The sequence below is a fragment of the Macaca mulatta genome, chromosome 2 (genome assembly GCF_049350105.2).
Source record: "Macaca mulatta isolate MMU2019108-1 chromosome 2, T2T-MMU8v2.0, whole genome shotgun sequence".
Lineage (NCBI taxonomy): Eukaryota > Metazoa > Chordata > Mammalia > Primates > Cercopithecidae > Macaca > Macaca mulatta.
In genome coordinates, this window is record NC_133407.1 from 53,432,249 (window position 1) to 53,504,337 (window position 72,089).

General features: G+C 37.2%; 1 protein-coding gene across 3 annotated transcripts; it reads left to right on the forward strand.

Annotated features, from left to right (window-relative positions):
- The first annotated feature begins 3,155 nt into the window (after nucleotides 1-3,155).
- TSC22D2 (TSC22 domain family member 2) lies at nucleotides 3,156-55,360 on the forward strand. Of its 3 annotated transcripts, none has more exons than XR_001443148.3 (4): nucleotides 3,156-6,129; nucleotides 33,475-33,631; nucleotides 52,319-52,370; nucleotides 53,618-55,360. XR_001443148.3 is itself a non-coding variant. In XM_015131797.3 (4 exons), exons 1-4 carry the CDS (start codon nucleotides 4,172-4,174, stop codon nucleotides 53,876-53,878), a joined length of 2,343 nt encoding a protein of 780 aa, XP_014987283.1. In that variant the 5' UTR covers nucleotides 3,156-4,171; the 3' UTR covers nucleotides 53,879-55,360. The 3 variants fall into 3 exon arrangements, 2 of the variants coding, with proteins under 2 accessions (XP_014987283.1, XP_014987284.1); XM_015131797.3 differs by lacking the exon at nucleotides 33,475-33,631 and adding an exon at nucleotides 18,465-18,536; XM_015131798.3 differs by lacking the exon at nucleotides 33,475-33,631.
- The last annotated feature ends 16,729 nt before the right edge of the window (nucleotides 55,361-72,089 follow it).

Sequence of the window (72,089 nt, forward strand, 5' to 3'; positions counted from 1 at the left end):
AGGAAAATCATACTAATAAATCAAGCACCACTTATTTAGACAACTGATATTTATTTCTACCAAATGCTTTCTGGAACCTGAAAACTATTTCTCCATTTTGTATTTTTCTATTAGGTTGGCGCAAAAGTAATTGTGGTTTTTGCCATCATGTAAGTGGCAAAAACCACAATTACTTTTGCACCAAACTCTAATAATTTGGTAATAAAAAACACAGAAAATAAGCATAAGCTATTTCTAAACTCCGGAAAAAATTGTTAACTGGGCTATAGGTAGTCCAATTCTTAATACACAACACAGAGAATGTTCAATAAATGTCACTGTCTGGTAGTATTAATGCTAAAGGGTTACTTCTCTTTGCCTAGGCCATTGCTTAATTTCTATGGAAAGTATTTTCTTTATCCCATAATGTTTAATGTATCATTATTATTTTAAATATATTATATCTTCATTTAAAAAAAAAGTCAGGTTTTCTTGAGTATCTAGAGTTTACATTCCAGGATTTTCTATGAAATAATGCACCATCTGGTACTGATATAGTTAGATAATAACCTACGAAAATTTGGGGGTATGATGTTTGCAGATGATGAAAAGATCTTGCTGTAGCAGTTTTTTATTTTATATCAGTAGAAATTCTCCTTAATTTTTAACTGCTATTATTCCCCTGTATTATGTTTTATAAATGTACCTCATGCATCACTGCAATTTGAAATATTTGAAAAAAGTACCAGGTACAGAAGAAACAGTCAAATTGGGGGCTCTAAGAGCAGTAATCGAGGATTCCCACAGCCTCTAGTATGGTCTCTGGGTGCAGGCATGCAGCCTGGTAACTGCATTAAGACTCCTAGTCTTGAGGTTTGGGACTCCAGGGATCTCTTTCTTCCAGTGAGTTAGGCTACCATGTTACTTATTAACAACACTCTATACAGGGAGAATGTGTACTTGCATATACATCCTGCTTTCTATCATTTAAATTAGTTATTTAAAGGCTTTCAATTCTCTGTGGACCAACTTATGAATTACATACTTTTTTATTTAGATATAACTATGCCACTTTTTGTCCTCTACATTGATTTCAAACTTAATTGCAAAAATCAGAATTCTTATTTCTTCATAGCAGTTTGATGTAATAAATTCTGTACATTTTTTTAAGGGCAAATGTATAAAAGTAGCTAGGGCCTTTAAACTTTTGGAAAACAGTATTTTCAAGAGAACTATTAAACACAAACACAAATCCTTAAACATCTAAACGAGACTTTTAAAAGTTATAAATCATACGCTTTTCCTAAGATGTCTTTGAACACCTTTAGCACCCTCATTACCAGAAATTTAGTCCACTTCTGGATCTCTTCTAAATTATCTTTATCTTTCCTTTCATCTCATAATATATCCTTTTAAGGAGAAATGGTCTTACAGATTAAGATTTTTCCTTTAAATATATGATTTAAGAGTATTATAACGAGTAATCAAGAAGTTTGTATGATAAAATAATGTAAAGGGATGAGCAGGCATATAATACTCATTTTTCCAAAAGCACCACCATCAACACTACCCATTGATAACCACCTTAAACAATCTGGTAAATCAATCCAAAATTAAATTAAGCTTTTATAAATTCATATTGGATTTAACCATTTGATCTAATTTATTGATGGAAAACTGCCTCTGACAATTACTGAAATTACAGATTTAGAAAAGAAACATTCCATTAGCTATCGCTGCCACAATAGCATAACGTTACATTTTATTCCATTACTTTCGCCCACCCCCTTAAGAAACAGGGATTTTATGTGGTCTTATTTCACATTCTGACTCTAGTCACTTGGGTTTGGAGGGCATGGTTTCCACTAAGATTAAAAGACCTAGTTGTATAAATTACAACTAAAGACCTAAAAAATTCTCTGCAAATTTAATTCTCAAAACACCTTTTGGGATTAAAAAGTATTTCTATTCTTCAAAGATTAGAGAACCGAGTTCAACGATTTACTGATTTAAGTTATCATAATGTGATTGCTAACGCTGCAGTAGATATGAAATCTCGATTTCCATTAAGACTTAGATTTTACCTAAATGATGACTGCTTTAGTATGTCAAAGTTTAGGAGCCCATCCCCATTTTTTTTTAACTGCTTAAAAGAATGGCCTTACCATTTTCTTTGGCCAGGAACTAGCTACAAGATGATAAATTTGCCAGTACTTTCTTTTCATAGTTATGCTTTGTACTGCAACAGGAAAAGGTGCTTTATCACTCGTTATGGTTGTTTGTGGCCCAATCCAAATCATATAACACCCTGGCTGCTACTAACAGTTTTAGAATAAACAAAAAGAACTATAATGCAGTAGGTTCTACATTTATAAAGCCTATAAGCTGATTCCGTGCCGAAAGTAAAAACAGTGTCAGGAGTTTAAATGAATCCTGGAATCACAGCAAATTCAGGAAATTTAGGAATACGTTGGTAACCCTTAAGCTTTTTAAAAACTGACTTCACCCTGGGCAAGTAACCATCCCCTGATGCCGTTGTTGGAGACAGAATTTCTGGCAGGAAGATAATTTTCTGACTCAATCTGGCTTGCTGTTCTTGTTTAATCATCCCCATTTCTCTGAACATTTTACTCCTCTGACGACAATGGTCAACATTTATTTTCAGAAGTTTTAAAGTGATTTAGTTCTTCCAGCCGCATCTCTCTTTATCCCATCTAAGTTTTCCCCAGCCCCCATTCCTATCGCCCTCGTTTCACTAAGATTTTGCTAAACATTAGACACAAGCACATGACCTCCAGTCTTCCAATGTCTCGGAACAAACCGACGTAAAAACATCTGATTAGTTCCATTGTAAGCTTCCCTAGGCTTGGAATTTAAAAATTGTCTTTAGCTCGTCAATTCTTAAAGAACCTTCAACACAAAATTTAAATTTAAAAAATTTTAAATAAAGAAACCGCTCCCTTTTTTAACCTTTAGCTCCGCCCATTGCCCCCCCCCCAAGTTCCACGCGATACTGCAGGAAACCGGAGGGGGCGGAGCGGTGACGTCACGACGCCGGTGCGTCACGGAACGGCGGCGGCTGCGGCGCTGGCGGTAGCTGCGGCAGCGGCGGCATTTTAGTCGGCAGCGGCGGCGGCAGCGGGGCTGCTGCTTCTCCCAGCATCCCTGGCGCGGCCATTTCAGCCCCATCTTGGCCCAGCGGAGGGAGCTGCAGCCGCCGCTTCAGCAGTGTGAATTTCAGTTTCTCCGGGGTTTAGGAATTGGGCGCACCGAGAAGGAGCCGAAGAAGCCACCACCGCTACCTCACACAGCCGGGGTGCCTCCGCTCCCGTGCCAGCGGTCTGCCGCCGCCGCCGCCCCTCTGTGAGAGAAGCCGCGAGGGGAGGCCGAGACCGCCGTCGCCGCCCGCCCGCAGGGGTGGTTCCCCCTGTAAGGGGAGGACCGAGCCGGCTTTCCCCTCCCCCAGAGCGGGTTTCCGCCAGAGAGAGTCGACATGTCCCTGGGGTTGAGCTCCGGCTAGAGCCGGGGAGGGAGGGCCGCCTGCCCGCGCCGCAGCCCCACCGCCCGCCGGCGGACCTTCAGCCAGCTCCGGCCCGCGGCTCCCGGCTGAATCAGGCATCTCCGACTCCGGACTCGCCACTCCTTCCCTCAGTCGGAGAGCCCAGCGCTGACGCCGGCACCGGCCTGAGGAGCCCGAGCGGGGCAGCACCGCCCCTCACGCCGCCGCCGCCGCCACCGCCACCGCCTCCTCCTCCTCCTCCTCCTCTTCGCCCTCCCACTCCCACCCCCAGCCAAGGCCTGCTGACCGCGCCGAGCGCCGAGCTGGACTGACCACGGCTGCCCGGAGACGGGAGAGGAAGCAGCCGGCCCGCCCCTGGGTTCGCGCTCTCGCCGCCTCTGAGGGAATTGAATTGAGGCGCCGCGGCTGCGGGAGCTGAAAAGGAAGGAGGAGCCGCCGCGGGACTGAGACGGGGGCAGAGCCGAAGAGACAGACACAGAGAAGGAAACGAGGAGGAGGATGTCTCACCGGGCGACCAGCGCCTGGATCAGCTCGTGACTCTTACAGCGGCGGGCCTCGGACCCCAGCGCAGACTCGGACTTTTGTCTTTGGGGGCCCGTGCTCTGCCCTCCCTGGTTTCCGGCAGGACCCGGAGGAGCCGGCGTGCCTCTCTGCCCTCCAGCCTTCTTCACCATGTCCAAGATGCCGGCCAAAAAGAAGAGCTGCTTCCAGATCACCAGTGTCACCACGGCCCAGGTGGCCACTAGCATCACCGAGGACACTGAGAGCTTGGACGACCCGGACGAGTCACGTACAGAGGACGTCTCCTCCGAGATTTTCGACGTCTCTCGGGCCACGGATTATGGCCCTGAGGAGGTCTGCGAGCGCAGCTCTTCCGAAGAGACGCTTAACAATGTTGGGGATGCGGAGACTCCCGGGACCGTCTCCCCAAACCTCCTTCTGGATGGGCAGCTGGCAGCGGCGGCTGCTGCTCCCGCCAACGGAGGAGGAGTCGTTTCGGCCCGGAGCGTGTCTGGGGCGCTCGCCAGTACCCTGGCGGCGGCCGCCACTTCGGCCCCCGCCTCAGGAGCACCCGGCGGCCCTCCGGTCGCGGGCTCATCCGCCGGGCCAGTGACTGCAGCCCCATCTCAGCCTCCCACCACTTGTAGTTCCCGTTTTCGCGTGATCAAGCTGGACCACGGGAGCGGAGAGCCCTATCGACGCGGCCGATGGACGTGTATGGAATACTATGAGCGGGATTCAGACAGCAGCGTCCTGACTAGATCCGGGGATTGCATTAGACACAGCAATACTTTTGACCAGACTGCGGAGCGGGACAGCGGCCTGGGCGCCACCGGAGGGTCGGTGGTGGTAGTAGTGGCCTCCATGCAGGGGGCGCACGGGCCCGAGTCGGGAACTGACAGCTCCTTGACTGCTGTGTCACAGCTACCCCCGTCGGAGAAAATGAGCCAGCCCACTCCGGCCCAGCCGCAGAGTTTTAGCGTTGGGCAGCCACAGCCGCCGCCGCCACCCGTAGGTGGGGCTGTGGCTCAAACCTCGGCTCCGCTGCCGCCGTTCCCTGGAGCCGCGACCGGGCCGTCGCCAATGATGGCAGCCGCGCAGCCCAGTCAGCCCCAGGGAACGGGGCCCGGGGGACAGACTCTGCCGCCGACGAATGTAACCCTGGCGCAGCCGGCTATGTCCCTGCCTCCGCAGCCGGGCACTGCAGTCGGCGCTTCTGCTGCGCAGCAGCCCCAGCAGTTCGCGTATCCTCAGCCTCAGATACCGCCCGGACATTTGCTGCCCGTCCAGCCCTCCGGCCAGAGTGAGTACCTGCAGCAGCACGTGGCCGGCCTGCAGCCGCCAAGCCCCGCGCAGCCGTCGTCCACCGGCGCCGCAGCGAGCCCCGCCACGGCGGCTAGCCTTCCCGTGGGCACCGGCCAGAATGTCTCCTCGGTGGGCGCGCAGCTCTTGGGCGCGTCTGCCCAGCCCAGCGAAGCCATGGCCCCCCGGACGGGACCAGCGCAAGGTGGGCAGGCCGCGCCATGTCAGCCGGCTGGAGTGCCCCCGGCTACTGTGGGAGGCGTGGTGCAGCCGTGCATGGGTCCTGCCGGGGCTGGGCAGCCCCAGTCCGTGCCTCCACCGCAGATGGGTGGCAGTGGTCCGCTGTCAGCCGTACCTGGTGGCCCTCACGCCGTGGTGCCCGGAGTTCCAAACGTGCCTGCAGCCGTGCCCGCTCCAAGCGTGCCTAGTGTGTCTACCACTTCTGTTACTATGCCAAATGTACCCGCGCCTCTGGCCCAGTCTCAACAGCTGAGCAGCCATACGCCAGTCAGCAGGAGCAGCAGCATAATCCAGCACGTTGGGCTGCCCTTAGCGCCAGGCACACACAGTGCACCAACAAGTCTACCACAGTCTGACCTAAGCCAGTTTCAGACTCAGACCCAACCTTTAGTCGGGCAAGTCGACGATACTAGAAGAAAATCAGAACCCCTACCTCAACCACCACTTTCTCTCATTGCTGAAAATAAGCCTGTTGTGAAGCCGCCTGTTGCAGATGCCCTGGCAAACCCCCTTCAGTTAACACCTATGAACAGTCTGGCCACCTCTGTATTCAGCATAGCTATTCCTGTTGATGGTGATGAAGACAGGTATGGAAATATCTATTTTAAATATTTGATAGAAATGCTTGGCCAACATTGTAGCTTAGGATGCAACTTTGGGAGATTTGTTGTCAACTGAGCCCCTTAGCATTTTTAAATACAAAATTTAGTGTTTGGTAAAATTGATTTAGATTGCTGATGTCAAAGGGTGTAATGAGCGAATTGGTCATGTCACAGTTGTTTAAAAGCACTAAAATGGGTCAGGATGCAACATTGTTTACTCAAAAAAAGGTGAATTTAAGCTTAATCCTTACCATTTAATGGTAGTAGCTAGTATGTTATGCTCCCATAGATTTGTTCTTTTCTTACATATCAGTCACACTTGAACACTTAAGGCAGAGAGATCTGTCAGTGTGAGTTTTGAGGCTGAGACATAGTATTACTTACAAATTTTCCTTTCTGGAAAACCAGAAGGCCCTCTAGTGAAAAAAAAAAAAAAAAAAAAATCCATGTGAAGAATCTCCTCCAGTGTATCTGGAAAGGCTGGAGACATAATGGTGAAATGTCAAACCCGGCTTTGAAGATCATACTTAGTTCAGCCTTTTGATTAAAGAAGGTACACCCAGAGACTTCTCTAAGATACTTTTTTTGTTGTTAAGCAAAAACTGTACTGGAAAGATGTTCTTACCTTCCATCAGTCTATTTACTATAGGAAAGGGAGGTTGAGATCGATCCTTTAACTGTAGTGAAAGCTATAGTTCTTGAAATTTAAGAGTAATTTTTAAATAAAAGTGTAAATGTTAATAACTGGCTCCCTGTATTTAGGGATGCTTTTTTAATGGCCTAAATAAGAATTGGTGTATTGCTACACCGATACCACAAGAGCTGATATTTGGTTATGGTTTAATGAGGATTTTTGTGGTTTTGAGGAAGTGTCACATGTAAATTTGACATATATATTGCAAATTTTTAAAAGCTGACTCGTTGTAATGTTTTAAAATTATATTTTAAAATTATAGAAAAAGTTTCACGAATTTCACAGACATTTCTTTGCTGGGGTTTTTGTTTAGCGAGAGGCTAATTTTAGGTGTTTTTAAAAGATGAAAAGTGGTATTATGGATTTCCAGAATAATTAGTGTGTGGAAGAATACAATGACATATATGTTAAAGCTTTCTCTTTCTATGGTTTCTTCTGAGTTCCTTCATGTTTCTTAACCTCCCATTTCTAATTAGCCTTGTATTTTTGTTATATACTTCTGTTGGTTTGAAGAATACTCACTGAAATTCATTCATCTTCTCTGCTTTTTGTAATTTAAAGTTCATCTTTTTTTGTAGGTGACTTACTTATGGGGAGTCTTTCTTCACTTGAGAACGCTTAGAGAACACCACGTGTCCATAAGTGCGCTCAGCTAGCTAGTCATTGAGAAATTTTGTGTGGATGGGACTACCAAGTAAACTGATTACACGAGCCACTCAGAAAAATCTGTCTACTTTTTATAGTTGCTCCCATTGTCACACACAGGGACACACCTGTAACACAGATTGAGCTTTATTTTTTCACTTTTGGTAATAATCAGCAGGCATCTTCTCTTTTCTAGCTGCCACAAGCCAATTTTTTCCTGATAAGTTGGCAAATAACCTTTTCTTTCCTCTGTTCCTGTATACTGCCCATACTGCCCCATATCTCTTCAAGCAATGATGACTGGTTTCCTGACCTACCCTGCTTTCTATACACACACACCCCTCCACCCAAGAATGCAGATTACATTTTCTCTCCTCTTCATACCTCTCAGTTCACAGCATACATACTTAGATTCCTCAGAACTTTAGTATGATGATAAGGCATGAAGCAGATAGTTCTGTTGATAGATGGAAATTGAAATGTATTTAGGATATGACGTCAAAAATGCATTTATTTTTCCTCTTACTGTGTTAACAGTTGGTAATCTGAAGAATCTCATTTCCAAATTTGTGAATGTTTGAACTACAGATACTACTGTATCAGTGTTCTTATCAATTGCAACAGTTAATTCAGTGCAGGGGTTTTGATGTATGTGCAGTCCTATTTTAAACATGACACTTACCTCCCTCACCCCAATCATTTAAAATCTACATCGCTTACCAAATGTTCATTTCTAATTTTTGTTATAGTCTTTCATTGGTTTTTAACTTAACATGTTAGTTTCCAAGATGTAATCTTACACATTTGACTGTTTTGTCACTGGTCCAACATACCTGGTGAAGGAATAAATCCATTGAGTAGAAATAGTTGGGTTTTTTTTGTTTTGTTTTAATAGAAAGCCTTAGTAAAAAACAGGGCATTTTAAAATTTTGTGTTTGAAATTAAATAACAGTTTTCCAGGCATATGTTTAAATTACTGAGATGAGTACTTTTGAGGAGGCTACTATCTTAACTGAAAATTTTAATTTTAATGTGATTTTGGGTTACCGCCTTAAAATCTGCATACAGTTTTATATGCAATCATTCAAATTTGAAATAAAACCAACTGGAGTGAGAGGTCTTGAGTAATTACGATTTAAACTTTGCAAGTAGTTTGACAAATTTCAGATCCTAAGGAAATATTTGTAAATAAGATGTATGCTTTTTTAAAAAAAAAAAAATTAGGACTTTAGTAAAGTCTGTTTCTTTGAGAAAAGGAAGGAAAATGGGAAATTAACAAAAAGATTGAGGTGGTTTAGGTTGATACATTGAAAACTCTATCTTGAGATTTTGATTCCACTACCTAATTAATACAAAGCTCTATATTGGCTTAATTTTGAGATCATTTAGAATTAAAGAACTGGGCCTTGTAGTAATACATCTTAATATTATCACACCTTTAAAAGGCTGATGGTTGTATATGCAGAAGGTTCTCAATTAGCATTGCCTATTGACTCTACATTAATTACCATAAAGTTTATCTTTCTGGCCATTTTCATTAGAAAGGTTTATGGTCAGTTGTTGAGACTTTTCAAATTGATTTTGTGTAAACTGGTGGATGTGATGGTTGAAAATATAATTCTTAAATGTGTAGCTACTTTTATAGTGAACTTTACAAAACTTGTTTAAACTGCATACGCACTTAACAGTCTCCTATAAATGAGAGGAGGTGCAAAGTATTACTGGCCCTTTTGGAAAAGGACCACAGTACAGATCACTTTCCATAGATAGCCGACCAGTGTGAACTCTGTAGGCTGCATTCCAGGAACTCTTATGAATGGCTGCAATTGTGAGCTGTCATCTGTGGCCAAAAGACTGTTGAAAACCTGATTCTAAGGATCCTTTGGTGGCAGATATTTCTATGTCTTGTTAGTGGTTTTATTTGTGTGGTTTGCTAATGACCGCTGATAAAGTATTATACATTGTGAAAGTTAAGTGGTGTGTCCTGGTATGTGCCATAAATACACATTTTGTTTGTACATTTATATATATTTTAAACAAAATTCTGCTTTTTTTTTTACTTGAAGTTTAAGTGAGAGGATTAAGTAAATGTATACCAGGAGGCAGAACTATCTCAATCTTAGATCTCTGTTATATGAAAGTCTCACTGAATTGAAGTCTCTAAAGATGGACATTTCTGTCTTGAATATATTTCTTGGAAGCTGACATTTATCTGTTAAATTGTGAAGGTAATTTTGCTCTTGTAGGTTTACAGTTGATGTGTGAATTACATACTAGATACTATCTTAGGCCTATCTACATGTTTAAGAGTGTTCTTACTGAGGAGTTAGTAATAAAAATGTCAGATCATATATATGTGATATTATTATTTAGTATAAAAACTGATATTGATGTATTCATCAGGAGCGCCACATGGATTACTAAAACATACTTTATTCATAAACGTGGCTCGAAGTAAAAGGAAATGACAGTTTTCCAAAAAGGCTTACGGTTTTCCGAAGTACCTGAAATTCCTAAACCGTGAGCTATATCTGTAGGAGTGTGGCCTTTTATATTCACAGTGACACATATTGTATAAAACTTTATGTGAACTAAATCATATAGGCCAAACATTGTTAAATATTTTTAGAAAACATAATGGCTTATATGTGTGTGAATAATACAGATTCCAACTATTTTAGTAACACTTGTTTTTTCTCTTTAGGAGATCACAACCCCTGAACTAAATCACCTTTATGAGAAGTCATTTTATATAGGACTGGTGGTAGGGGTATATATGTTCTCTACTTCCTGAGAATAAATATAATGCCAATTCATTTGTTATTTAAGAATCCTGGGCCAGGGGTGGTGGCTCATGCCTTGTAATCCCAGCACTTTGGGAGACCAAGGTCGGGATTGCTTGATGTTTGAGTTTGAGACCAGCCTAGGCAACATAGCGAGGCCTTGTCTCTACAAAACATTTAAAACTTAGCCAGGTCTGGAGGCCCACACCTATAGTTTTAGCTACTTGGGGAGGCTGAAGCAGGAGGATCACTTGAGCCCAGGAGCTGGAGGCTACAGTGAGCTATGTTATAATATTGCCCTGAAGCCTGGGCCACACAGCAAGACCCTGTCTGTAAAAAGAAAAAGAAAAAATAATTCTGATAGCACTAATTTGGAAATAGTGAAATATAGTACTGGATCTGTGAATCTGGTACTTCCCAATTAGGAATGGGAGTCTATCTGTCTCTGCACCAGAAAAGATCAGAAGCAGTTATGAACAAATGGCAGCCCCACCAATCAAGTAGTAAAGAAACCCAAATAAATCTGTTTCCTAATAGAGGAATAGTAGTTAGGAAAGTATAAAAGGATTCTGACCTTCCTTTCCTAAAATGGCAGGAGTTGGGGGCGGGGAAGTGTAGAGTGATAGCAGATTACCAAGGTGGAAGAAAATACAGTGGAATAGCATGAAATATAGTCTCAAAAGAAATAGGAACACTTGTGAATATTGAGGAACGGTGTTCTAATTCTTTCTTTGAAGAATTGTTTTAGTCCAGTGTGTATTTCCTTTTCTGAAGATTCTGTTTATTTCTTAATTGCATTACTCTTTAAATACTTAAAGTATGAGGAAGGAGAGGCCTTACAAAAGCAGGTCTGTCTGGCTAAACATAGCCTGAATGATATTCCATAAGTAATTCCTTAATTGGAAAAGCAGATTTTTAGTAAGAAATATTAATCATATTTAAGGGGTATGTGTAGCAAAACTCCTGATATTTAAGTGTATGGTTTTTCTTTATACTAAACCAATGGGCTTGTGATTTGAGGCTACTATTTTCAATGGTATTGTGTGAATTATTGAGTTCACAAAGAATATGTATACCTGAATCATTGGTATAATGTCTTTCCCACAGCAATTCTTGAACGTATCAAATTACTCAATATTTGTTATATTCTTAATCTGGCATTGCTTAGGGCAAAAACTGGGTCTCCCTCATAAAAAGGTAGGAACAGTAGCCAGTTTGCACCATTCCTATACATCGTTCCATGACTTTAATAAGCATACTTTGATGTATACTCTTCAAATTTGGCTTAGTAATATTAAAGGTGTATTGATGGATTGTTTCTTATATGAAAGTATTGCATGAGTTCTGCTCTCTTTTTTTTTGAGACGGAGTCTCGCTGTGTCGCCCAGGGTGGAGTGCAGTGGCTGGATCTCAGCTCACTGCAAGCTCCGCCTCCCAGGTTTACGCCATTCTCCTGCCTCAGCCTCCTGAGTAGCTGGGACTACAGGCGCCCACCACCTCGCCCGGCTAGTTTTTTTGTATTTTTTTAGTAGAGACGGGGTTTCACCATGTTCGCCAGGATGGTCTCGATCTCCTGACCTCGTGATCCGCCCGTCTCGGCCTCCCAAAGTGCTGGGATTACAGGCTTGAGCCACCGCGCCCGGCGAGTTCTGCTCTTAAATCAGGTGAATTAAATTTCATCTAGATTACTTGTCTCAAATTTAAAGCCGCAAATCAGACTTAAATAATTAGTATTTAGTATTTAGTTTGATTTCTTTGTACCCAAGCTAATTTTTGTTTAAGAAGAAAAAGTGCTTCCATCCTTTTAAATTGTACATTTATTTGTGATGTTAAGTGAAAATTCTGCAGATAATTGAGTTAATTTTATTAGTGTTTGCCTGGGACATATACCTATTATTAGGGTAGGCAGGACAAATAAGTAAAGTCTAAATGTTAAATTACTTAAAGCTTCTTTTCCCATAAGCCTTTACTAAAATTTGTCTAAAGAATATTGCCTTGTAGAAGATGGAGTTTGTGATTAATGTGTCAGTTATTATAAATAATGATGGCATAGTTTTAAATGTTAGTGTTAGGCTGTTCATCTTCATTATTATACAAGTATATCATTTAACCTGAATAAAGGATTCCCAAAGCTAAGTGTAAAGCCCACTAGTTTCTAAAGTAGAGTTAGTATTTAGTTTTTATCAAGTGGTTTTGTATGTTAAAGCAAAACAAATCTTTGCTTGGTATACTGTCTACCTAGTCTTTGAAGACAAAACAAAGGAGAGAGGAGCTGTTTTGATCAAATAAAACCAATAGCATGTTTAATTATGTGTTAACATATGTGAATGACCATTACAGAGACAGTGGAGTCAGACATACCTGGGCTAAAATCTAACTGCTGTATTTGACCTTGAGCTAGTTGGCGTAGATGCCTTGTTTCCTCTTATGAAAAATGGGGATTGTACCTACCTGGGAGAGTTTTAAAGGATTAAATGATGTATGCAAGTAATTTGAACAGTTTGTAACATAATATATGTGGCAAACGTATGTCACAGAAATGTTAATATTTCAGTGTCCAAACTGTTCTCCCAGATCACCCCTTCACATGCTGTAAATCATACCAAGAATCTTCCATTTTAGTATGAAAGCATAATTGTATGGTATGGTTGTAGTCAGAAAAAAGGAGATGATGTTTTAGTGCAGAGGAGTCATGATGTTGTAAGAAGTATAGGGAATTGTGTTCCAGTCATGGCTCTTCTATCATTTAGCTGGTTTCTTTGGTCAAATTATTTCACTTGTCTGTTTTTCTTTTTTGAGACTTCGTCAAATTTTAAGATTTCTTCTAGCCTTATGTATATGAGACCATACATTCAGGTGTGCTTCATGAGAGAACAGCAAACTTAAACCTTGTCACCCCTTTCCTGCCACTTGACTATTGTGTGGCAATAAATGAAGTTTGCAAATACTCATTAAGTAGGTTGATGGCCCAAGAAAACATTTAAAACAGCATATCAGTCATTCAGCTTTCATGATGCTCTGCGAGTAGTGAGCACTGGAATACAAATATGAGACTATTCTGCCCTCCTAGATCTCAGGCATTTTCATCATCATGAAAATGATGATCAGATGTATACTTTGATATACATTGTAGGTGGTGATGGAGTAATATAAGGTGCTAATGGGAACAATTTGAGACATCAGATCAGGTTGGGATTGGTAGGGTAGTAGACTGACTTCTATTTAAAAATTATTCTCTGCATAGGTATTTATATAGTTCAAAACTCAAAATATATAAAAGAGTAAAATCGAAAGCCTCTCTGCTTTCTCTGTCCTCTAGCCACCCAGTTTATCCTTAGAAGTACCCATTATTACTTGTACATTCTTTTGAGGCTAACTCTTGAACTAAATCTTAAAATGGTCATTCAGATTAGGTCACTAAGAAAAGAAGGGGATAGTTTTCCAAGCAGAGATAAAAGGTAGTTTGTATAATGATTTGTGAAAGAGTGAGAATCTATCGTTTGGAAAATGGTATTATTAATTTGACAGGAACCAGAGTGAAGGACTTAAATGTCATGGTAAGAAATTTAGATTTTTATTTTTTTTTATTATTTTTTTGAGACGGAGTCTTGCTGTGTCGCCCAGGCTGGAGTGCAGTGGCCAGATCTCAGCTGACTGCAAGCTCCGCCTCCTGGGTTCATGCCATTCTCCTGCCTCAGCCTCCTGTGTAGCTGGGACCACAGGGGCCCCACACCACGCCTGGCTAATTTTTTTTTCTTTTTTTTTTTTTTTAAGTAGAGGTGGGGTTTCACTGTGTTAGCCAGGATGGTCTCGATCTCCTGACCTCGTGATCCACCTGTCTCGGCCTCCCAAAGTGCTGGGATTACAGGCGTGAGCCACCGCACCTGGCCAGAAATTTAGATTTTTATAGTAAGTTGCTGTTAAAGGTGTTTATTGAAGCTTTTATTGTTAAAATAATGTATATCTTGAAATGATTTCAGTATCCTTTCAGTGATTATTGCATTTTAAATTATAATCTTATGATAAAGTTGTGTTAAGGGAATACCTTCGGAGTGCTGAGTCCCAAAAATCAGAATTCTTATCTAATGAAATATGCCAAATATTTTGGTACACCTAGCTCTAAGTTTAAGTATTTTGTTTCCCTCAATATTACCTTGATAATGTCAGAACATTTGGTACATGTTGAGATACTCTACCAAAATTTGATTTATAGGCAGCGTAATTTGGAAACTAACCCTGTATTAAACAAAAAGCAAACTTACTTGTGTCAGGTCCTATGTATATAGACTTTCATTTGATCTTTTCAACAATTTGTAAGAAAGTGGTTTCTTCCCTTCCTCCTTTCTTATGGTTTAAGGAAACAAACTCTTAGAATTTGAGTCACCTAGGTATTGGGTGACAAAGCATAGACTCATATTCAGACCTTTAACCCAAAGCCAGTGCTTTTGAATATTCCGAGTTACAAATTTGTTTTATTACTTGGCAGACAGTAAGTTTGGAGGAAGGAAGAGCTACCATAGCCACTGATTTGTTGTGTTGTAACCCTTTACCTAAAGGATATTTTTAATCATTTAAATTCCCCAGATAATAATACTGGAGATGGTGCTTGTTGATCTTCTTCATATTGTATTTCCTTGGTTTCTATTTAGAGATCTCTGAAGTCATATTTTGGCATAGATAAGAGAAAGAGGTGTTTGTTGAGTGCTCAAGTACCTTATGCTTTAAGCTTTGACAATTTTTGTAGCTTAGTTTTGAGGTATGGAATGTTTGTGTTTTTCTCCCTGTTGTAGTCAGTTACCCTACAAAGTAGTATCTTGCAAAAACGGGTAGACATGCCACATGCTTTGAGTCATTTTCTGATATAGTATTTTGACTTACTTGGAAATTAATGTGATGGACTATTGAGTATGTAAAGTCAGGGAGAAAAGAATATATTTTGTTCAGTGGTGTTGAATGTTTACAAATAGGAAAACAGCATTTTTGTTTAGGTGGCTGAAGTACAGTGTAAACCACATCTCAGTCTTCCTAGAATTGCTTCGTTGTCTCTATATTTAGAGTGGTAGTTTATATTAATGTCAAATAAATTGTTAGAAAGCTGGTTTCAAATTTTACTTCCTGAGTGGAAGAGAATTTGTGACCACAGCTGCATAAAAAATCAGTATTTTGTTCTAATAAAATATTTAATTTCAGTTGCCTCTTCATGCTTTCAGGTTTCATAGACTGTAACCTTGAAATGATCCCATTAACAGCCTTTTCCTTGGGCTCTTAATCTCCTCAATTTTATGCCATTCCAAAATAGAAGTCTCTCTGATAATCAGGCCCTTCAATCTTTACAAATGGCTCTTTTCCCTTCTACTTTCTTGATCTGTAATTTCACAGACTTGACTCCTTTAATCTATACCTGTTAATCAGTGTTTGGAGACCAATTATTGTTGCTGTTTGCCAGAAATCCCTCAGTTTATGGATAACATCCCAGTTGAAGTATCCCAGAAACAAAATTTCATAGCTTATAAGACTGTCTAAATTTTTACCTTTAAAATCTAGACTGTTTAAAGTTTTATGTAGTACATAGATTGTATAACTATGTACTATAGAAAACCATGTACTGTGGCTTCTTCACTTTGAATATATGTAGAGTGATTATTAATTGTTAGCTTTTTTCTAATTAAGTGTATTCTAATATATTCTAAAAACTTTTGATCCATTTATACAGTATTTTATTTCACAGGTTCTTTACATATCCCAGTATTTACTACTAACTACAAATATGTTTGTTTTTCACTTTTACATTTGACTTAAGAGATATTTCACTATTCTGTAAAACTGCTGGAATTTTATAACAAGTCATATGACTTCATTTGGAACCAACTTACCTGGAATATGAATTTGATTCAAATTAAATATTTATATTTCCAAAGTCAGAGGATCTAAAATTCTTTTAAAGAGGCCAGGTGTGGTGGCTCATGCCTGTAATCGCGGCACTTGGGGAGGCCAAGGCGGGCAGATCACCTGAGGTCAGGAGTTTGAGACCAGCCTGGCCAACATGGTGAAACCCCATCTCTACCAAAAATTAGCTGAGTGTGGTGGTGGGCACCTGTAATCCCAGCTACTCGGGAGGCTGAGGTGGGAAGACTGTTTGAACCCAGGAGGCAGAGTTTGCAGTACAGCCACGATTGTGCCATTGCACTCCAGCCTGGGTGAGAAGAATGAAACTCTGTCTCCAAAAAATAAATAAATAATAGTTATTTTAAAGAATATCATCCCTATAAATATATTGTGAGTACTCTTTAATGAATTTTGAATTGTAGACTTGAAGAATAACTTCCAAGTATACTCTTTCTTATTCTTTTGTGTATACTACCTTCCTCTCTGAGTCACTCCATTTAAACTGGAGGTTTCCAAACAGACCTTTGAGGAGAGCAAACTAGTTCCCATATGTTCCTGGGCAAGCCTGTTTTTTTTTTTAAAAAACAAAAACAAAAAGAAACAACAACCAAAAAAAACCAAATTGAATGTTCAGTTGGTTCAGTTTTCATTTGATTTGGCAGACTGACTTCTAAGTACAGCGAAAAAAGTGGCCTGACAAATACATCTTAAGAGGATGTAAGCCGTTAAACAAACAGTAGTTAGAAACCTCTTAAGCTTTTCTTGTTATTAGCAGGTCTAATCAGTGTCTTTGATTGCCTTAGACCTAGTTAGGAGAAAAGCGGTGAAGGGGTTAAAAGAATAGAAAGGAGTTGAAGTAGGGCAAGCAATGAGAAATACACGTATTAGTCTTCTAATTAATCAAACAGTTACTTTAGTGATTCTCTGGCATCTTGGAAGTCATTTTTTTTTTAATTGTACTAATAATTCTGCACAGAGTTTAAGGCTGTTAATAGGACTCCAGAATTGCCATGTTGTATCTAAACCTCATTTTGTAGATTAAAATAATAGCTATTAAGAATTCACTGTATGCCAGGAACTTTACATTTAGACTCAGTTCTTCAGCCATCCTGCAAAGCTAGGTAGTAATGTAACCAGTTAACAGATAAAGAGACAGACTTAAAGAGGTCAAACTAATGCTGCTATGTGTTTAGCGTAGTGGTTTAAGAGCATAAACTCTGGAACTAGATTGCCACCTACTAGCTCAGTGATGTAAGCCAAGTTACTTCTATCTGACCCAGTTTTCTCATCTATGAGATGGGAATAGTGGTTCCTACCTCTTAGGGCTATTGTCAAAATGTAGTTAATGAGTATAAAGCAGTTAAAATAGTGTGTGGTACCTAATAAATACATTCTTAACCACTGCTGTTCTGCTACAAAGTTATATGGCAAAGTTTTTGTTAGCTTCCAGACTTACAGGTTGAAGGTGGGGGAAGACTATGAAAGCGTGCTGAGGAGGAGGGAACAGGTTTGTCAAAAGTTTGGGTCCCCGTGGAACCAGTCCCTAGATAGGAGGTGAATCATACTTACTGGGAGACAGTCCAGAAGAGCCCATCAGTTAAGAGTCTATGGTGATAGCCCTAGGGAACGTATCCCTAGGGAATGTTAGAAATGAAAAATAATTACGATAAATAGGCTTTTACCCCTTAAAGTGGTACAGTACCAATGCTAGAATTAGAAAGCTGCCAAACAATTGCAGCGCCTTTTTTTGCCCTATACGAGAAAAAAAACACATATAAATAAATGGGTTTTGAAGGTGGAAATGTGTCAAGTCCAACCCAGGAAAGAACTCTTCATTGTTAATTATCAAACCTTTGCCACTTTTAACAGAGCCTAAGAAAAGTTTTTACATTGTGAAGATATAGCTTAACTTACTTTATGTGGATACTCTACCTGAGAATAGCCTTGTTAAACTGTTAAACAAGATGGATATTTATAAAGGCATTTGGTACAGAACAGTGTTGATTAGGCTATGAATTAGTCATATTTATAAGCACACACATAAAAAATTGGATGCTACTTAGTATTTAGTTTCATCTGCATTACCTCTTTATAACTGTGATCCTGAATTATTGTTGAAGTCTGCTGGATTTTGTCCAGTTTTTAATTTCTTTCGAAGTGTTGTTTTAAGCAAACTTACGTGGTTTTTAAATCTTTTTATTATTAAAAGTTACACTGTTTTAGAAATCTAAAATCTTCCATCTTCTTTTGAAAAGTAGTGATTATACTGTACGTTCTCAACTTCATTTCCATTTGATTCTCGGATCTCACAGGAATCCTTCAACTGCTTTCTACCAAGCGTTCCATTTGAACACGTTACAGGAATCAAAGAGCCTCTGGGATAGGTATGAATACTTACATATGGAATGCATACATGCAAAACTGTATGCATGAATTGCTTTGCACTGTACTGGTTTCTCATCATTAAAACTGATCTTTGTTATTTTATGGGGGGGGAAATCACATGGTATCTAGCATGGGACAAAGCAGCAAAATAAACCAAAAGGACAATCTATATTTTATATAGAAAATAAACATACTTTTCTGCATCCTGTGTACTTTAAGTATATCTATATTTCTGAAGGGTTCCTATTGTGTTGAATTTTTGATATGAAATAGTCACTTCCCCAGTGTATTTTAATGCAAATACATATTCTATAAAATAAACTATATTTTAATTTTTGTGCTATTTTATGTTTTCTTTTTTTTTTCCTGTAAAAGCCATAGTGATTCAAAGCAAAATGTTATTTCAAATTATGAAATTGGAGGAGGAACAAGACCAAGGTATCAAAGTAATCGTTGTTTAATTTTTGGCAAGAAACTTTAACTTCAAGTTTGTTTGCTAGAATTCACTAGGTCTGCATTACTGATTTGTATGCCCCTAAAACAGTTTGCTTTCTTACAGAAATGCTATATAGATTTTACTGTTAACTTTTAAAAATACAGAATGAAGTCTTGGAGTTCTTTTATGGCAAAAGATACTTTGGTTTATCTTTCTGCTTAACACACATTTTAAGTAGTGTATGCTCTGTTCAATCGTTTTGCTGAATATTTATTAGCACTCCATCATTTTGTGTTTAGTTAATAGAAGTTGAGTTCAAACAATGTTTTTAAAATTCACACAAAGCTCGTTAGATTCTTTTAACTCTGCCTGGCAACGCATTTGTGTCTTCTGCCATAGTTTTGGATAACACTCATGAACTCAACTCCATCTCTTTCATTAGAAAAAGAGTATTGCTAAGTGCATGTACATGTCATATTAAGACATGATACATATTGCCTAGAAATGCTAAAACAGTCTTAATTCTTCGGCTTGATTTGCTTGTGTGTGTCACTCTAGGGAAATAACAGTTTTTTTTTTGATGTTGTGTTCCAGAAATGTTTTTAAATAGTTACTTTTAGAACAGGAAGTTTTAAAATTTGTAGTACCGTGTTTATAAAATAAATTTTTAAATAGTTCTCTAGCCATTTAAATTAATACATAAATGTAAATTGTGAGATGAAATAAACATGAAGGTTTAATCATTCAGATAGTTTTCCAAATGTAGCCAGAATGTGAGTACTTTGGAGTATGCTTTATAGTTTCCCTTAGAAAAAGGAAAAATAGCACTCTGTTTAGAAATGTAATAAGAGTAGCTTTCAGAAGTTTGATGATTTATTTCAAATAGCTAACTTTGAGCTGTCATGGTGTCAATATGAATGATATATATTATTTTTATCAGTGTAGAAAGGTTTGAGCTATATTTTTAATAATTTGAATCTAATATTGAAAGGTTTATTTTGTTTCATAATAAAACAACCATAGAAGTTGGCTGTACATCATTTGTTGTTACAGCTAAATACTCCTTATATGTTTTCTTTTTTAGATACCAGCAACTTTTAAGTATCGGAAATGAGGCAGGTTGCGTATCTATGGTTTCTCATGGGTTGAAAATACTTATTTTATCTTCTCCTTGGAGCCTGTTATTCAGAGCCAAAGAAGTTAGTGGATATTTGTCTGTAGTGTGTTAATGCCAAAATATAATAAAATCAAAATATAATCAGATCAGCCATTCTTCACTGTAAATTGGCCTTGTTGGTACTAAGGTGACAAGCCCCACCCAACAGAAACTGGCTAGTGGCTTTCTTTGAACTTTTCAACTAGCTTATTAAATTTTCCATTGAGAGAAGCAATCATGGCTAACTTTGTTAGTTTTAATAATCTACACTTTCAATTGGTAACTACAGAATTACTGATAGGTGTATCAGCTGATAAAGTATCGTGAGACCGTTTATTCCTTGCAAACGGGTTGAAGATTTGTGTGTGTTAAGCTTTAAAAAATATTAAATATAACTTCTGACCTTGTTTGTTTTGGACATCACCAAATTACATTGTTCATTTTTACTCTTATAAATTCAGGATTTTTTATTTTACTAATTTGTCAAAGAGGTATTTGGCAGGGGTGATTCTACTATTAAAGAGAGACATTGACTGGGCGCAGTGGCTCACGCCTGTAATATCAGCACTTTGGGAGGCTGAGGCAGGTGGATCACCTGAGGTCAGAAGTTCGAAACCAGCCTGGTCAACATGGTAAAACCCCATCTCTACTAAAAATACAAAAATTAGCTGGGTATGGTGGCACGCGCCTATAATCCCAGCTACTCAGAAGGCCAAGGCAGGAGAATTACTTAAACCTGGGAAGCGGAGGTTGCAGTGAGCTGAGATTGCGCCATCGCACTCCAGCCTGGGTGACAAGAGCGAAACTCCATCTCAAAAAGAAAAAGAGAGATGTTTGGGAGTTTAAGGGACTGCAAGTCCCTAACGTTATCTTCTACATTATCTATTTATTTTGAGGCATAGATTTGTCCCACTGTTGCTAGATAACAAATTTTAGGCTCCTGTTTGTGAATGTTGGAAATCATTTTCAGTAGGGGCAGCTTTTAAGTGCCCATTTTCAGTAAACCTGCCCTAAATAGCTGAATATCCCTAGTTTGATTTTGTGTAACTCGAAAGACAAGAATCTCCTTTTTTCCCCAGGAAATCTTTCAATTTAGCAGAATATATTTTAAAATATAAGTAACTAATGTACCTTTCTCATATTGACTTAAAATTCTCTAATGGCCCCTTTGTTTCCTTCCATATTTAAATTATAATTGGCAAATTAATAGACTTTTCACCAAGTAGCCTGCCTCTGCCTATATTTAGATACTTCTCCTTGCATTTATATCCAGTGCTTTACTCAGTTATTGTACTAAAATTGAAGCTACCCTCAAGCCTTCCTTTCCCTTTTTCTGTAGGTGCCATCATGGTTTCTGTCTTCTCTGTTTGCCATTTGCAGAGTCCTCAGGGAATCAATTAGCTGAAACCATTCAAATGTAGGGACAGTAGATACTGATAACTCAAAAATAATCCAACCCTTTCTTCAGTAGCCCAAACTGTTTTTGAGTTGACTCTTTACTAAATATAAATACTATAACTGCCGTAGCTTTCTGGGAGATTATCTTACTATGGAGGAGTTAATTTTTCATGAGATCCTAGCCTATTGGTATTTCAGAATAGTAACTTTAAAATTTGACTTCCTATTTTCTAAACAACAGTTTTCCGAAGTTAATACTTAGCATTGCTTTGTTAAATTGGCAGAATTAGTTTAGAAACCTATCCTGATGATCACTGGGGTGCAGGGAGCAGGTTATCTTTGGGAGTCCTTTGTTTACAAAAGCTCAGCGTAAGAATTTATAGCAAACAATTTTACCCTCTTCTAAATACCAGGTCACTAAAGTAAAGGAGTACTAAAGGGAAGAAACTTCAGCTAGACTAAAGGAAGAAATTAGGTAGCTTGTAAGGCTTTAACCCTATTGATAAGCATTTGCAGAGCTTTTGTCTTCATTAAGAAATGCATAAATGTTGTTAAAACAAGTGAGAGAACAGTTGCTAGGTGTGCTTGTCTATCCTTATGATAACATCAGTATTTAGAGAGAAGTTTATAAGGAAAGTAGTAGACATGGGTTATTAACTTAAAATGAAAGTCTAGTAAGTTTATCCTAAATTTTTTCACTAGATAATTGATGATCTCTCAGATTGTTTTCTACAGTGATTATTCACTTACATTTATTACCTCTAATTTTAAAATTATTGGATAAAAAAAAGTCTTCGTATTTCAATAGCCTCAAGTATTTTGTGTAGGGAACGCCTTCCAGTATTTCCTATCATTGTTCTCTATGAGATGTTTTTGAAGCTAGGAATAAATTAGAACTAAGCTGCTTGTATCATAAATACCTTTGGTACCATATGAGACAATTTATTTTGTTTTACTCATCTCTAAGAAGCTTGGCTCCATCATGAACATCCACCAGTACTTGTTATCTCAAATGGTAAAACTCAAGTTGTACAACTTAGCTGATCTAGTTTTTGAATGCTTGGTGATAGGACTTGTTAAATTTTTTTATTGAAGTATAATTTGTATAAGAAAAGTGCACCATTCATAAATACATAGCTCTAATTGAACACACCTGTGTAACCAGCGCCCAGATCAAGACAGAATATTATAAGCCCCTTTCATTTCCTCTTCGTGCCCCCCATCAGTCACTTCCCCTCCCAATCCTAATTTCTAATGTGTTATATATGTAGGACTATACACTATGTGTTTTGTGTCTGACCTCTTTCACCCAGTATTATATTTGAGATTCATCTGTATGGTTCTGCATAGTTGTAGATATGAACTATGTAATTTTAAAGAATCACTCAAGTAAGTTATTTGTTGGAGATTGGTATTGGTTACATGTTCTCTTCTAGTGATTATGTGTAAGTATCTTGAGGATATGTACCTGAACCATTTTGTGACCAACCCCAACAGATTCCTTACTAATTTGTACCTAGTACTTACATAATTTATTATCTGATTATATTTCAACCAATTCCACTAAAAGACGTCTAGTAGAGGATAGTCCAGGAAGCTAAAAATTAATAGAGTATAGCTTTTTAATGATTGTCACCTTTTATTCTTCCTCCCTCCCTCCCTCTTTCCTTCCTTCATTTCCTCCTTCCTTCCTTCTTCCCTTCCTCTCCTTCCTTCCTTTTATTTTACTTTTTAATCTGAAATAATTTTAAAGTTGCAAAAATAGTGCTGAGGGTTCTTGTATGTCCTTTACCTAGCTTCCCTTAATGTTAACATGTTGTACAGCCTTAGTACAATTATCAAAGTTAGGAAGTTAACATTGATAGAATACTATTAACTACAGATCTTATTTTAATTTTACCAAGTTTTCCACTTTTTTAAGTGTCCTTTTTCTGTTCCAGGATCCAATTCAGGATTCCACATTGTGTTTAGTCATTATGTCTTCCATTTTAATTTGTAACATAGCACTGTTCCTTTATTGAACATAGTAAGTACCAAGTCTGGTCTTACTGGTGTGGAGAGTCAGTTAAGTAAGGTTTTCATCAGTAGTTTAATCTGTAGTTCTTAAGTGGGGAATGGGACAGGCCCAGGGTAGGAGGGGCAGGTAATCAGTGGTACTTAGAGGATGAAAGCTTTATATATTCATTCTAAAACTCATTTTTGAATCTCTGATTTAGATGGAAACCTCAGGGTGTGGTTATGTTCAGATGACGTTAAATCAAGGAAGTGACAGCCATTGAGGATGACAGCATTTATAAATTTAGCTGAAACAAATACAGAAACCAAGAAATTGGAAGAACTTACATGTAAATTCAGGGAGGTTGAAACCTAGGTTGACTAGTTATAGCAAAAAAAAAAAAAAAACTTAGATATGTGTGTTAATGGCATTTTGTAGTATTGGTTAGCAAATGACAGGGCTGCCACAACTAATGTGATTTTAGGTGATATTTCTAGAACTAGAGTAAGAAATGATGGTGACTAATCTGTTGTACTCCGTTTCTACAGAATAGTTGTTCTAAATACAAAACTAACTAGAAAACCAAATTTCTTTATACTCTACTTGCACATCCAGGGGTATTGCAATAGGCAGACCTGAGCAAGCTTACTAAAAGTAAACAGATCCCTTGGGAAATGGTCTTGCCATCACTATCTTCCTGTCTGTTAACCAAGGATGCTGATTTTAAGTGAAATTTAGTTTTAGTTACTTTAAAATGCCTACGCTGGAGTTTTATTTCCCCCACTTTTCTAAATGGAAAAGAAAAGAGGTAAGTACAAGCATTGGAATTGAACTCATTTACTTGTTTTGTCATTATTGGCTGTGATTATCAGTAAACCTTAAAGAGCTGTGTATTTGCTTAAGGAATGGAAGACTAGCAAATTATTCTGCTCTTTTAGGAAAGAATTCCATGTCAGAGGCAGTAAATGTTGGTCTGAATAGAGAAACCAGTGGAGCTTCCCTCAGAAGAAAATGAGTGACAGTAAGCTTATTTGGAAATGAGAATTGCCGTAGATAGTGGTGGTAAATGAAGCCCCACAAATAACTAGGCACCAGTTAACACCATGCTGATCATTTCAGCAGCATCTTAAAAACTAGTGAATTCTTCATACCCAGGTGCCAAGTGGAGGTAGAGTAACTCATGGAGAGAAATAACTACACATTACAGACTGACTGGCAGAATTTAAGGTTAACTTCATTTAGAAATCATGGACTATATATATAAATGGGTATCATCAGTCTAGGTCACAGTCATAGGACCATAGGGAAAACCAGGCCTCCAAGTTTTTAAAAGCCACATGGTTGGTTATGAAATTGATGCTCTCAAAAATACAATTCAAATTCTTGTTGATCTGGAAATAAGAGTAGTATGTAGGAAAGAAATACAATTGTATGTAGAGTGTAGTGAATGTAGGTCATTGGAATTTTAATGAAAGAAGCCACTTAAAACTGTTTGAAACCCGTGCCTACAATGTTCTGAAAAGCTACTTGGGAAGCTCAATAAAGTATTAGATGCTTGGTCATATTAATAAAGTAGGCTGTTTAACAATACATGTTTGTCCCAAATTATAGATACTTGCTGTTTAAGGCATTTTTCTGTTACCATCTCAAGTGGTCTTACATCACCTTTTCCAACCAAAAGACTCTAAAACCTTAAAAATCTCACTTTTTTAGAGTAGCTCTGAATGAATCTAAGGGAAAATATCAGGAACGTTTGCAATTCCTTGACTCAGCAAAAGTTTGTTCTCCTATAATTAAATACTAGAAGAAACAGTAAGATTTAGTAACTGCTTTCAGTGAGCTTGGTCTTAATATGGAAAATGGTAAAGACATTATCACGTGATTGAAAGTGATAATATATAAAATGTAAGCACTTCATGTCTCTCAAGTACAACTGGAGGGATTGGTCAAAGTTTCTTCAAGAGGTGGCTTTTGAGTTGGAAACTGAAAGGTGGGTAGAATTTGGTCACGCAGAATTAAAGAACTGAGGGGAAGGGAACATTCCAGTTAGAGGAAATACTGTGCACCACTATGAAAGTACTGGGCTTATATGATAAGGATAAAATTAAATTTGGTGGGTGTATAACATATTTGAAGACAAGAGAGGAGAGCAGTTAGATTAGAGATGGTGATTCTAGAAAGGTACTGAGGCCTGAATTAGGCAATGGGGATGAGATGGGAATTACAGGATTTTACAACTGATTGGTCATGATAGGGGAGCAGTCAAACCTGACTCCAAAGTGCCAAACCTAATTGACTGAGGGAATGCTGGTATTGTTAGGAAGTATTAGTGAAAGGATTAGTTTGGGAAGGAGAAAGTAGTGATGAGGTTTTTGGTTTTAGCTGTTTTTTGGATAAGTACATCCAAAAAACTGGCTGGTACAAAGTCGAGGTGAAAATATTTGGGGTACAGCTGAGGCTGCAGACTTGCAGCTTGATATAGACATTAAAGCTAGTTGAGATTTAAGAATGTTTTATTAGAGTTCAAGCTTTAGGAAAGGCCAAGGATTAGAGTAGGGTAAAGGGTCAAGCCAGGACCTTGGGCAATATCACCTGTATTTAGAGAACAGAAGGAAGTCTGAAGAGGATGATTGGTCTTAGAGATTAGAACATTCTGAGGATATTATTTTCCAATCAAAAAGAAGAGAAATGTCTGAATCTTTATTTTGAAATAATTTGAAATTTACAGAAAAATTACAATAGTACAGAGAACTCAATCTTCTTACCAAGATTCAATGTTTGTTAACATTTTGTCATATTTGCTTTATCATCCTAACATATTATTTTAGGAACCACTAACAAGGTGAAACCCCATCTCTACTAAAAATACAAAAATTAGCCAGGCATGGTGGCAGACACCTGTAGTGCCCGGTACTCGGGAGGCTGAGGCAGGAGAATGGTGTGAACCCAGGAGGTGGAGCTGGCAGTGAGCCGAGATTGCACCACTGCACTCCAGCCTGGGTGACAGAGTGAGACTCCGTCTCAAGAAAAAAAAAAGTAGATAGGAAGTACCATATCCATTTAACTTCAGATACTTCAGTGTATGTTTCCTAAGAAGATTATTCTCTTAACAACAATGTAATTACCAAATTCAGGGTATCTTATATTAATGTACTGTTATCAAATATGAATATATAGTACATATTCAGATTTTGTCAGTTATTACAATAATATCCTTCATAGCCATTTTTTAATCTGTTAGAAGAGCCAGTATAGGTTCACCAATTATACTTATGTTGTCTTTTTCCCCTCCTGTCTTGTTTGAATATGTGAGTACTTGTATTAGTCACCTATAGGATTATTTAAAATTTAGATATTTACAAAAAAGGCAGTATTAACGTTTTGGATAAAATACTAGAAAAAAAATGTACTTGCTTAGCTAGTTTCTGTTATTGGAAGTATTGGGAGGCAAAGGAGTACTGCCTAAAATCCAGCTGAAACAACTACTAGAATTGGTGAAGTTTTATAAGGGGAGGTCTTTTATTGCTCAAAGTTGGGGTGGTGGGTGGCAAGACTAGGAGAACATTTGTATATTAATGTGTCCGTTACAATAGAAATTGAAGAATATTTGTGTACTTCCCTTTCCGTACTGTGATTTTTGTATGTATGTATTAAATTGGGCTTTTAATTATTTTGAGTTGGAAAAAATAGTATAATTTTAAAGACATTTTACATCACCATTTGGGTTTGCAAATTATGTATTGCTATCGTTTATATTCTGTTGTATCCTCTTAGTTTTATTCTGGTAGTTGTGTTAGGTGTCTTGTCTGCTGTGAGATTTTTAACCACAAATCCGAATCTCATTATTCGAAGTGGTGTTTCACTGGACCCTAAACATCTCTTCTCTAAACTTTTCTATGGCTAGCTGAAGTGGGACACTAGACATTCTGACATCTATTTTCAGCACATTACTAGATTTCAGAATTGGCAAAGAGAAATTATTTCTTAACTGCTCACCCGCCATTATATATGCTTTCTGCTAATATGTCTACCACCTTCCTCTTTAGTAAATTTAATATGTTACTTAATACATTTCTCAACCTAAGTCATCCCAGCCTATTTTGAGATGTTTTGATAATTATTTTCAGGTGAAATTTGAGAAACAGTTTTGAAAAATGTGGGAATAGCTGGTAAGGTCTCTTTATTTATTATTTATTCATTTATTCAATTCTTTTAACTTTTCAATCAAATAGATTTTAAGTAAACCAAGGCTTTGAATAGAACAGAAAAGTGTATGTATGTGTGTACATATGAACTAACTCGCCAAACTCAATGTATTTTTTTCTACAGAATCTAAAATTCTATTGCAGAGCTTTAAAAAAAAACAAAAAAAACGAAAAACAAAAAACAAAAAAACTAACTGAACTTGTTCAGACAAGAAGGAAATTTAAGGAACCCGGAATTGTTGAACCAGATAAACATAGAGCATCTTTTTGAGTTTTGTCGTTCTTGTTGTTTTGTTTTTCCATTCTAGTCCTCAGCAATTTAAAATTTTAAATTCACATCTCTTCAGCTGTATTTAAGTCCACAGTTGGGCAACCTTTTGGGAAGAAAGAAATATTAATGGAATTATTTTAATTTTTTATTTTTATTAAGATTTGAGGTGGTAGGTAGAGGTAGAAGAAAGAGATGACCGACTCTTTGTATTCTAGCCTGACATTCTTTTAGTTTGTGTGTATAAACATGCTCATAATATTCCAAGTTACTCAAATCAGGGAATATATTAAATTTTTGTGATTGATACAGAGCTTTTAAATGCCTTAGCTTACCAAAAATTAGCTCCTGTGTTTAAGCTTTAGTTGGCTACTTCTAAAGTATTTTTCATATTTGATAGAAATAAATTTAAATAAGTGATAATAATTTAGAGTTTATCCATTAGTAAATATCCTTAAGAAATAACATTTTTATGCCAGTTTATCTCCCAATTGTTTCAAAGTTTGAAGATTGTTGGTTATAAATACTAAAAGATTTGGAAGGTGCTATTGTATTTTTCACTTAATTGTGTGATAATTTGGCCCAAAAATAGTGGTGTCTTCACTAAGTTAAAGTATGTATGCAGGCAGCATGGCTGTCAGTGTCCCCAGCTATTTATATGGCCACATACTGAGAATTTTCTTTGTGATTTCAGTATCAATACTAATGGTGGTATCCATAGTAACTACGTATTTTCTACCAATAGCAAGATGTTCAGAATATATGTAACCTTTGTCATAGAAGACAGAAACATCTTTCTACATATCTGCCTGCTAATAAAGAAGTATATTTTCCCTAGTCCTACACACTATTGGAAGGGGAACAAGGAGGAAAAAGAGTTGCAGTGTCTGGCTAATAACACTCCTGTTCACAGTGATGCTAACCATTGGTCTTCAGAAAATGTCTGCATTTATTCGTAGTAGCTGTTTTTATTTTAGATAGTACTTAGTCCAGAAAATGTTGCTAAATATATTTTTCTAGAGTGGTCATAACTACTTTTGTTTCAAGAAATAAGAGATACCATCTCTTCAAAAAGCATAATATATTATGGTCTCTTTACAAGTTCTATTTCTCCCGAGCATGATGGCTCATGCCTGTAATCCCAGCGCTTTGGGAGGCCAAGGTGGGCAGATTGCTTGAGCTCAGGAGTTGTGTCCAGCCTGGGCAACATGACAAAACCTCGTCTCTACAAAAAATACAAAAATTAGCCGGGTGTGATGGCGCATGCCTTTAATCCCAGCTAATTGGAAGGCTGAGGCATAAGAATTGCTTGAACTCACAAGGTAGAGGTTGCAGTGAGCCGAGATTGCACCACTGCACTCCAGGGCCACAGAGTGAGACTCTGTCTCAATAAGTATATAAATAAATGTTCCGTTTCTTTTGTGTTAGCCGCTATTAAGCTCAGAGTCAAAAAATAGGAGGCTTTTTTTTTTTTCTTTTTGAGACAGAATTTTGCTCTGCCACCCAGGCTGGAGTGCAGTGGCACAATGTTGGCTCACTGCAACCTCTGCCTTCCGGGTTTAAGTGATTCTCTTGCTTCCCGAATAGCTGGGATTACAGGCGCCACCACCACGCCCTACTAATTTTTGTACTTTTCATAAAGACGGGGTTTCAGCACACTGGCCAGGCTGGTCTCAAACTCCTGTCTTCAAGTGATCCGCCCTGCCCTAGCCTCTCAAAGTTCTGGGATTACAGGTGTGAGCCACTGTGTCCAACCCAAATATTCAGCTTTCTGTTAACAAAACATGCAGTTCCTTATTATACATATATTTGAGTGTTATGTAACTGGCTTATACTTACTTTGATTTTCCGTTTTTAGAGGGAGCTCTACCTTTAATTTCAATATCTTTTTCCTTTGCCTTCTTTATAAGCTGTTTCTACTCCTTTTGAAAGGATCAAGTGTATAAATCATTTGAGAATAAGCATGTTAAAAATACCAATAGCCTATCTTCTTAGAGCTGTTTTTCAAAGCTGTATTAATGAAATTTTTTAAGTTGTATATTTTGTATTTCTTCTACCAATAGGTGCATTTGATTTAATGCATAAATACCCAACACATTATATATGTATATACATGTACTTATGCTTATATATGTATGTGTATATATGTACATATGCTTATATATGTACATATGCTTATATATGTATATATATGCTTATATATATTTAGTTTCTGGTATAGCTAATTGTGTCTTAAATGATATCTTGGATCAACCACAGATAGATGAAGTTTCTTGTCGTTGTGTGTTGTGTGTCTTTTTATGTGTGTCTTTTTTATTTTATTATTATTTTTTTGAGATGGAGTCTTGCTCTGTCACCCAAGCTGGAGTGCAGTGGTGCGATCTGGGCTCACTGCAACCTCCACCTCCCGGGTTCAAGCGATTCTCCTACCTCAGCCTCCTGAGTAGCTGGGATTATGGGCGCTCACCACCATGCCTGCCTAATTTTTGTATTTTTTAGTAGAGATGGGGTTTCTCCATGTTGGTCAGACTGGTCTTGAACTCCTGACCTCAAATGATCCACCACCTTGGTGTCCCAAAGTGCTGGGCTTACAGGCGTGAGCCACTGCACCTGGCCCGTCTTTTTATATGTTAATTTTTTGGAACATACTGTCTTCCCAGCAGTTTTTATTTAGGTACATTTGTACTAATTTTTAAAGTAAATTTATCTTTGATATTTTAAAGTTTATTTTTTCAATATATAACCTATGGAATGACTCTGTGTAATTTATTGGAGGACATAAAGGATTGCCCTGTTTGCCCCCTTTTTCCATTTAAAAATAAGTATTTCTGACCAAGCATTGGTTTATCATGGCTAGGATTTCTCCAAACAATGTAGTGAACTTTTTTGAACAGCAGGGTGAAAATATGGCTATATTAATGGATAATCTTGTAGAATTTTCGGAATCTTTTAAGGAAATGTGGTTTAAACCTGAAAACAAAATTTTCTATCAAACTAAGATAAGCACATTCATTAGAAAACCAGGTTCCTTTAGGAACTCTTGTAGACCTGTTTGATTTAGCATATCCATTTTCAAGTAATTACTTGGAAATTATAAATCATCCACCTTCCTCCCCTTTCACTGTTTTTTTCTTTTAATATAGATTCACCTTCTCACAAAAGGAAATGATAAAAAACTATAGGGAATACGTGGGATTTGGTTTTGGTAGCTGTCTTGCCAGAGAGTCAAGATTATGATTGATAATATTAGTACAGTTTTCTCATTAAATATTCATTTTTAGGAAGAATTCTAATTTTAAATTTTAAAGGGTATCTGGTTAATCTGAATGCTGTTCATCTGTAACCACTTTACTCAGTTTCATTTCAGGTTGTTAATAAAGATGTCCTACATGTTGGAATTTAATGATTTAAACTCTTGAAATATGACCCTGGACTTGGTAACAACTAGTTTTGAAATTATATGCTTAGGAAAATTTTGATACATAAGTTTTGTATCTTTTAAAATGTATAAAGTCCTGATTTAACCATACATTTGTGTAATGTACACACTCTTAAAAAAATTTTTTTTTGTACGTTTTCGCAGTAAAATAACTGCTTCACATGACTGGTTTACTTGTATCTTCCAAAAATACTTTCTAAGCATTTACCATAACAAGGCTTTTTTGTTGGCAGGCCCTTTAACAAAGGGTCAAGCCGTCGGCCCTTTAAATGACCTTAAATCAAAGCCTTGCAGACAAGCAGATTTACCAGCATTATAGATAAGTATTTCAGGAAGTATTTACTTTACTAAATATGACTGTATGTTTGTCCTATAAAAAGTAAATCTTCAAAAGATTTAAAAATTTTTAGTATATTAGTTGATAGGAGATAAGAGTTTTATTAACACTTTCTAGAAACATTTGGTAATATGTTAATGAAATGACCACAACTTTAAACTACTTATCCTCATAAATACGGATTTTTGCCTTCACCAGGTGATTACATTATAAGGCTGTGCTTTCACAGAAGACAAAATAAAGTTGTATGATTTATATTGAAGTCAAATGTGTTGTGAGATTACATTTGGAAAGATTATATTGGAAAAATTCTAATAATTTTTCAGGCTATGTGAGAGACTTAAGTGACCATGTGTAATAGAAAAGTTCTATTGAAAGTTAAAATCTGCAACAGCATGAGCCATCCTGTACATTCGGGTCAAGTATCTTTTTAGATAGCTGCAGAGCAATGCTGTCTTTCAGTTTTCTATAGCTTTATGCATATTGATCATCCTCAGTAAGGGCCCTTTTCTTTCTCCCATCCCCTCTGCCCCTTTATAGTGTTTTATTTAGGGAGTTAATTTAGGCAAAACTATGCCCACAAATCTATGGATTTCCTTTTCTGTGGATTACTGGCAACCAAAAATATAAATGTACATTCTTATCAGACAGAAAATGTTATTAATGATACTATTCTTCAGTGATTAGCATAGATGCCCAATTGAAAACCTTCTGGTAAAATTTAATAAATTTAACACGATATTTTTAATGAAGTGATTTTTGCCATTATTAAATCATTCTTCCTCCAGTTTTCTTCCCTGCCCATATACAGATGAGCAATAGGGACCACTGCTGCATAGGATACATTGTTATGTCAATTACATAAAGCACATAATAAAATTTAATTCTTGCCATTATGTTGTCTGTTTTCAAAATCGGGGATAGTAGAGACATGAAGATTTAGATATAAAAATGGAATTCTTTCTTAAGCACTTAAATGATCGGTATGGATTGTTACTGATCCAGCCACCCATGCTGTAAGTCTAGAAACTCGGCCCAGCATGGTGGCTTATGCCTGTAATCCTAGCACTTTGGGAGGCCGAGGTGGGCAGATCACGAGGTCAGAGATCGAGACCATCCTGGCTAACATAGTGAAACCCTGTCTCTACTAAAAATACAAAAAAAGAAAAAAATTCTCCGGGTGTGGTGGCACGTGCCTGTAATCCCACCTACTCAGGAGGCTGAGACAGGAGAATTGCTTGAACCCAGGAGGTGGAGGTTGCAGTGAGCCGAGATCGCGCCACTGCACTCCAGCCTGGGCGACAGAGTGAGACTCCGTCTCTAAATAAATAAATAAATAAAATAAAATAAGAAACTCATATACATGGATGTGGACCAAACAATAGAACTCAAATGCCGTTCTACAGGACTACAAAGCTGTCTGTATCAGGTTATGGTGTTAAATCATAATTTCTGGATCATGATCTTAAACCTTTAATTGGTTCCATTTCTACTTTACTCTTTACTAACAAGTATCCTGATGGCCTGAAAATCCATGTTGAAATTTTAAGTTTGAATTTTCCAGATCAAATATGAAATTTATTTTCATTTTTTAAAGTACAAAATATCAGTTGTATAATCATGGTAAAACATAAAATTTTGCTATAAAAGATTTTTAAAGGCTATTTGATTAAAACACTTATTTACTTAAACTCTTTGCTAGAATTTTTTTTAGAATTCAGCATCGGAGGAGGAATGTGACATAATAATGATCGAAAGCCGAAAGTTTAAAAGTTGTGATGCCCTCACATGGTTGGAGGGTTATTCTAGCTTCTAAGGACTGAATGTTGTCCACAAGAGTGTCATCAGGTCATAAATTGGTAAGACTTAATGGCTTAGATTTTATGTATTATACCTGATGTTATTGTATTGAGATGAATATTTATGAACAAAATGAGCACATTGTGTAAGAGTACAATATTAAATATAAGTTAAAACTTGGAATTTTAAATATTTGGAGTATGTAAGCCTTTCAAAGTCTCTTGAGGCTGAAGACCGTATCTTTGCAGTGGTGTTTACTAAATACATCAGTTTAAAAAAAGAAAGTGAAATCCTGTATTATAGTAAGATTATTAAAATACTGCTATTGCATCTGCTGTAGATGCCTACAATATAGTGAAGAACCCAAATACTTTCTAGGTGTTATACCAGGAGATATTTGAGAAATAATATATTCATCTTTTCTTTTAAAAAAAATCCATTTTTCTTAATAATATATAGCTTAATTGTATTGCTTTGGGGGATTTTATTTCTTAATAAAAGACATGTTTCCTCTAAATGTCTAAAATAAAGCCAATAAAATTTTTTCAGTTCTTACATTGAGAATACCTAAGATGCTGGTATCATATGAAAATGATATATTAGAAGTCATTGCACATTTTTTATATTCCCTGAAAATTAATTTTCTCTCAGAATTGTATTCTGCTTAGAAAAAAACTACTTTGTTTTGTGCACTTTCTTATTTTGCTTTGTTTTATACAGCCGTATTTTGTAGGGGGACCATTGGAAAGGTAGAGTTTAGCTCAGGATAAGACCTTATACCTTTTAATCTGAAGATCATAATATTTTGTAGATGAAGAAAAGGAGTCTGGATTATTTGTCCAAGGTCATATAATCGTAGAATTCATGTTTTCATTAAAGTGTGGTATACATATCCTGCATGTCAGTCAAGAATTATTTGAAATTAATTATTTTCCAAAAAATCCAGAAGGTATGGGTTGATACCAGCTAAACAGGCCACTATATATATATTCCAACTTTATCCTTAACCAGAGACATGTTATTTTATCCCTTGCCCATTCTGCCTTTTGAATAATATTCTAAATTGTTTCTGATATAGTATTCCATGATTTCATTACATTCTGTAAGCTTAAGTCCCTTAAGCTAGTAATTACAATCAATAGTAGTCTGGAGGGAAATACAACAAACTAATTAAGTTATCTCTTATTCCATGTACTTTTGTATTTTCTTTATTTTCTATAATCTACATAACTTTGATAATCAGGAAAATAATTTCTAATTTCTCTAGTATAGGATATCCATATTTAGTAGTCAGTGGTTGGGATTCAGGAGATCATGAACCATGTGGAATTTTGGGTAGAATTTTTTTATGTTCACTTTTCTGTGAAAGGTTCAGAGCATTTGTCAGATTTTTTTTTCAGGGCGTTTGTCAAATTTTCGTCTGTCAAAAACAGTTAGGAAACATTGCTAGTGAATGTTTTGTGTCAAAAGGACAATCCTTCTTAGACACCTAAGTATGACTCGTGAAAAATTTCTAGCAAGAACATTGATCCTATGACTCTTACTGATGTTTATTCAGTGCTGGGTTACTATAAATGCCCATTAGACTGATGGGACAAATCAGAGCCAAGCCACATTTAGTTTAGGAATTTCGTACTGTCAGTCTCTGTGCTCAAGGGTCAATTGGATTTTTCTGCAAAGTAGTTGTATTTTGGCCACTGAGTGTCAGGCACTGTGCTGAATATTTTTGGCACGTTATCTCATTTAATTTTCACAAAGTCATATATTAATAGACATCAATATCCTCAGTTTACAGAGAAGAAAATTGAAAGCTTAGGGAAGTTAAGTAATTTGCTCAAGCCACATAGCCGTTGAGTTCTGGAGCTAGAATTCAAATCTTATTACTAACTGGAACCTGGGTGTCAGTATGCTGGTATGCTGATATCCTCTGAAAACTTGAAGGATAAGATAAAGGAGAATTTTATATTGTATGAAGATGTGAATTCATAAATTTGATTTATCTTGAACTTAAGTAGCAATGGGTCATCCTCCATTACAAAAGTATCTTTTAAAGTATTTGCCAAAAAATAAATGTTGGAGGTTGCTTACTATCTAAAAGTTAAGTATTAATTGCATTAAAAAATAAATTCTTTTCAGATTTAATGCTTATGAATATATGCAAATATATGTTTTAAAGTCTTAGTACTTATTAGAATAGTGTTATTAAGGAACTCATCCTTTCATATTTAGGATTTATAAACAGCAAACACTAGGAAGCATTGATTTAAAAAGCAGCTTTGAACTGCAGATATTTCTTGGGATAGTGGGATATATTGCATGTAAAACCCTTATTAAATGCTATGTGAGAGTTTTCCATTTGCCTTTAGTTGTGAATAATTCTATTGAGAAACCTCTTTTTTTTGGCCCACTTTTAAAGCATTTATCAGGCAAAATTAATTTTGGGGGATACATGAGATTTTTCGTTTTGTTTTCTCTTGTACTTTGTCATATCCTTTTTGTTGGTTTAATTTTACTCTCAGATGAGCTCCACGCCTTATAACCTTTTCCCTATTTTTAAGTGTTAATAATAAAAGGTTGAATCTACAATAAATAGTACTGCTTAAAATTTGTTTGCTTCTGAGTGATGTTGAAACAGTCTGCAGATCTAGTATAAACTGTTTCTTTAGCACCATGGTTAAAAATGCACAACTTGATAGGTCATCAGAATATGAGAATTCTATCTAAAAGTCTTTTTTTTTTTTTAAATAATACATTTGTACCCCAACTTCTGTAGTAGTAATATGTTTGCCTTTTCAAAATTCAAACTGGGAAATTTGGAAAATAGAATAAGAATAATCATACTTAATCCAAGTTTTTAACAATTACCATCTTACTGTTCGCATATTCCCAGACTTGGAATACATATATATTAATAGTTGCAATCATGGTAGATAAGTAGATTTTCAATAGTTTTTAAACTATTTAGTTAAAACTAAAGCTAATACTGATACGTGATAGGTTTTTTTAACTGATATTTGTTATCTGTGATACCATTCCCTCCTGTTTTTCCTTCTGCCTTGCTGGTTGTTGCTTCTCAGACCAGTTGGCAGACTTTCCCTTCTGTCTGTTCTTTTAAATATTATTGGAGGCCGGGCATGGTGGCTCATGTCTATAATCCCAGCACTTTAGGAGACTGAGGTGGGAGGATCACTTGAGCCCAGGAGTTCAAGACCAGCCTGGACAACATAGGGAGTTATCTCTACAGAAATAATTTGCTGGGCATGGTGATGCACACCTGTGGTCTCTGCTACTTGGGAGGCTGAGGTGGGAGGATTGCTTGGGCCTGAGAAATCAAGGCTGCAATTGAGCCATGATCACACCACTCCACTCCTGCCTGGGCAACAGAGTGAGACTTGGTCTCAATAAATAAATAAATAAAGGAGTCATCAGAATGCTGTCTTCTTCTTACATTCTTCATCGTAATAAGAGCTTATAGATGGCTCCCAGGCACATACCATCTTTATGCTATAGGAAGTCACCTGTGTGCTCTAAGGTGCTCAAACCCATTACTTCCAGCCTAGGTATCTCTCCTTACATTCAAACTTCCCTGATCTCTCATAGCCAGTTAATCACAAAGTACTGCCATGTCTGCCTCCTGAGTGTTTTGCCAGCCTATCCATCTCTTGTCCCCATTCAGTGCACTATCCTTTCTTATGTGAAAATGCAACAACCTTCTGACTGGTCCTTGTCGTTTGAGTTTTCTAATGTGGCCAACTGCACCTACTGTTCTTTTTACTTGGAACATTTTTTTGTATCTGTCTTTTTTTTCTCCACCCAACTGTGTCACTTCCTCTTTCCTGATCCAAGAGCTTGATTATGTGGCCCCAGAACACCCTCTCAGATCTTGCTCTGTCTTAGCACTTATTACCCTTAACATCTTGTATATCTCCTGCACTAATTGTAAACTCACAAACTCTGGAATTATGTTTATTTGACGTATCCCCCGTGTCTGATAAATGTTTTAAGTTCATTACAACCCCTTTGGAATGTAGCATCACAAAATTTGGTATTTGAAAATAATGTTAGAGATTATTGTATGGAATTAGAGACAAGACTCAAATGTAGAAACCACATTACCTAACTCCTAAGTCAGTGTTTTTTGTGTATTTCATGACATTTAGATTTTGACCACTATAAATTATTACTGCAAGTTATTAGGTAACATAGTAAGTGTTTACCATGTGCCAGATACTAATGCATTATCTCTGAATCCCAGTACCCGGTCCTATTATTGTCCTTTGGGGAGGCTAAATATTAGCTTGTCTAAAGTCATTATCTCAGTTTTGGTGCAGTGGCTCAATCCTGTAATCCCAGCACTTTGAGAGTCCAAGGCAGGAGGACTGCTTAAGGCCAGGAGTTCAGGAGCAGCTTGAGTAACCCTGTCCCTACCCGCAAAAAAGAAAAATTAGCTAGACATCATGGCACATGCCTGTAATCCCACTGAGGCAGAAGGATCACTTGAGCCCAGGAGTTTAAGGCAGCAGAGAGCTATAATGGTGCCATTGCATTCCAACCTGGGAGACAGCAAGACTGTATGTTATAAAATAAGATGAGAGATGGGATTCCAAAGTGGGTATAACTCCAGAACCAATGCCCTTTTATTTAATACCACCTCTCCGAATTTATCTTCTGAGTTTTGAATTATAAAGCTGAGTTAGAAGGGAATTTAGTGGTCATTTATTCTAACCACCTATCCTGTACTTGGATCATGTCTAGTGTTCCTTCCAAGTTGTCATCTAGTCTCTCAACACCTCCAGTGATATCTTACTTTGCATCCTGGTCTCTTTTTGTATTTATAAACCTCCCATAAACCCTTTCTGTAAAACAGAATCTTGAAATGTGAAGCAGAGAAATCAAATGATTGCCATCACTTAAAGCATATATAAGCAGCACTAAAAAGTCTGTGGAGATATTGAACTGGATACATCCTCTAGTTATTTCTGTATTTTCATAGCTGCTATAATCAAGAATGTGGTTTCCAGTTCATGGCCGTAAGTCACTGGTTTTAGTACATAGTCCTAAAGTTCTTTTTCAAAAATGGATAAGGAGACATTGCTTAATACCTTAGAGATCACAAGGATGTTTCTCTACTTATTGACTATGGTGATGATACAAGGACTTCGTGGGAAACCTTTATGTGTGATGTGATCCTCAATGTAAAAAAAGAGTGAAATAAATGTGAATATCTTCAGACTCCTGGGTCTAGTTTACATAGAACTTGCACTTATTCATGAGTCATGCTTAAAGGCATGGTAGTTTGAATTGTCCTTTTTATCTGACCAAAAGCCTTTAGGATTTTTAATTCTCCCTGTAGACCTAATTTTGATTGAATAGAAAGTGAGATTAGTCAGCTGAGAGAACCCATAAATAGATACTATGAGGCATGATTATACAACCAAGCTTTTCACTAGATTTACAAATGGTTTCTCCTTAAATCCATGATTCTAATGTAAAAAAGTCTCTGTCAAGGTTTTTATCTTAAGATCATTAAGAGTTTTTAACATCCACTTTATTGTCCATGAAGTCTTCTATGATTTAGTCATCATCATGATCAGTATATGGAGTTACCAAGTTTCACTGGCCATGGCAACGGTAACCTGGAAATTCATAGAGCCTAGCCCTTTTCTGTTACTCAAACTTAAAACCGTTTTTCTATTTACATCAGTTGCCTATACTGTATAGAAACTGGCACACTTTTCTTCTTTCTCAGTGGGTAACAACCAGATTCAAGGAACATCAAAAACTTACCTTTATTAGCGAGAAAAAAAGTCTTGAGGTCTGCCCATATTTTACTCTGTTCCAGCGATACTCTTAAATTAGTTTCTAATAGTTTAAATAGTTGGTTAATTTCTTAGATCTTTGTCCTGGCATGATGAGCCCAATATAACATCTGTTTATACCAAACTTATAAAAATATATATTAGATAATATATTGTAAGTTGTATTCTGTCTTTTTCTTCAAGTAATATGTTTACTATCAATTATATGCAGAGTAGTGTTGTAATAAGTAGATCCTGGAGATGGACAGTTTCTGCTTTTAAGGTTTAATTCAAGAGAAAGGAACATTTGATAAAGACAAAAAATCATGGATGAATCAGAGAAGTGGAGCCTGTTGGCAAGAAAGGAAGAAGGCTAAGGAAAATGTAGGTGGAGCATTCCATCTCAAGTGACAGTCTTATCTCTGGAATCTAAATCGATTTAACAAATTTCAGGTCATGATGTAAGTGTAGAATTCATCATAAAAGATTTCACACAAACAGTTGTAAAATTCTATCATTCACCATGTCTTAATTATTAGAATTGTTATTGCCTAAAAGAATTCAAGGACATGAATCTAGACTGAAATGATAAAAACTTGGATGTCAAACTTTTTGTCTCTGAAAATGTGCCTACTTGAGTACAGTTTTGCTTGAGTGAAAAAAACCTAATGACCCTTTAGATTTTATAGTAGTGCTGTTTTCTGCTTTACATCAGAATCCCTTTTTGAATAAGGTAATTCTAAAGCAGTGATTCTTAGCTAAAGTAATAATTTGTTTAAAAGCAAACAACACTTTATACCACTTTTCTTACTTGCTTTTAGTAATATTTAGTGTTGAATTTTCATATAACAGTACTAAGGGAAGACCTGGGATATTTTTAAATACCCTTTTTTGGAAATTTTTATTTGAATTAAATTGGTTATATTTCAGTGGCTTTTGGAAAAATTTCCCACAGTAAGATAAGTTTATTTTACTCTAAATAATGAAACACCAAGATCCCAAAGAAGATCCATAAGAACGTTATTGACGTCCAATCCACAGGGATCCTGTGTTTAATAAGCCTTGTACAGGAGAATCACTTGAACCCAGGAGGCAGAGGTTACAGTGAGCAGAGATCATGCCATTGCACTCCAGCCTGGGTGACAAAAGCAAGACTCTGTCTCAAATAATACTACTACTAATAATAATAAGCTTTGTAAATATAAATCTCAAGTCAAACAATTTTTGTTAACATATATTTTGTGGCTGCATTAAATCTTTAACATCTAATTGAATACAAAAAAATCAGTTTATGAAGGAATAACTAGGATTTTATTTTGGGTGAAACATAAATATAAAACCTGTTTCTTAATACTAATCATAATTGATTTTTATTCATGTTTCACTGCATTGGGAGATTAACTCTTATTTAATTTTCCCAAGATACACTGGGAAAGTAGACCTTATAAAGTGTCAAAATCCAAATTGATCCAAATGATAAAAGGAACTAATTGGGTTGTTGTGTGTACTGTTGTAAACAGTCTCACATAATCCTTATAGCAGTCCTTTAATATATGTACAACTGTATCCCATTTTATAGTTGAGGTAACTAGTTTCAGTATGTTAACTTGCTAGGATCACCCCACCAGTAAGTGGGTGGAGTTTGGATTAAAAGTCAGCTAGCCTCACACTTGTAATTCCAGCACTTTGGGAGGCCGAGACAGGTGGATCACGAGGTCAGGAGTTCGAGACCAGCCTGGCCAACATAGTGAAACCCCATTCCTACTGAAAATACAAAAATAACTGGGCATGGTGGTGTGCATTTGTAGTCCCAACTACTTCGGAGGCTGAGGCAGGGGAATCACTTGAACCCGGGAGGTGGAGGTTGTGGTGAGCTGAGATCGTGCCACTGCACTCCAGCCTAGGCAACATATCAAGACTCCGTCTCCAAAAAAAAAAAAAAAAAAAAAAAAAAAAAACCTAGTCTAATTCTAAAGCCTATGCTTTTAAACCATTTTATTATTCTTTCTGAATTCAACTTTTTGCTTAGGCTAGGCAACTGCTGAGTGAGAGGTTGTCTTACCCCTCAATGTCTGACCCCAGAATGAAGTAGAGAACAGAAAATACTTTAGACAAGAGATAGTAAACTGAAACGTAGTCAACTTTAATTCTTCAAGGCCTATATTTAGAGCGTTGCCTTTATATTTGTTGAAAGTGAAAAGTGTAATCCTTGGCTGGGTACAGAGGCACACGCTTATAATCCCAACACTTTGGGAGGCGAGGGCAGGAGGATCGCTTGAGCCCAGTAGTTTGAAACTAGCACGGGCAACAGAGTGAGATCTGTCTCTACAAACAACAAAAAAACATTTTTAAAAAGAAAGATGTAATTCCTTGCTCGAACCCAATCCACTATAATTTTAGAAAATATTCCAAATGGAAAACATTCATTGGTTTATTAAAAATAAAGACTAGGCTTCCCCCCCACCCCCAATATGATATATTCTGTTCATTTCCCTAAGGAATGATGACCATGCTTGGTGCTCTCCCTTTAGTCTAAATCAGAATCAAGCAACTGTCTCTTTAAAAACCTGATGATATTCTTCTGAGTTTCGCCCTATTTTGAAACGGTTCCGTGACAACCTTTATTTATTACTGTACTTGGACTTTGGGGGACAGATTAGGAAGGAGACTTAAAGTAGCAAAGAAAAATTAGTTTAATAACTTCGGAGCAAATTGTAGTCACGAAATCCTAGTGACTAGTCTAATATAATTTTACTTTGTCAAATACATTGTTCATAGAATTATACTTTTTCTAAAAAGCTATTTTAACTAACATTTCTGCACTTTCAAGAAATAGTCATAAAGAAAAGAAAGAGACAAAATGAAAAGATGAGCAAAAATGATGTACTTTTCACTGGTATTTGGCTTTTGGTATATACATATACCAAAGGGGATAGTCTCATTTTTACTTTAGTCAAGTCTCATTGTAGAAATAGGATTGAGAAGATATTTAAACAAGGTATCTAAATAAGAATGACTTTAATAAAAAGAAATAATATGTTGAGAATGAGGAGGCAAATGTGAGGCCATTAGATGAATAAGTAGCATTCCTAAGAATAGTTTCTTCCCAAGCCCATCTTTTTCCATGACTCTTTACGTGTTAGTGTTCTCCAGTGTTTTGGCCCCACTTGTCTTTTCATTGTTTGTGCAGGTTTGTCTTCTCCTATGGTTTGAGCCGTGTACTGCATTCTTACAGCTTTCAAATCTAGATTTCTAGGCCAGAGACTACTCTGGAATTCTCAATACCTATTTCCAACAGCCTTCTCTCTGTATTTCTCCAACAGGATTCTACATTTCCATGTCCCCAAATTCAGTAGTCCCAAGTGAAACTTAAATTTCTTTTCTCATCTTTATTTGCAGCGCTTTATTTGCACATCTTTATTTGCACCACCTACTCCCCACCCCACTTCATCCCCCCCAAAATGTAGCCACCTTCTGTAATACACCAGCCAACTCCTAGTTGCTCCAAGAATAAAGCCCTAGGCATCCTTAGCATTTTCTTTGTTATAGATAGTCTCTTTCCCTTATCATCTCACTGATCTCTCAAGATTCGGTGTGCTTCAATTGAAACTTGAAATATTTTCTAATTCCTCTCACCCTTTTTTTCCTCTGAGGTACCAGTGTACATCTAAGTCTAGGTAACTGTCAGTCATACTATTTTTCCAGTCACCAAGAAATAATTTAAAGTAGCAGGTATTATAGTGTCAAGTTTTTAATTTGAGCTTATTATTGGTATGTATTACCAATTACTTGGTATGTATTATTCACTCCTCAATAATATACTGTCATCAGATTAGGTAGTTGCTGCCATGTAAACAGTAAAATGAAATTTCTTTCAAGAGAGCCTGCTCTAAATGTTAAGTACTTCAATATCAAGGAAAATGCCACCCTCCTCATATCCCTTTATCCTGTCCTTTCTTAGATCTTACTCAGAGGAAGGAAATAATCTTTTCAACCTGTTAAACCTTGCCTATTGTTAGTCTATTAAGAAGTAATGATTTCATCTAATAAGAAATAATGCTAGGTAGGATGACCGGTTCCTGTAATCATAGCTACTCAGGAGGCTGAGGTGGGAGGATTGCTTTAGCCCAGGAGTTAGAGACCACCCTGGGCAACAGGATGAGGCCCTGTTTCTAAACAACAGATTTTAAAAATCAGCTGGGAATGGTGGCGCACACCTGTAGTTCCAGCTGCTCGGTTGACTGAGACTGAAGTAGGAGGATTGCTTGAGCCCAGGAGTTTGAGGCTGCAGTGAACCATGATCATGCCACAGCACTCCAGCCTGGGCATCAGATCAAGACCCCATCTCTAAAAAACAACAACTAGCTAGCACACAAAGTCAAGTATCTTAAATAAATGTAACTCTATATTATTATAACATTTAAGTGTTAACTTGAAATAGGATATTTAACTTTGTTTGGAATATTTGGACTGCATAAATAGTGAAACTGCTGTGCAAATTTTACTTTTGTGCCAGTCTTCAATTTTTCCAGACTAAGTTCTTATCTCTTCGATTTTGAATATTTTCGTGGATTTTTAGTTCAGCTAGTTTTAATATGAAGTTTCTTTAAAATGGCTCTACAAGAGAAATGTAATTTTATCAGAATTTTACTACCAAATATTAAAATGATCCCCCCAAAATATCATAACTTGGAAATGTGAAAGAGATCTGGATAAAGAAGATAATGTTAATTTTAATCTTGTATATATATTGGGGGATAAATTTTTAATGTAGTTTTTATTGTGTAAGTTTACATAACTTTTTGTAGTATAGATCTTTACCGCAAATTTTTATCATTTGCTTACCAGATTTACTTTGAATAAACAGAAATCACTGTACTGGGAGCTATAATCATAATTTACATCATATTTGCAGATGGTTATAATTCACTCTAAACCAAGAAATGGAATTTTTACAAATCACAGATATCACTTACGTTGATCATTGTTTTGTTTGTTGAATATAGTACCTTATCTTGCAGAATGAAATAGTTCCTAGAGAAAATAGAGTTGGCACCTCTTCCCTCATTTCTCCCTTTCCTATTTTCTATCATTACTTTTCCTGTCTGCCATTTGTTCATGTCTGGAGTTTACACTGTACAAGATAGCTCCCTCATGAGTCATTTTCATTTTGGAACACGGTTTTCATTGTTCTTCAAGATGTAGTAAAAGTACTCTTGCTTCTATCTCTGTCCTGCATCCGCCTGCCTTCCCAAACAGATAGCCACTTCCTTAATGTGTGTATATCCTTCTTTATGTGTATATAAGAAAACCAATGTGTATTATCTTCCTTAATGTAAATTATAATGTATTGTACACACATCTGTACCTTTACTTTTAAAGATCTCCAGGATACATTATTCCCATCTCAGTACTTAGAAAAGTATCTTCATGGTTCTTTAATAGATGCATACTATTTAATTGAATGGATGGCTATGCCATGATTCATTTAACCAGAAGTGTTGCTGTTATAAAGTGTTGTAATGAGTAGCCTTGTTAAATACATTATTTGCTATGTATATAAAGTATCTAGAGGATAAATTCCCAGATGAATGATTGCTGGCTTAAAGAGTGAATAATTAAGGGGAGGTCAGGAGAGAAGAGAGGGAAAAGGAGAGAAATCTGTTTTGGAAAATAGTATTACATTATAGTTTTAATTTGTATTTTTATTTTATGATTCAGATGTTGAGTCTTTTTTCATGTCTTTCTTGTTAATGTTCAGTGTGAATTCCCTCCATTTTTCTATTGGGCATCTGGTCTTACAGATTTTAGGAAAATTATTAGAGACTTTTTAACTTTAAAAAAAAAATTAGGCATGCAGTTACATAGTCCTCTCTCACCAAAGTATTAAAGAAATTCTAATTAAATGGCTTTATTTAAAGTTCTTAGTACAGATGATAAGACTGATTCTAGACAAAGGGAGTCTAAGGTAGGAGATGGACTTCGTATAGATTGCATGCTCTTTCATCTATGCTTTACTGGCTAGCCATTTGATAAAATTAACAATATAAATATAAAATATGCCGAGGGCATTGGTGAACAAGGTTTTTGTAGAAGATGCTGACAATAAATATCAATCATTATATAAGTATTTAACTGGGTTTTTAATAGTTCCTTGGTAAAAGCATTTATCACACCATTGCAGGACTGGCTACTTGAGAAAAAGTAACACTTAAGTTTTGTAAGTAGAAATTTTACCTGCTTGCTCAGGATGAATAATAGCTTTAAAATAACTTATTTTGTGTTACTGCTAATAATAATCTCTATGGGGCATTTTGGGTTTCTTTTTTTTAATCATGAAATTAAACATTATTTGTTTTATATTGGTAGAACTGATGGTCAATAATTAGAATAACATAACATTTTGAGTTCTTAGTTTATTATTAACTTCACCCAATTTTTATTCTTCACCATAGAGGTTTGCATTCAGCTAGAGATTGTCTACATGAATTTTATTTATTTAGGCCCTTTTGAAAGGAAAATTGTTATTTGTTCTTGAGTAAGCTATAAATATGTTTTTAGTTCCCTCTTACAGAAGAGTGGTGGATTTTTAAAATTATATATAACCTCACAAGCTTGCTGAACTGTAGATTTATTCGATTTATTCCTTTGTAATCAGTGACTTGCATTTTCTTAATTTTCTTTCTAAAAAACAAAACATGCATTTGTTAGAGAATAGGCAAAATGTTACCCAGGTTAGAAGTAATGCATTTTAGTAGTAATGATGTTATTACAGTGCTTATTTTGGGAGATGGGAGTGGGTGGAATAAAGGTTATAGATGATTTACTGGAAACAGTATATGATTCCTGAGGACTGCCCCCAAAGAAAGGTATAGCTTCCTTCTGCTTGTACGTTTCTGAAGAATCAGTTTTAGTTGGTTTGGGCAAGGGGGGGTAAGCATGAAGTACGCCAGATTTGCCAACTCAAAGGAGTTTGTATTACAAAAAATTTGTGTAATTTGGAGAGTTCCTGTAGTGCATTTATAGTTGTGGTTGTAACTCAATGCAAAGTTAGAGGAGTCTGAGTAAAACAAGGCATTTTATTTATTTATTTATTTATTTATTTATTGCAGTATTCTAATTAAAGATACATAATATTTTTAAGACATCTTCAGCTTTCTAACAAACCAGAAGAACATTTTCGTTCTTGGCAATTAGGTAAACTATATTGGCTATGAAAAGATCACTAAGCAAGTGCCTTTTCTAAGAGGTTCCCTCCCTTATTCTCAGAGCTGAACCTCTTCTAGGAATATGCCAGATAAGATAAATGGCATATTCTGAGCATGGTTTAATCTTTGGATCCATGCTTATGGTTTCGCAACTTAACATTTGGTACTTCATTAAAGCATTCTTAATAATTACATAATTCTGGATTTATTTCAGGTCACTAGAGATTATTTTTTCACAGTCTTACTATTATGGAAGAAAATACATGTGTTTTGACACTAGGTCCAGGTTTGAATCCTGTTCCTAGTGTTGTGTCTTTGAGCAAGTTACTTGACCTCAGTTTCCTCAACTGTAAAATGAGAATGTTGCTCAGGCTTGTTGTAAGGACTCATTAAGATAAGGTGTGCCTGCCCTAAAGTAGACAATCATTAAGTTTTCTTTTCCTCTATCTTGTTAATTTGTTAATTAGCATTTATATCTAGGGGAAGATGGAAAGACAAAGTAGTCAAAATATGTCCATTTTGGGAAAAAGAGAAGTAGTTACTTTTCTTAGAGACAGGTCTGGCTCTCTCACCCAGGCTGGAGTGCAGTGATGAACCCTGAACTCCTGGGCTCAAGCAAGCTTCCCACACAGCCTTCTGAGTTACTGGGACCATGGGCTTGCTTTCTTTTCTCTTTTCTTTTTTCTTTTCTTTTCTTCTTTCTTTTCTTTCATGGGTTCTCACTATGTTGCCCAGGCTGAATTTTTTTATTTTAAATAAGTAGTCATGATGTCTGTGTCCACATTACTACAGATAAAGAAAAAAGTTGGTTTCTCATAGTTTTTTAAAAATAGAGATCAAGGCCGGGCGTGTGGCTCACGCCTATAATCCCAGCACTTTGGGACTCCGAGGCAGGCAGATCACCTGAGGTTGGGAGTTCGAGACCAGCCTGACTAACATTAGAGAATCCCCATCTCCACTAAAAATACAAAATTAGCCGGGCGTGGTGGCACATACCTGTAATCCCACCTACTCAGGAGGCTGAGGCAGGAGAATCGCTTGAACCTGGGAGGAGGAGGTTGCGGTGAGCCGAGATTGCGCCATTGCACTCCAGCCTGGGCAACAAGAGTGAAACTGTCTCAAAACAAAAAATTAAATTAGATTACCTGTTTCTTTAGTGATTTTAACTTGTGAAGTTGGAAATTCTTCATCCGTCCTCTTGCTTTCTCAGTGATGTTGCAAGTAATCTCATGGTAAGAGTAAGGAAACCTAGGAGGAAAAGCTGTGGTGGGGAACCAGTTAGGATCAATTAAAAGATGAACAGCATGGAAAGCCAACCTGTCTTACTGTAGCATTGATACTTTGAGTTTTACTTTTTCTGTGAGTGTAAGTATAATTAGCTTTAAACACTGAATTCAAGCTCATTTATTTATTTTGGAGCAGCAATTCCGGTAAATAAATACTTTCTTATAGGTCTTTCTTACTTTCCACAGCTCTATATTTCTGTTCATTCTCTCCATATCCACAAGTTTTAATGCATCTATAAATGCTAATAAATGCTTGATTTTTATTCTAAGAATAATTCATAGTAAATAGAAAGTTTATTTTTAAAAATTATCTTTTGACTTTATTTAGCACTTCCAGTTTACCATAATAGTTTAAAAAAGAAAATTCTGAACTCATTTTTCCCTCATGCTTCTGTGGCAGTAATTGTAACACTTGGTTTAAAATTGACGTATTTCAGTTTGAGTGTGTATATACACATACACACTAATCTGAAATATTTGTTTATACTACCACCATTATAGGTTACTGGGTATATATACTTTGTGCTGGGAATAAAGACAGAAAGCGTTTTCTTAGGGAGCTTAAGTTTGGAAACTGGTTAACCATCAAAATATAATGTGCTGAATGTGATAATTAAAAGGAAAACAAGGTATATAGTATTACAATATTAGGTGAAGGAAGGAAATTATTGATTCTGCTTCAGTTGATCTTTCTCATTTTAAAAGAGAGTCAAATCTCACTATGATAACTTTGAACATAATAGAAAACATCTTGATACCCTCATTGAAACAGTATTTTTAAACCATATTCTGGGATCTTGAAATAAAATAGTCTCTTATTTGCTTAAGACTACCATATTGGTGTCTTCATTGTAAATCTGGCTGTTTAAAGCAGTGGTTCTCAAACTTTAGTTTCTATCTGAATCACCTGGAGAGTTTTTTAAAGTAGATTACGGGCCCCGCCTCAAGAGTAAATCTGGGGTGGGTCCAAATGTTTACCGTTCTAACAAGTTTCCACGTGATGCTGATGCTTCTAGTTCAGGGACTACACTTTGAGAACTGATTTATCTGAACTTAAAGAATTTTAATGCCTTCCTCATATGAACCAATAATTGTTTCAAGTCTATCATATCTAATTACTGTCAGTATGCATTGAGTTGCTGTGTGCTAAGCACTGAATTCACTTACTCACAAAGGTAAAGAAGTTATGGAACCTTTCTCAAGGAGCTCAATCTAATAGGATCAACAGTGGTAGTATTATAATACTCAAAGTAATCACTGTCTGTATTGAGTGCTCAGTGTGCCAACTACTATGCTGAGCATTAAACTCATTTAATCCTCACAATTGGCATATAATCCTTATTTTAAATGAAAAAACTGAAGTCTAGAAAGGTTAAATAATTTCCATATAGTGAGTATATGGAGGAGCCAGAATTTGCTATTCTGCCTTTTTGCACTACAAAAAGTTTGCGAAGATTGGTAGACCCCAGAAGGGATGGAGTAATTGGCTCTACCTTAGAAAATCAAACAGCATCACAGAAGAGATGGCACTGGAGCATCTTAAGGGACAGGTGTAAGATAGCCAGATGAATTGTAACTGTGAGCACTTCCAGCTGAGGGAGCAGTTTCTGCAAAGCCAAGGAAACCTGAGAGAACATATTTCAACAGACTGCAAATAGTTATATAAGACCATAACACAATAGGCAGATGGGGTATAAGAGGAAAACAGATTGTATAAGGCAGAGGTCAAAGTCATAAAGAATTTTATGTACCAGGCTAAAAAGTTTTAAAAATAGAATTAGGCTTCTTAATTTTTCCTCCTATAACTTTCATTTGTAAGCCTGCAGTTCTCAAAGCATAGACAGCAGATTCCACATCATCCGGGAACTTGTTAGAAATGCAGAATCCTGGTTCCATGCCTACTAAATCAGAAACTCTGAGGGGGAAGCCCAGCAACCTGCGTTTTAACAAGACCTCCAGATGATTCTGGTGCGTGCTAAAGTTTGAGACCCCTGCAGTAGGTTATAGAATTCTTGAATAATAGCCTTCAAGATAGTTAAAGGTCACTATAGTGGTAGTAATTATATTTGACACTGATTTATTCTATTAGAGTATAACACCTAATAGTTGAAATATTAATACCTGTTAAGGGATACATCTTCATCATTATCTATTTATATCTTGCAAACCTGTTTCTTCTGTTGTCAAAAGAGATCTTAGGAAAAGAGTTTGTTAGATCAGCATTCAAAGAATAGCATGCTAATTATTCTTCCTTAGCTATGGGAATCATTTTAAAACTTGCTGACTGATTTTAATTATCAAAAAAACAAAACAAAACAGTAAACCCTTTTTTAAGGGTTTTGGAGTTTTTTGTTGTTTTACTGCTTATTAATACATAAAACTGACGTTGTAGTTAGTATTTAAGGTGTGCTATTTAAACCAAATGTGTTGAAGGAATCAAATTATTTAAGTCATGAAATGACTTAAAAGTAATTCAATCTTTCCTTGCCATGTCAATAAAAATATAGAACGTATAATCTGGGATTCCCAAGCAAGCTAATGTAAATGCCTGTCACCGTCTTTTTTGCCAAAATGTGTTCAGTATTTGTGGTGAATATATCTGCACGGTATCTGGCACTGAAGTACTTATTAAAGCCTTATGGTTTACTTAGTGGTTCTGTAGTTTATAGTTACATATAGTCACACTTTGCACAGCTCACTAAAAGCATTTAAAGCCCAGCACGTATAAAGTATTTGTTAATGATCCATAAATCCTTTCTAGATACTAGATACACAAAACCTCTTTTCATCTTAGAAATAGTAGCAGCAAGAAGTGAAGGTAGTATGCTGTAATTAATGTGGTTAATGCTCAAATAAACTTAGTTTTCCATCTAATGATTTAAGGTTTCAAGGATTTAGAAGTGGAAAATCCCATGAGGCATTGACATCAACCCCTTTGTTTTACAGATGGGGAAACTGAGATCCAGGGAAGTTAAATAGGTGATTTGCTGATGGTCACATAGGAAATGAATAGCAGGAAATCATAGGACAGGATATTTCTGAGCCTCAATCTGATATGACATTGTGGGTCCACACCATCAAAGTAAAGTAGTTTCCACGTATCTTAGCACTAAAATCTTAGGTGGAGTATACTTTATGAAGAGTATTTAGTAATATATAAAAATTATCTTTTTGTATTGGTACAGTAAGCTAAAGTATCAGATTTTTCTTTACAAGAGTAATTTTTAAAAACCTAATAACTTTTTTGAAATAAAATTTAAAAAAAAAAAGAAAAGGGTATAAATTCCAGCTATTCTTACTACTTAATACATGGTAGAATATAAACCACCAAAGAGGACAATTATTCAGCCTTGTGTGTTATTATCGTACAGTTGCTAAGGTGATATTTGAACTTGGAATGTGCTTAACAGGCTGGATAACTTTTCAGTTATTCCCAGGAAAAACTGATCGAAACCACATACCTTATAGGTGATTCTAACCTTGTAGGTTATTCTTGCCAGCAAGTAACCTACAAAGACATGTAGGTCTGCCAGAATGTTGAATTTCTTTTCTTTCTTTCTTTCTTTTTTTTTTTTTTTTGAGATGGAGTTTTGCTCTTGTTGCCCAGGCTGGATTGCAATAAATGGCATGATCTCGGCTCACTGCAGCCTCTGCCTCCTGGGTTCAAGCAGTTCTTCTGCCTCAGCCTCCTGAGTAGCTGGGATTACAGGCGCCCGCCACCATACCTGGTTAATTTTTTTTGTATTTTTAGTAGAGACGGGGTTTCACCATGTTAGCCAGGCTGGTCTGGAACTCCTGGCCTCAAGTGATCCTCCCACCTCGGCCTCCCAAAGTGCTAGGGTTACAAGCATGAGCCACCGCACCCGGCTGAATGTTGAGTTTCTTGTTAACCAATCCTGCCCAAAGGCTTTCTGAATCATTTTTAGAAGCCATTAAAATGTTTTTTAAAAACTAGATGTTTATAAAACTTATAGCAGAAAAGTCTTACTAAGAGGAAGGACTAGAAAAAAAAAAAAGTCAAGCCATCATCTGAATTTTACTACAATAAGTAATTATTGGAATTTCTACATGAAAGGCAATTAGAATATATAGTTGGTTAATGAAGAAATTTAAGAGATACAGAGAAGGCACTGCCCATTTAAAATGTATCCTTTTAAAACCACTGAACAGAGAAATTCTTAATACATTTGAGAGTTAAAGTAGCATACATATATCACAGGCAAATTAGAAATGTTGGCACTACAAAGGACCTGTAGAAGTCTTCAATTTACTGAGACTCTCATTTTAGAAATGAGAGCTTTGAGTACTGAAATTGTTAGAACAGAATAAGCTATTTTAAATTACTATATATTTGGTTTTAAGTGAAGCACGAATGTCTTTTACATTCTTTTAAGAGTTGGAAGGGAGGTTAAATTTTTTAGAATAATTTAATGACATATTCTAATTTTTTCCAGTGCATCTGGGGGAGGTGTTGTAGCCATTGACAACAAAATAGAACAAGCAATGGTAAGTAAAAGTTTACAGTTCTCCCATTTCATAGATTGTTGGTTGTATGGAACACTTAGCTTTTCTCAATTTTAGAAAACAAATAATTTATTTAAACCAAAGATGACCAAATCATGTTTTTTGATAATGAGATTTCGTTGTAGATGCTAGAACATTGAGAATTTTTAATCTAGAAATACTAATTGAGTAAATATTTCTCCCATTTGAATATCTCACATTTCATGCATTATCATTGATAAGGACCATTGGTGAGGGGACATACATATTTAAAGACAACATGTTCCCCAAATATTTCAGCATTGAAAATACTTTAGAGCGAAAAAGAGTATTAAAGCAAAAACAGCTAGAGGTCTGATGGAAGTAGACTATAAGTAAGCCGTGTAAGTAGGCCAGGCACAGTATCTGTAATCCCAGCACTTGAGCTGAGGTGGGAGGATCAGTTGAGGCCAGGAGTTTGAGACCAACCTGGGCAACATAGCAAGACCTTGTCTCTACAAAAAAAAGTTGGTATTTTTGTTTGTTTTGAGATAGTCTCGCTCTGTCACCCAGGCTGAAGTACAGTGGCACGATTTTGGCTCACTGCAACCTCCACCTCCCAGGTTCAAGCGATTCTCCTGCCTCAGCCTCCTAAGTAGTTGCAACCACAGGTGCACACCACCACATCTGGCTAATTTTTGTATTTTTAGAGACGGGGTTTCACCATGTTGGGCAAGGTGGTCTCAAACTCCTGACCTCAGGTGATCTACCCGCCTCAGCCTCCCAATGTGCTGGGATTACAGGTGTGAGACCTTACAGGACTGTTAGTCTCAAACTATTTTTTTAATCCTAAAATTTTAAAGTCCAAAATGTTATCTTTAAAGCAGTACTATGACTAGTTTAACATCACACAGCTTTCCGTTGGAATATTGTTCCTTTGTTCTCTTGATCTACCATTTTAAGCATGTGATTTTAACCTTTTTTTTTTTTTTTTTTTTATTCTAAGCTTAAAGAGTTGACAGTTTAAGAAGCTGGTATTTTTTGGAAATTGTCCCAAACTTTGAAAAGAAAATTCTGAGCTTACTGCTCTAGTTGGGAACTGGGTTTTTTCCAATCCATCTTCCATAGGCTCGGTCAAGATAAAGCAGAAATCTTAAAAGCAAGAGCAGGAAAACTAATATAAAAACTTAAACGGCACCAAGTAGGCTAGAACCGGATAGCACCACCTTTACCTTTTCACTCTTTGACATTCCTAATTTTGTTTTTCACAGGATCTGGTGAAAAGCCATTTGATGTATGCAGTAAGAGAAGAAGTGGAAGTTTTAAAGGAACAAATAAAAGAATTAGTTGAAAGAAACTCTTTACTTGAACGAGAAAATGCACTGTTAAAATCTCTTTCAAACAATGATCAATTATCCCAACTCCCAACCCAACAGGCCAATCCTGGTAGCACTTCTCAACAGCAAGCAGTGATAGCACAGCCTCCGCAGCCAACGCAACCTCCACAGCAGCCGAATGTCTCCTCAGCATAAAGCTTTCTTAAGCCTCATTAAGAAAAAAACTGAAAGCAATCTATCCTTGTGTGCCACTGGTGTTCTTTCCACTTTATACGAAAGCAAGTAGCCATGCTTTGGTTGTGTGTTTGGCCTTTTCAGTATTAGACAATCATTCTACAAGAGCTTTTCCTCTCTCTGAAATGTCATGCAGCGCTGTTGATGTCCAGTTCTATGTCATCAGTACACAAGGAGAATAATGGGGTTTATTAAAGCGAGCAAAGTCTGCATTTTACCTGGTGCGCATGAGTGGGGTCTTTAAGAGTTTTGGTGGCTCTCCCATGTTTCCTATTACCCTTGGATTTACCCTGAGCCTTCCTATCACATTATAAATAACAGTTCATCTAAAGAGCCACTTTTCTTTCAATATCAGTAACATTTGCCTACATAAGTTTTCATTTATTTGTGTTTTATTTATTACAGGGCTGCTATTTTCATAATGTACATGAACAATGTCACAGAACTTTTTTAATTTTTTTGAATAATTATAAGTATCAGTAAAGGAAGTGAAAGACAGGATTGCATTTAATAGATAAAACGTTTAGGCAATAATTGAACAAAAGAATCCTGGCATATTTCTAACACTAATGGCAATTTACTTTTGGTATTTATTTTCAGTAGTAAAGACCCAGCTTGAATGTAAATTTTGTATAGTGTAAGTATGAAGAACATAGTGCAACTGTACAGGTAGTCACCAGTTATTGTGATATAATAAATAATTGGGCTATTTTGATGAAGAAAACTTTGTTCATTTGTTTCTACTTTCTAAGAGAAATTGCCACGATTCCTCTGCTTTTCAACATTTCGTATGACTTTTTTTTCGGGTGGGAATAAAAAGCTGTGAAATTGTTCAACCTACTTTGTAACCAAAGAAGCAAAGCTGTGTAATGGAGTTTTTTGGGGTTTTTTTGTGTTTTTTTTTTTTTTGTCTTTTTTTTTATAATGCACATTCTTTATGTATTTTTATTTAGTGTTTTCTCAGTCACAATTTTCTTTGCTGTCTAGCATGATCTGCATGACCTATAATCTTTGAACCACTTTCGTACCTCATGTTTTTATCCAGCACTCTTATTGTAATATGTACTAGTCTGTGAACAATGTCAAATAAAAGAGAACGAACAGGTAGTTTGGTGGAGCTGAGCTAGTGTACAATACACTAGTTGTAAAAAAAAAAAAAAAAAAAAAAGTGAGCCATCTTTTGTTCATTTAAAATGGTGTTTTGAATTTCGTATGCAGAAAACGTTTTGTTACATTGCAGATTTTAATGTATTTAATAAATGCAACATGCAGATTAAGTGCAGTGTATACTGAGTATTTAAATTAAAATGTACATTTCATAAATACAGTTTCAAAAGAAAGCATCATTTTGTGTATACTAACACATTAAGTGTATGTCAGAAATTGATGTATAAATATATATTTTAACACATTTTCTGAAATTAAACTGCAGTTTTGTTGAAATATTTGGCTCTATATGTGTTCAAAATTTGACTAGATTTGTATTTTCACAATTCAAAATACTCCTTAAAGACCTGTTAATAATGACTTACTGATAGTTCTTAAATTTTCAAATTAAAACAATTTAAAGAATGCAAGAATAGTGAGCAATATTTGTACTCAATATTCATATTATGTTAGTGATACTGAAGTAGGAAATCCTTGTCTACCAAAACTTTTACTTGAATTCAGAAAGGTGCCTGTAGAAATTAATATGCGCTGCATCTGTAGCCAGCTAGCTAATCAGAGTCAATGAGAACCAGTAGTTAGTTCTCCCTGTTAAAAGACGTGTTTATTTGAAGTAAAAATTTAATCAGATTAGCCACAAACGAGGCATAAAATTGGGATGTACATGAGATTGCCAAATATTTTCTATTCTAGTTGCGCTGTAAGACATTGAACAAAATGTTAATGAATAACATTATAAATAAAGGAACTAAGTACATAGGCTTGAGTAAGCAACCCTAAGGATGTGTAGTAAGATTCCAAGTAGAGCTGCTACAGGTGAGATACTTAATGGAATGTGAAACTTCGCTGTTGGACTGTTAACCAGAGAGGTTTGCTGGCTGTGCCCCTCCAGTGCTAACTGTGATATGTGATATTTAATACAGGTGGAGAAAAACTAGTCTTAGAAAAAGAGGTGGGATTTTTGTGAAAATGGATTCCATTTTGATTCTGGGGCTGGAAAAACACTTTATAAACAAAGTAATAGTCTCCAAGGAAATGAATAATATGTTAAGGTTTAAAATGGTAACAGCAGTTATTACTACTTTTATATTAAGAAAAAAATATAGAAAAGGAGAGAAAACATGGGTAGTTCACAGAAGAGAGAGAGCAGTTTCTAAAGGTTCAACTTCTAGTAACCTAAAAAATGCAAATTAATATTTTTAGCGAATTGTAATAAGTGTCCAAAGTAGCAGGACTTAACATAGAAAGACAGGCTTTCCTGTGTACTTTTAGAAAGTAATTTGGCAATATGTTTCAAGAGCCTTAAATAATAAGCTTTTCAGTGTAACGACAGAAGATACTCAACTCATGGTGCATTGTTCAAAAATGCAAAATTATTGTCGTGCCTGCCCTCTGCTTTCCCATCATCCCCCCCTGCTGTCAAAATCCAAACTATCCCTACTGTCAACCCTTCCCCCAGCTCATTGTTTAGGATCTTAAGTAACTTCCAGTTCAGCTATTTGAGTCTCCAGCTATTTGGAGTCTTACAGGAATGCCATCTATCTAATTCTGTCAGTGTAATGCCCATAGAGCAAGGTCCCACATAAGCTTTTCTGTTTTAGCCAATAAATCATAAGTAAAAATTTTTCTGATACGGTAATTGTCTACAGTTCAAACCTAACTTTCCCCAAATAAACTTTATTTTAGGTTGTTCCAATGTGATCTCACAGCTTGCCACACCAAAAACAAATAGTAGGGGTTAGGAGGCGTTAAATGTACAGTTTCCTTAACTCCTGATTGTCCAAAATAGCTGAATTTTTCAAATTCTATTTATACTATCCTATACTAATTTAGAAGTATTGAGATAACGTTTTATAATCAAGCCTCCAGTGATTGGGGATCACAACTGCCATTATTCACAAGAATTTTCACAGGTGAATGATTATGTTTCTCCAAGTTGCAAACTCCAGTAATTCATGGACCTTAAAAAAAAAAAAAAAAAAAAGTCTTAATAGTACCAGAATATCTCTGTTCTCGAAAATTTATCTTTGCAGAACCAGAAATAGCTAATTGTCTGGAAACAACTTTTAAGATTTGAAGTCACATTTTTAAAAGAAACTATGGCTCAGTGACAAGCACTTTGTGACATGGCTCAATTTTCTTAAATAATCCTAGGAAAAGGACAAAACCCAGCCCTCAAGATTGACAATTTGAGGACATAATAAGCCAACTAATAATGCAGCGAGAAATACTTGTTACTATACACAGTCAGGGATGGTTTTTTTCAGGGTAGGTTTCCTCAAAAACATGACACCTGAGTCTTGAAGGTCATAAGAGCCAGAGGGAAGGGCGTTCCAAGCACAAGAAAAGAGAACTTAATGGCTTAAGAGCATAAACAAGGCTCCTAGAGCAGCCACAGAATTGCACTGGAGACAGGCAGACAGTGACTTCCCCCTGACCTAGTAGTTTGGCATCTATTCAGAAAGCAAGAATGATTTATTGAATGGTTTTAAGTAATGGGATACTGTGCTCAAATTCTGCTGGATGTGCACAATTCCAGTGGCAGATGGGAGGTAGATTAGAGTAGCTGAAACTGGAAGCTGAGAAATAATTTAGGAGGGATGATAATCCAGAAAATAAACGATGAAAAGGCAAAATTACAAAGGCAATTTTGTGAAGCTCATGAAGGAAGTTTGTCTTGTGTCTTTCTGTACCATTTTCCTCTGCACAATGAACATCCCATTCCCAGTATCAGGTATCAGGTGCCTATTTCCTTTTTTTTTTTTTTTTTTTGAGACAGTCTCGCTGTTGCTCAGACTGGAGTGCAGTGGCAAGATCTTGGCTCACTGCAACCTCTGCCTCCCAGGTTCAAGCGATTCTCCTGCCTCAACCTCCTGAGTAGCTGGTGTTACAGGTGTGTGCCACCATGCCGGGCTAATTTTTGTATTTTCAGTAGAGACGGGGTTTCACCATGTTGGCCAGGCTGGTCTTGAACTCCTGACCTCAAATGATCTCCCCCGCCCGCCCGGGCCTCCTAGAGTGTTGATTACAGGCGTGAGCCACCACACCCAGCTGCCTATTTTCTTGTCCCTCCAAAAAAAGATTAAAGAGTCCCAACTCATACTTGAAAGTTTGACTCAGTCTTTTCCTTCCAACAGTCATAAATCTGTGAAATGAAAGTCTTTGTTTCCTTAAAGGAATTTCAAGAATTTAACAAAAGGGTCGGGGGAATGGAACCTTTGCTGTCACTATGCCTCTGTGTCAATTCTACCCTAAAGGTAAACTAAATGTAATCCTTTTATAGTGACTAGGATTAGGATGATTCCAAAGTCTCCCTAAAATCTATTCCTTGCTCCCTGGAAAGGATAATATTGGTTCTGGCCCCCACTGTAGGTACTGACAACCCAAGGCAGAATAGGTTTTGCTAGGCTTTAGCCTTTTATTCTTTGGCATAGGTCAGTCCTGCAGGCTTCTTTTTTCTAAGTCTCCTGCTTATCCCAAACTAGACCTTTTCTCCTACCTCCTTCTGCTTCAAGCCTCTTAATAATCCGTATTTCTATTTCCTAGCAGTAGTAATAGTTTATTATTTAGTGATGTATACTTGCACCCTATTTACTCCTTTTCAACATTTCAAGATAAATCTTTGTCATGTATTTCTGTACCAGTTCACAGAATTTCTACAGCAAGATCCCTTTAAATGTATGGCTTTCCTTCATAGGTTGCAAGGATTACTTTATACAAGTGCTATTGTAACTATATCTTTCCTGGAGTACAATTGGTATGACATGCTGTGTTCATAGATGAAAATGCTAAGTGAGGCACTCTGAAGCAAGTTAAAGTTCACAGACATTCTTGCTTCCCCCCCACACCCCGCCATGGAATCATCAAATAAGAAAAATAAGACAGATTTTCAGATTGGCGATGGCCAAGTAAGACGCTGGTATTTTGCACTGGCGCTGTCCACTTAGTTGTTGAGTTTGTTCAGCATACCTGGATGGTGAGTGAGTTAGCTTTATTTTTCATTCTCAGCAGGGAAACTGATAGACTAGGCAGTTTGGGGAGTTTTCCCATTGTCTACGGTCATGGGTCCAGAGTATCTAAGTTTACAGACTACGACATTGTCCACAGAAGCCATATTTATCCCTTTGGAGGGAAGGAAAAGGTGTGCTTGGATCATAAAAACAACTGAATTTTAAAACAAGGCAAATGCCACAGTTCAACTTTTCCATAAAAAAGTTCATCTCTTCATTCTTTTGCATTCCTACAATATTTCCATATAACAACTGTAAAATACTTTTGCCTGCTGCAATCCAAATGTTATCCAGATCACAGTTCTTGCTGTCATTTCACAGGCATGCAATGTATCTATAGATAGGTCATACCTGAGGGAGATCAGAGACAGCAAGGGAACATTTTCCCCACACTTGAGACTGAAATAATAACAGGTCAGTGTCTAATTCTAGTTTTCCTACTAAAAAGACACATGTATGACATTGTAAAACCCTAAAAGTGACGTTTTCAAGAAATTTAGGCTTCATTATTTTATTTTTTAAAAATGTTGACATGCAATTTAATTCTATTTCAATGTAGGTGCTGCAACCTGTACTGGATGTTTGGGGATAGAAAGATGATTGGGACATGATTTGTGTGCTCCAATGAGCTCAGTCCAGTGTAAGTGTAAAAGTTAAAGTGCCATATTGTTTATTCAGAGTATATGTTATAGTTTGTGAACCTTATATCATTTGTTAAATGAAAGGTTTTTATAAATCAACAGTAATATTGCCATGCCATGTAAAAATCCTTTGATATTGCCAGGAAACAACTTTAAATCACCATAAAGCTTTAACATCAAATAATACTTTTAGAAGGAGGGGAAAAGCCTCCCACCTCGACATTGAGCCTGTGAAGTATTACCTAAAAAAGAGGAACTAATCTGAGAAAAGTTTACACATTTTTAGTACTCTAAGTTGTAGATAATGGAATTGATTTAAATCAAAGTTAACTAGAATAGGATTCATGTGTCATGAATTATATTGTCTATTGTCTCATAAGCAACACACTTACTATCTTGGCTGACAAAATCAGCTACCATTCAATGAACCAAGTTAAGAATAACTCAGGTGACTGATGCCAAAAATAAATCTCTAATAGAGCTGAGAATACAGAAACACAAATATATGTTGAGTAAGTAATAAAAGTGATATTTCAAATTAGTAAGGAACAAATGGATTATTCAATAAATAGTATGGGATAGCATAACAATTTAGAAAAAATACAAAGTTAGATCTTTCACAAAAATTAACTCCAGCTAGACTAGCTGTTAGTCTTCTACTTTTTGGTTACTCCCTTTTAGAAATTGGAAGTGATATACCCTTTCCCTTTGAAAATGCACATAAGCAAAGAACTTTACAAATCGGTTATGAAGAGATGCTCCATCTCAGCAAAATAAGGAAAGTGCACATTAAAACACAAGAAACCATCTCAGATCCAACTAATATTTAGCATGCATACATATCAAAAACTGCAAAGGGTGTGGAAAAACAGGAATACATTGCTAGTGAGCATACAAATTGGCACAGCCTCTTTTAAAGACAATTGTGTATCACCCATTAAATTTTAAAAGTCACATACCCTGTGACCTAACAATTCCAACTTTTAATGTCCTAAAGAAACGTACATGTGTTCACAAGATAACTTGTACAATTATGTCAATTGCACCTTTGTTTGTACAGTAGACCCCCTTATCTGCAGTTTCACTTTTTGAGGTTTCAGTCGTCCAAGGTCAACCACAATACAAACATATTAAATGGAAAATTACAGAAATGAACATAAGTTTTAAACTTCAAACCTTTCTGCATAGTATAATAAAAATCTCTCACTATCCCTCTCCATCCTGCCTGGGATAGGAATCATCCCTTTGTCCAGTGTATCCACAGTGTATACTCTCTGCCCGTTAGTCATTTCTGTTATCAGATCATAAAAAAACATAGTACATAGAGGGTTTGGTACTATTCATGGTTTCAGGCATTCAGTGGGGGTCTTGCAAAATATCCTCCATGATGGGGGAGCTACTGTAATACTATGAAATTGGAAAAACCAAAATACTCATCAAGAGGATGGAATATGGTACACATGATGAAATATTAAGTATCAATGAAAAAGAGAAAGTCCTACATGTCTGGCATGGAAGGATCTCCAGGAGACAATGTTAAAAGTTTGGGGGAAAAAATTGAAAGACAATACCTGTAATACATACGATACTATTGATGTTACATCACACACACACACACACACACACACACACAAATACTGTATAGTGTACTTCTACAAGTACATATTTGTGTATTATATAGAGAGAAGGTCTGGAAGGATACTAACCAAACTGTTAACAGTAGTTTGGTAGCGTGCGTTAGCTTTAACTGTAATGTTTGATGTTTTTGAATATGCATTCATGTATTGTTTGTGTAATGACAAATTAATAAATTAGAAATAAAATAATGTTTTCTTCTTGTCTGCTGCTAATGTTTCCACTGGTACCTGGGGTCTCATCATGTTCAGTGTCTTTCCTCCCCAGGAATATCTTCCCCCTCTACCTGTTTCTTCTACTTCGCCTTCTCCTATGGCTTTTTCACATCAGTATTTATACAGGCTCAATAAATAACTGGCCAATAAATGAGTAGCCCACCTCCCCTAACTGAAAATGTGTTCCCTCCACTTGTTTTTTCAGCTCCCTCGGCTTCCTTTCCACTTTTACCTCTTCCAAGTACAGCTCATCACAAACGCAGTCTGGCTTTAGCTCCCACTGTGCCACTGAAACTGTTCTCGTCAAGGTCTTTGATGATCACTTTGTTGCTAATTCTATCCCATATCTATTGAACTGCTTTACTCCTAATTTCTCTTTATGATCATTTCATTACTCTAGTAGTTTTCTATCTCTTCATTTTCTAACTTTACTTTTTTTTTTTAAGAGTTTCCCTTATGAAAAGTATATAGTTGAATTTTCTTTTTTGTACCAGGCAACACTTCATTCCATAAAATAGAATAAGTGTTCCCAATTTTTTCTTTTATAGAGATGAAGTCTTGCTATGTTGCCCAGGCTGGCTTTGAACTCCTAGGCTCAAACAATCCTCCCTCTTCAGTCTCCCAAGTAGCTGGGACTACAGGTATCCATCACTGTTTCTGGCTTGAATTTTTAATTTCTTAACCCAATCTGTCTTTTGATAGAAAAATTTAGTCCATGTCTGTTTCATCAGTGGCATATTTGGATGTATTTCTGCCACCTCATGTTTTCTCCTTAAAATGCTTTCTAGGCAAGCCCCACTCCCACCCCCGGCCACCGCCCCGCCACACACACACCCTTTTTCCCTTTTCTTGACTTTTATTCAGTTGTTTCTCACTCATTTTTGATCCCTCTTTTGGTTGGGAAGTATACATTCCATATGCATTCTTCCAGTGGTTACAATTTTGTGTAGCATTTTGTTCTGGATTTCTCAACCATATACAAAAGTGAACTGTATAATGAGCTCCCATGTACTTATCGTCTAGTTTAAAAAATTATCTAATCATGGCCAATCTTGCATTATTTATACTCCCACTCATTTCCCCTCCCCAGGATACTCAAGAATGTCACCCCCCAGAAGAGAGTTCTAAGAGGAGGAGGAAAACGTGAGCCCCAGGAGGGGAATTCCAGGTGGAGGAGGAGAAAGGGCTCTGGGACCTACATATGGGGTTTAAAGTGAAGACCTAGGAAACTTGGGGTGAGAGGATGCCAACACTTAGAAATAATCCATGATGCTCTGGATTATTTTGAAGGAAATCTAAGATATCGTAGACTTCATCCATATATATTTCAGCGTATACCTCTAAAGGACAAGGATTTTTTAAAGAAAAATTATAACGAAAATACTATCACCCCACCTCAAAATTAACAATTCCTTAATATCATTAAAAATCTACTCAATGTCCACATTTCCCTGATTATCATACATTTCTTATGGTGTATTTGTTTGAATGTGGATCAAAATAAGGTCCATACACTGCAATTGGTTGGCAGGCCTCTAAAGTCCCTCTTAATATGTGGGCTCCCCATACCTCTCTTTTCCCCTTGAAATTCTTCAAGAATCTCAGTTATTTGCCCCATAGCTTTTTCTGAAGTCTGAGTTTTCCTAATTGCATTCTTGTAGAATCCTCTGTCCCTGTATTTCCTAAATTAGTTCTAGAAGTTTAATCAGATTTATATTTTGTCAAGATTAATTCGTAAGTGGTGGTATATACTTCCATCATATAATGTCTGTCTCTATTTTGTGATGTTGAGCATTGATAATCATTACCTAGACCCATTAGCGTATTAATTCTATTATCCCTTCTCACTCATTAGCAAAATACTTCTCTAAAGAGAGACTTGCGCTTACCAACTATTCAGCTACCCTGTGGTACAGTTTGTATAAGAAAGGGAGAGGCTTAGTTCTTTCCTTTTATTTCCCAGTTTTCAAAATAATGAGTACCTACCAAGGAATAAAAATAAATAAGGTATGATTAGGGAAGACTTACTCTGATATTTTATTCTGGGAAGAAGGCAAAGAGAATGTAGCGAGTTGATTTTGGATGCTATGACTCAGGGGTTAGTAGAGAGAAGCCAGGAAAAAGCCCCCAAAAAGTTGTTAACAGGAAATGGTGACCTGAAGATTTGTCTGTTTACTGCTGAGTCTGGGAGTAACTTCTAAGTGAAGAGTACCTTGAGGGAATAGGGGTGGGAAGCCCCATATCTGGGCAGAGGCGGGGCTGGTTCAGAAGCAGCATCTGCAGGTAAGAAAAGCAGGTCAGTTAGCCCACGGATTCAGAGAGTGAAGAGTTACAGAAATGAGCAGTGGATTTTTGTGGGTTTACTTTCTGCCAAACGGAGACTACGCATATTCTCCTTACAATCTGAGCATGAACCAGAAAACTTACTAAGAAAGGCTGCATGGGGTAGGTAACATTTAGCACATGCGACAATACTTTTTATTTTATTTTTTTTTGAGATGGAGTTTTGCTCTTGTCGCCCAGGCTAGAGTGCAATGGTGCTATCTCGGCTCACAGCAACCTCCACCTCCCAGGTTCAAGCCATTCTCCTGTCTCAGCCTCCCTAATAGCTGGGATTACAGGCATGCGCCACCACACCGGGCTAATTTTTGTATTTTTGTAGAGACAGGGTTTCACCATGTTGGTCAGGCTGGTCTCAAACTCCTGGCCTCAGGTGATCCACCTGCCTTGGCCTCCCAAAGTGCTAGGATTACAGGCGTGTGCCACTGCTCCGGGCCAACATGCAACAATACTTCTAAGTATTTATTTATTTATTTATTTATTTATTTATTTATTTATTTATTTTTGAGATGGAGTCTTGCGCCGTCGCCCGGGCTGGAGTGCAGTGGCACAATCTCCGCTCACTGCAAGCTCCGCCTCCTGGGTTCACGCGGTTCTCCTGCCTCAGCCTCCAGAGTAGCTGGGACTACAGGGGCCCGCCACCACACCCGGCTAATTTTTTGTATTCTTAGTAAAGACGGGGATTCACCGTGTTAGCTAGGATGGTCTCAGTCTCCTAACCTTGTGATCCACCCGCTTTGGCCTCCCAAAGTGCTAGGATTACAGGCGTGAGCCACCGTGCCCGGCCTAACTTTTAAGTATTAAAGATCAGCAACTCTGGTGCTGATGTGTTCTATTGCCTTTGGTATCTGTGTCTTGATTCTCCATGGAGACCAATTTTGTTATGATCCTCATGGTCTTTCCCATAAGGAACGCACTAAGAGGTTTCAGTGTTGGGACATTAGCTTAAGAACCTAGGTGGTCAGCGCGAGAATCAAGGTCTGTGGGACCCTCCTATTAATGACTCCTCTTACCTACCATTCTCCAGCCAGTGTTGTCTCCTGTTCTTCTCCCCTCCCCACATTCCATCCTGCCCCGAGTAGTCTATTCGTGCTAAAGCATTCACTGAGAAAAATTGTAAAGGGAGAGTCCCTTCTCAGAAGTATCAGCTTCTTTTAAAATGGAAATTTTGAAGACCTCCCTGTTCTGTTCTCTGGAGAGAGTGAACAAGTGGAGACTTGGCAATAGCTGTGGAAACACCGCCAGCCTCTTGCTTCTAGCAACCTTGAGTTCCAAACCTGTGAATCTTAGTTTTATGTTCACTGACTTCAGCTTCCTGAACCCATCCCAGTTCAGCATTAGGTAATGGCTGCGATGACAGCTGACTCATCTGGGAATGCAGCTTTCCTGGAGGCTTCCTCTGCTCAGATAATCACACTCTGGGAGGGAAAAAAGGTTACAACAATCTTCTACCCTGGGATACTCAAGAATGTCATCCCCCAGAAGGGAGTTCTAAAAGGAGGAGGAGAATGTCAGCCCCAGGAGGGGGGTCCAGGGGGAGAAGGAGAAAGGGCTCTGGGCCCTATATAGGGGGTTTAAAGCGAAGAGCCTAGGAAACTTGGGGTGAGAGGGTGCCAGTACTTAGAGACAGAAGCTGAGCGGTGTAAAATGGAATGAGAATCCCCTCATTGCCCTTTGACAGCTGGGAAACTTCAAACTGGGCCCCGTTTAAGGGAAAGTTCTGTAAGAGTAGAGACTTCTTATTTATTCACAGTTGTATTCCTGGTACCCAGTGCAGTGATGCATTGCTTAACAACAGGAATACATTCCGAGAAATGTGGCGTTAGGTGATTTTGTCATTGTGCAAACATTATAGAGTGTACTTATACAAACCTGGATGATCTAGCCTACTACACACCTGGGTTATATTGTATAACTATTGCTGCTAGTCTATACAACTGGACAGCATGTCACTGTACCGATACTATACTGTGACACATGGTAAGTATGTGTGCACCTAAACATAGAAAAGGTACAGTAAAGATACAGTATAAAAGATTTAAAATGGTACACCTGTATAGGGCACTTACCATGAATGGAGCTCGCAGGACTGGAATTTGTTCTGGGTGAGTCAGTGAGTGCGTGGTGAATACAAAGGCCTGGGGGCATTACTGTGCACTACTGTGGACTTTATAAACACTGTACACTTAGGCTACACTAAATTTATTTTTTAAAACATTTTCCTTTAATAATAAATCAACATTAACTTATTGTAATTTTTTTTTTTTTTTTTGAGACGGAGTCTTGCTCTGTTGCCCGAACTGGAGTGCAGTGGCACGATCTCGGCTCACTGCAACCTCTTCCTCCCAGGTTCACGCCATTCTCCTGCCTCAGCCTCCAGAGTAGCTGGGACTACAGGCACCCGCCACCATGCCCGGCTAATTTTTTTTGTATTTTTAGTAGAGACGGGGTCTCACCATGTTAGCCAGGATGGTCTCGATCTCCTGACTTCATGATCCGCCCGCCTCGGCCTCCCAAAGTGCTGAGATTACAGGCGTGAGCCTCTGCGCCTGGCCTTTTTTTTTTTTTTTTTTTTTTTTGAGACAGGGTCTTGCTCTGTCACTCAGGTGGGAGTGTAGTGATATGATCATGGCTCATTGCAGCCTTCATTTATTGGGTTCAAGCAGTTTCTCACCTCAGCCTCCCGAGTAGCTAGGACTACAGGCAACATGCCACTGGGCCTGGCTAATTTTTTACAGAAATGGGGGTCTCCCTTTGTTATCCAGGCTGATCTTGAACCCCTGGCCTTGAGAGATTCTCCCTTGGGCCTCCCAAAGTGCTGGAAATACAGGTGTGAGCCACCATGCTCAGCCACTGTAATTTTTAGTTTTATAAACTTGAAATTTTGTTGTAACTTTTTTACTCCTTTATAGTAACATTTACCTTAAAACACAAACATTCTATAAGTGTACAAAAATATTTTCTTTCTTTATATTATTACATAAGCTTTTTTCTATGTTTAAATTTTTTAACTTTTTAAACTTTTTTGTTGAAAATTAAGACACAAACCCATATATTAGCCTAGGCCTACACAGGAACAGGATCATCAATATCGCTGCCCTCTACCTCCACATCTTGTCTCACTGGAAGAGGTCTTTAGGGGCAATTAACACGCATGGAGCTGTCATCTCCTATAAGAACAATGCCTTGTTCTGGAATAACTCCAAAAGGGCCTGCCTGAAGCTGTCTTACAGCTACTTTTTTTTTTTTTTTTTTTAATAAGTAGGACTGCACTCTAAAAGATAAAAAGTAGAGTATGGTAAATACATAAACCAGTAACACAGTTGTTTATTATCATTATTAAGTATTATGTGCTATACATAATTGTATGTGCTAGACTTTTATACGACTGGCAGCGCAGTAGATTTGTTTACATCAGGCATCACCACGAACATGTGAGTAAAGCGTTGCCCTATGACTTTACTGATGGTGGCCCACAGTTGACCTAAATGTTGTTATGCAGCACATGATTGTATTCTTATTAAATGAATGAATGAGGGTTCACGTCTATCTTACGTATTCTTTATTCTTGAGCTTTCTGCTCTCTAAATGTAGCCTGAGATAACCAAATCATAGCCTTGTTGTGAGGATCAAACAATATAAAATATGTAAATCACACAACTGGGATCTGGCCCACAGCAAACATGCAGTAAATGCTGGCTCTTGCTTTCTTTCTCACCCCTTTCTAGGCATCTGGTTGAAGCAACACTCTTTCTCCTCACTGCTTTTTGACCAAAAGCTTGGGAAAAAGACTAGGCAATTAGCACCTGTGATAAATCCAAGGTCACCTAGATAGGTCTAATCACCTTCTCCAAATAATAACACTACCAAGTTTTACAGCACTCCTGACAAAAAAAATCTATTTTTCCTCCTTTTTTTTCCCTTTAAGACAGGGTCTCACTCTGTCACCCAGGCTGGAGTATAGTGGCACGATCACAGCTCACTGCAGCCTCCACCTCCTGGACTCAGGTGTATTTTTCCTCCTTTATCTCTTTAGAACCTCAAAACTACTCTAGTAAGCCTTGGGAAAGCAAGTGTTTGGCTTATCTGACAGATAAAGAAACAGGTTCAGAGAATCCGGAGAGCTTGTGACCTGCCCAAGATCTCAGATCAGATTAGTGGTAGAACTAGATTCCAGCCCATGGGACGCCATAGCCCACATTTTTCTCCCCATTGTGCTTGAATAGGTTAGAGGTCACAGAAAGAAAGAACTCCTTTTCTGGAAAAAATTATGTTGAAACTGTACCAAATTTATTCTTATTCATTGATTCATCTACTTGATTTCATTAGGCAGCTCTGTGATTCAAGATATGGCCGTTTAGGATGGGCAAAAGAGAACAATATATGACAATATACACTCCTTGGAATGAAGAAAGGTAAGTCTCCATCCACAAAACACCAAACAGACTTCAATCAGAATACTCTCAGTTCAAGAGGATGGGTGCTGATTGTTTATTTGTTAGAAATGTATATTTTCTGGCTGGGCCCAGTGGCTCACGCCTGTAATCCCAGCACATTGGGAGGCTGAGGCAGGCGGATCACTTGAGGTCAGGAGTTTGAGACTAGCCTGGCCAACATGGTGAAAACCCGTCTCTACTAAAAATACAAAAATTAGCTGGGCCTAGTGGTGCACACCTGTAATCCCAGCTACTCAGGAGGCTGAGGCAGGAGAATCACTTGAACCTGGGAGGTGAAGTTTGCAGTGAGCTGAGATGGCACCACTGCACTCCCGCCTGGACGACAGAGTGAGACTCCATCTCAAAAAAAAAAGAAAGAAAAAGAAATGAAAGGTGTATTTTCTTAATAAGTAGCACATGCTCACATACACACCATGGAATACTATGCAACCATAAAAAAGGATGAGTTCATGTCCTTTGTAGGGACATGGGTGAATCTGGAAACCATCATTCTCAGGAAACTATCACAAGGACAGAAAACCAAACACCACATGTTCTCACTCATAGGTGGGAACTGAACAATGAGAACACTTGGACACAGGGTGGGGAACATCACACACTGGGGCCTGTTGTGGGGTAGGGGGAGGGAGGAGGGATGGCATTAGGAGATATACCTAATGTAAATGACGAGTTAATGGGTGCAGCACACCAACATGGCACATGTATACATGCATAACAAACCTGCATGTTGTGCACATGTACCCTAGAACTTAAAGTATAATAATTTTAAAAAAACTTCAAAAAAATAAGTAGCATGTGCTCATTGAAATATTTCAATAAAGAAGTTAATTTTCAAAAAAAGGCAAAATCTGCCCTCTCTATTCATCTGCAATCCCACTCTGCAGAGTAAAACTGCTAAGTTTTCTCTGCACATAATTGACATACACACATTTCGTGTTTTCATTTACCATAAATGAGATTATACTAAACATATTTTTCTTCAACTTACTTTCTACCAATCTACAGTAATCATGGACATCTTTTCATGACAGAACATAGAGATTGTCTTTATTCTTTTAAATAGCTGCATAGTGTTGTATAATAAGCCATATCACGACAGTCCCCTACTCATGGATGTTTAGATGGCACTTAGTTTTTTTCTGTAATCAAAATTGTTTCTCTATACATCTTTGTCTAGTTATATGAGAATTTCTTTAGAATAAGAGTGGCCAACATTTCTTGAGCCCTTTACCTTCACATCATGTGAGTAAGACAAATCGCTGAGCCATGGGTAGGGCATCTCACTGTAGAAAAGTAGAGACCTGAGGCTCACAAAGGGTAAAGCTAGGAATTTTTGATATGTAATCAGAGTAGAAACTCAGTTCCCTAGCTCCAAAACCCAGATTCCTTTTAGCCTCCAAATATATGTATCTTTTTTCTCTTTTTTTTTGTTTTTTTGTTTTGAGACAGGGTCTCACTCTTATTACACAGGCTGGAGTACAGTGGCAGGATCTCAGCTCACTGCAACCTCTGCCTCCCAAGCTCAAGCTATCCTCCCACGTCAGCTTCCCAAGTAGCTGGGATTACAGGTTCATGCCACCACACCTGGCTGATTTTTGTATTTTTTGTAAAGACAGGGTTTTGCCATGTTGCCCCACTGGTCTTGAACTCCTGAGCTCAAGCAATCTGCCCACCTCGACCTCCTAAAGTTCTAGGGTTACAGGCATGAGCCACTGCACCAGTCTAGCCTCCAAATATATTGATATTCTGATAAGATGCCACAGGGCTATTTATATTTTATTTGAACCCCTTACGTCCCTCTGTTCCACTTAACTAAAAAACTACCTATCCCTAGGGGGAAAAGCCGAGTGGATGAAAAAGCAAAAAATGGTTAAGCTGCAGTGCTCCAAGGAGACTAATCAAAGCATGTAAATATTATTTAAAATATCCTTTTAGGTTGAGTGTGGTGGCTCAATCCCAGCACTCTGGGAGGCCGAGGTGGGCAGATCGCCTGAGGTCAGGCGTTTGAGACTAGCCTGGCCAACATGGTGAAACCCCATCTCTACTAAAAACACAAAAATTAGCTGGGTGTGGTGGCAGGCACCTGTAATCCATTATTCGAGAGGCAGGAGAATTGCTTGAACCGGGAGGCAGAGGTTGCAGTGAGCCAAGATTGCGCCGCTGCACTCCAGCCTGGATGACAGAGCGAGATTCATCTCAAAAAATAAATAAATAAAATAAGATAAGGTATCCTTGCAATATATTTTAATCAGCTTTATTGCGGTATAATTTATTCACTAAAATGTACATTTTAAATAAAGCTTGCTGAGTTTTGAAAAAGGATACAGCCATGAAACCACAACCACAGCCAAGATGAATGTCTTTGTATATCCTATACACAATGTCATCAGATATAAGTATTGCAGATAACTTCTTCCAGTCTGTGACTTGCCTTTTCATTTTGAGCAGAAAGTTTTCATGTGACAAAGTCCAATTTATCAAAGTTTTCTTTTATGGTTCACATTGAGTCTAAGAAGAAATCTTTGCCTACCCCAAGATCATGAAGATTTTCTCCTATGTTCTCATCTAGAAATTTTGTATAGTTTTTACATGTAAGTCTCTGATCCCTCTTAATTTTTGTATATAGTATGAAACAACAGTATGAATTTATCTTTTGCATATGGATATCCAATTGATTCAGAATTATTTGTTGAAAAGATTATCCTTTCTCTATTGAACAATTTTGGTACTTTTGTCAAAAATTGACTATAAATGTAAAACCTTTAAATGTAAATATAAACTCTATTTCTGTCAATTCTATTCTGTTGAGCTATATGCCTATCTTTATGCCAATACAACAGTGTCTTGATTTCTGTAGCTATATAGCAAGTTTTGAAATCAGATAGTATAAATCTTCAAATTTACTAATTTTTTTTTCAAAATTGCTTTGGCTATTGTAACTACAGCTGATAGAATTGACCAATGAAGCTGCAGTAGGCAGAATTCTAAGATGCCCTGGGACTGTAAATATGATGGGTTTTACTCTTATGATTAGCTTATGTTATATGAAACAGTTGACTTAAAGAAAGGGAGATTAGCCACATGAACCTTTTAAAAGCAGAAAATTTTTTTGGTTGATGGAAAAAGAGAAAGCTAGAAATCCGAAGCACTAGAAATATTTAATGAACTGTTGTGGTTTGAAGATGGAGCAGGCCACATGACAAGGAATGCAGGCAGCCTCTAGGAGCTAAAAGCAGCCTCTGAGGGACTACCAGCAAGAAAATGGGGCTCTCACTCCTACAAGGTCAAGGAAATGAATTATGCCAACAACCTAAGTGAGCTTGGAAGTGATTCTTCTCCAGAGCCTCCAGATGAGAACTCAGTCTGACAGACACCTTGATTTCTAGTCTCACCATGTCAGACTTCTGGAATACAAAACTGAGGGCTAATAAAAGGGTGTTATTTTCAGCCTCTACATTTACAGCAATTTGTTATACAGCAGTAGGAAATGAATACAGAGCTGTCTGGACCCAAGCTTTTCTTTATGGGAAGCATTTTATCTATTAAATGAATTTCTGTACTTGTTATAGGTAGATTCAGATTTTCTAATTCTTCTTAGGTCAGTTTTGGTAATTTGTATCTAAGAATCTTTGCATTTAAGTTTTCCAATTTGTTAATGTAAATTTGTTCATAGTAGTCCTGTGAACTCTTTGATTTCCATAGGACTG

Bases quoted from the DNA above. Each gene is read 5' to 3' on its own strand.
- TSC22D2 (XM_015131797.3), top strand. From the start codon at position 4,172: ATGTCCAAGATGCCGGCCAAAAAGAAGAGCTGCTTCCAGATCACCAGT. The intron at 18,537-52,318 runs GTATGAATACTT...AATTTTTTCCAG, and splicing joins TCAAAGAGCCTCTGGGATAG to TGCATCTGGGGGAGGTGTTG. The intron at 52,371-53,617 runs GTAAGTAAAAGT...TGTTTTTCACAG, and splicing joins ACAAAATAGAACAAGCAATG to GATCTGGTGAAAAGCCATTT.